The sequence below is a fragment of the Bidens hawaiensis genome, unplaced genomic scaffold, assembly GCF_021521415.1.
Source record: "Bidens hawaiensis isolate Kalapana, Puna unplaced genomic scaffold, B.hawaiensis_p1.1 tig00000369_1, whole genome shotgun sequence".
NCBI lineage: Eukaryota > Viridiplantae > Streptophyta > Magnoliopsida > Asterales > Asteraceae > Bidens > Bidens hawaiensis.
Window position 1 is genome coordinate 4310625 of NW_027491028.1, and position 72089 is coordinate 4382713.

A 72089-nucleotide genomic window follows, 5' to 3' on the forward strand; every position below is an offset into this window, starting at 1 on the left:
TATACGGTGTTATTGTGTGTTTTGTCTGTAAATCGAGATTGTTGTGTTTATATCAGTTCACATATGCAATATACTCTGTTTTTGTGTTTTTTCGTAAATCGAACAATAATACATTGATATAAGTTAGTATTTTTTTGATTGCATATACGTAGTGCATGATTGATGTTTTTTAGATGTGTTTGTCAGAACATGGTAATGTTACCTTATACAAGCATATCGGTATACATTGCATAGATGTATTACATTACATTATGGCTAACTTGACGCAACAATATGTATTTGTGTTTGTTGCACGTATGCAATGTTTTTTTTTGTTTTTAATTGAATGATAGCATACTGATATCAGGTCGAATTTTGAATGTATTGTTAAACATTGCACGTGCGCAGTACATAAATCATATGTCTGATTGCATAGCTTTTCAGTTAGGCCAACATATAATTGTTTATCTTATCGAGCATATTCGTTTGGAATGGATATGCACATCACGTTATAATACAATTAGGTCGGCATAACATGTGTACTTGTCAACAAGGGGTGAAAAATGAAACAAGGGAAGATTATTGGACAACGAGGACGGGGTCGGTTCAGGAAATGATGATGAAAATAAAAAATTTGACTTAACAATATAAATAAGTTTTGAAATTTATACATATATTACCGTGATTAAAGTTTTCGTATCAATGACATTACATGTATGTTGCAGTCACAAAGACCAAAAGGTGGTCAAAACGACCATATAAAGTGAAATAGGCAACATTGGTAGATGGTGAATACGAGTTCGGCAAGGAAGATGAGGATGAAGATGAAACAACCTTAAATGGTATGGTCTATATAAGTTAGGACCGCGTTAAATGTATATGCAGTTCTGATGCTTATATATATGCAGCTCTGATGACGTATACATAAGAAAGGCAAAAAAGCCCGTACCCGACGTGCATACTCGAAACCCGAAGTGTCTAGGCCGGGTAAACGGGTATGTGACCAGGTATGCGATCAATAAATAAATCTTTTTCGGGTTTGAGTTCGGGTATGGGCATGGGATTCGACGATACCTGACCCGGTTACCCGAAACATATATACCCAATTACCCGAAATATTTACTTTACATATTTTTAGTTTCCTATTTACGTAAACTTCAATTAATACCTAAGTACTATATGTTTCCGGCCAAATGACTATTCAGTATCTTTATCCCAACTTCAATTACCCACTTATTGCCCTACCGCCCAACTTTTCAATCACTAAAACTCAAAATCCACTTTTATTTGCATATTTGCTCCTCCTTTGCGTCATCACTTGTAAACATTGAATATCTTTATATTTGATATTTTATGATGTATTGAAGTTGCAATTACTAAAAATGTAAAACTAAAATCATGGAAAGGTACTTCAAAATGCTCGCGTATAATTTTAAACAAATTAACAGGTATACTTGACACCCATAGGTATGCCCGATACCTGATGAATAATTACTCGATAAATACCCGACTGGTAATGGGCCGGGTATGTGACACATTTTTGTAAACAGGTATAGGATACCAGAGTCGTTTCCATCGCTACATATACACAATACACATATGCAATGTTTATGTATTACAAATATGCAGTAATTATTATCTGTTACATGTATATAATGACATATTACATATATGTAGTACTAATTTATTACATATATGCACTAATATTGTATTAATTATAAATATTAACTGTTGGTTTTAACGTATAAGCAACTGATGAAGATCATAAAGAAATGAAGGTATAAACTACAAAAAATGATGTGCTGGAAAAGAAGCCGGAGTTAAAGTAACCGATGGTGGAAAGAAGAGTACATGGTTTAGAACACAAATGGATTAACAAAAATAGTATATTTTAGAAGTTTTTGTATACTAATAAGTTGGAATTGTTTTGTTATTGTTTATATGGCATGTTTAAAATTTATGAAATTAAATGGAATTATTCTTTGAGTTTGTGTGCGAGTTGTTAAAAAATCGCACGTGTAATAACGACTTGAATATGAATATTAAATTAACTATATGTGTTGGTGTTAGTTGTTGTGTGATACACGACGTTGAATATATCATAAATTATTTTAAAGCATATACGTGGTACAAATATACAACATTTAGAACGTATGTAAATTGTAAATTATGTGGTGCATTCATGAAGTATATGTAAACTAAATATTTTGAATGAAGTGCAAAGATACAATGTTCAAAATTTACAAAACATACATAATACAAGTAATTAAACCATGTAATGCACATGTGTGATACACACATATACGGTTAAACAGAGTTTACAAGTCAAGTATGAACTGTCCCCGGATGATTACACCTCTATCCAATATGCGTTAAACCCATGCACAAACATGAATTGACTTATCACGCACATCAAATTGACCTACGCACGACGTATAACACACTAAAACATATGTGCATTAGCGATGCATTTTATATATGCACTATTGATGTATAACCCATGTACATGGTTATGGTGAACTGCATATATGCATTATTGTTACAGTATATTTGAGTAATACAAGTGTATTATCGATTCATTACATATATCCATTGTTGATGTATGGGACACATATGCCGTTTTGGTGTATTGCATATACAAGATACTGATGTACTGTGTATATGCAATATTAGTATTGTAGTAACCCTAATCACAATTGGTTCATAATTCTCCAAATTGACTCATCAAAGCATCACATTGATTAACGAAATTAATACACGCATACTCAGAATCATTAACTGTCTCCCAATCAACCTTCAATTTCATTAATATAACTATAATTTTGATGATTCCAGTCCATGTTTGACCATCGACGAACTCAAGTTCTTGGATCTGAAAATCAAATAACTATATCATGAAATTGAGCATTGAATTTATCCTGTGTCATCTCGAAATCATTGTTATATCATCAATCACTCATCAATTCAAACAAATATCTGATTTGGATCATCATTTGTGATGACATATTGTGAAGACGAATACATGGGAAGCAGACTGTGTAGTGTTAATTTGATTGGATTGTATTGTTACAAAAATAACCCTCTACTTTGGAGTTCTCTAGTTCTCTCCCTAAGAATGAGTTCTCTCTTGATCATTTCCCTATATAGGGAAGGGTTATCCTAAAAATAAGTAGTTTCATATGAAGACTAAAAATAAATCATAGCCATTGGATCATGTCAATCGATGGTTGAGATTTAAAATTACTAAAAACCGTCATAGTTTCCTAGAATTACTCTTTCACCATTATAACTGGCATAGTTTCCTAGAATTGTTCTTTTACCATAGGTTGTAATGCCACATGTCAAAAATTTATTGGTTCTTACAATTCCTAAGAAACTCCTTACTACCCTTTGCTATATATATATATATATACACATACTAGGTTATTAACCTGTGTACGACACGGGTGGAAATATTAATATTTTTGAACAAACAGATGTCATTTGAAAGGACAACATAAGTTGTTATATGTATTCGGGACGACAACATACTTAAAGTTGTAAATGATATTGGTACGAAAATAAATGATTGTGAAACACAAAGATAAACCCAAATAACATTCAAATTACAATCTTTGAAAACATAATCAAAGGGTAAAAATGTAAAATTTATACGCTACAAAAAAGACATTCTTATAAACCATATTTATTCTTTATTTGTAACTTTGTCTTCTTTGTTTAATATAAAAATTTTAACACCACTCTCCGCTTTTGATAAATCTACATAGTTGTCTATGTGTAAATATCGGGTATTTGAGATATATGTCAACTCTTGCTAGAGATTGACCTTGAATTTTGTTAATCTTCATTGCAAAACAGACTACAACTGGAAAAACTACATTTTCTTCAATTTAAACGAAAGTTTCTTATATGAAGGTGTTAGACCACAACGAATTATATAAGTGCGATAACCAGTATTAGTACCTGAGATAACTTTTACTTCAACAAAACGGCTACCCAAATTATTTACTCGCAATTTAGTTTCATTACACAAACCGTTATTTTGATCCATATTGCTTAGTAACATTATTGGCAAACCGACTTTTAGAACCAATTTATGAGTCAAATAATTTTGGTCTTTTGATTTTATTTAGCATAATGTGTTTATGAAAGTTTTAGTTCAATTAAATTATAAAAAAAATAATTGGTATGATCTTACTTAAAAACAAAAAAAAAACTATTTTTTTATATAGACCACAACTAAATTGGTGAACTTTTTTGCTAAGTATGGAAATAATATAAATTGAGTAAACCAAATATAAGTAAAAAAATAATGGAGAAATATCTTTGCGCCTTTAATTAACATAAACTGATTCGTATACACATCTTAATTAAAACACATATTTTAATTGGTTTTTAAGAAAATAAAATACTATTAGATAACTAAAAATTATGTTTCGTATAATTTCTAAAAAAAGAAAATAGAAAAAAGAAATGTGAAAACATATATTCATTGTTATTAAAACTTTGTTTATCAAAAAGATATAATGTAGTTAATAATAAATATATTAAAAATCGTTTATAATTTTCTGTTACAAGTGCCTAATTTTTAGTTAATAACATATTAATTTTTATTTACTATATTTTAGTTAATAAAAAAATTATATTAATACAATATAGTGTATTAACACGTTTAAAATAAAATGTTACCGTTCAAAATGCTAATAAGTAGTTCTCTTAGCGTTGAAGCTGCACGTTTAAAAAAATGCATTCTTAAAAAACATTTAAAGGGTAACTAAAAAAATATTAAAATGAATAACCGTTTGAATAACTTCTTTTATTGGAAGACGTTGATTGACCCCAAAAATTTCGTTTCCTTTAATTTTGAACAAATATAATATAATATAATATAATATAATATAATATAATATAATACAACACAACACAACACAACACAACACAATATAATATAATATAATATGGTTAGCATATGAAAACGATGAACAACATAAATATAAAAACAGAATTTTGTAGAGTATGATGTTTCAATTTTGCTGACTTAATGAAGGATTTTAACACATAAAACAGAAAAATTAGAAAACTGGGAAACCAAATACTATTATCTTTAGTGACAATTGTAGGTTATTTATATTTGGTGTTCATAAAAATATTAAAGACATGGAAATTAAAAATATTACATAGGAAACAACAATAACACAAATTACTCTACTGGATATGTAGACTATCGGCTAACTTGAATCGACATAAATGATCATAAATTCATTTATGTAAATGTATCTAACCCACCAATATATTTCTAGAATAGTAGCCCATGTTAGACATGGGTTGAAAACATATAAACAACCATAAAATTTCATAACTAACATTTTAAACCAACACAAATAGTTAACATAAGTTTGTAACCAAAATATTAAGCATTTAACTTGTGTATATAAAAAGTTAATACTTACACAACTTACTATACACCTAAATTAAAAAACCAAACGAAGACATGAACATGTTATAATCATATTAGCCTACCATCAACTTCTTCGACATTTCACAAAAAAAGTCATTTTGCTTCACAATCTAAAAAACAAAATAAACCATAGCAGCCTGATTAAATATACAATTAAAGTCTGAAGGTATTATGAGTTTCATTTCAACATTAATAAATAAATAAAGGTATATTTTATTATAAATTATTTGTAATTAAAATTTTTTATATCGATTCAAAGACTTTTTAGTTAAATGTATTAAGTTAAATTGAAGCAATAAAGTTTTATTGTACTAATTTCACTAATTAAGTATAATTAAAATAATACATAGATAATTAAAATTAAACCGGTTAATTTTAGTTTTATTACATAGAGACCATTCCCTAATTAGAATTTAATTAAAGTGACTGCAATCTGCAGTAAATTATGTTTCAAACTCTTTAACATTATCACTTTATTTATTATCAATTTCATTATATAATTTTTTTTTCAATTGTATACATTAATCTTGACATTTATGCGTAATTAAAAATTGGTTAAATATAAAAGATGAAAAGTTGATGACATTGAATACTATTAATAACTACAAAATATTGTTGCAAAAGTCGTCAATTTCGGTTTTGTAAAAACAAATATAAATAAATGTAAATATTATTATAAACAACTTTTCATTTTTCTTGAAAATTCAATAACTAAACAATATACTATTAATTTTTTAAATTATCACGAAATTATTGTCAACACTTTAGCATCATGACCTTAGTTAACAATACATTCATTAGATAATTCTTTTTTAAATTTTAAACATAAATCTTGACATTTATGCCTAATTAAAAATTGGTCAAATATAAAAGATGTAAAGTTTATTAAGATCGAAGAATATTAAAACTAAAAAAAAAAAGTGATTAAATTCGGTTCTTAAAAACAAAAAAAGAATTAATTTACAAATGATTGGAATGTATTAGTAAAATTAAAGATGATGACTATTTTAAAATAAATAAGCAATTGTAGTAAATATCTAAGATTTTTTAAATGTAAAATTGAAATAAGTAATAAACCACATATTAAATTGGTTAAATAAATTAATGTGTTTTTAATACAAAACTTATTAACTTTCGAGTATAATAAAAAACAAATTATTTAAAATTTCCAGCTACATTAAATTTGTCATTTATGCTAATTAAAATTTGATCAAATATAAAACATAAATAAATAATTGTGAATATTATTATAAAAAAACGTTCCATTTTTTTTTGAAAGTTCAATAACTAATTGTTAAAACTTTCAAGATAAGATTCAAAAATTTTAACACAGAAAACAAAGATTGTTGTTCATATTAATTTACATGAATTATCTGAGCTACATAAAATAAAAAATGATAGAAAATTAACAACTAAAATACATTCGTAATGACCAAAACAAACATAATCAACCTAATTTCCGTCAAATACTTTTTTCATGCAATTAGCCAATCTACCAAGTTGGGCGGCCATAAATTGAAATTACTAAAAATAAATTAATGTTAGATACAGTGAACTATTGAAAAATATTAGTAAGAATTATCAATGGATGTAATCGGAATAATTATCATAATAATTTCGATAAGGAAATAAATCCACAAATTTTTCGCATATTTCAAAACCTTCAACACGTCTATTGAATCTTGGAAGGAGTATGTGGAACTTTGGTGACCTAGTCCTACCATGGCTAGAGTTAGTCTCCAAATGGTCCTTAAACTGTAAATATGAATAGAGGGAACTCTCAACATATAAAAATAAAACTGTAAATATGAATTTCAAGAAATCTTACATCAATCAGAACACGCATTTGGTGACCAGGTCCTACCATGGTTTGAGCTAGTCTCTGAATGGTCGTCAAACTTCATGATCTGACCTACCTAAGTAGCAGCAAGATGTGTGCAACATATAAGATGAACTGCAAATAATACCAACAATTCACATAATTAAGTTTCATTCAAGGTACACCAACAATAAGAACAAAATAAATATATTTAAGTAGAACTGATAATACGGGAATTTTAACATGAATTATTCACCTAACCAGTTTGCATACATCTAATTTCTAAGCTAACCTGCCTGCATAACAACCAAAAGACCAAATAAGCGCAATATAATTAAATTAATATGTGAATTTCACTTACAAACAATAACAAACGATAGAAATTTGAATCCAAAGTCGTAGTTATAAGTTATAACAGCTTCAGAAGAGTGAAAAGGACAATATAAACAAATGAATATGGAATACCGAATTTATAGAAATCATTGTTAAAATGGTTTTCGAAGTATAAGATGAGGTCAAATAAGTAGTGTAAATTTGAAATTTTAAAAATTGGACATCTAATACTTGAGGCTTTGACAATAGTTATTACACGGTTTTTATTTTTAGATGATTTAGATTTAAAGTAAATACATTTAGTAAGGATATGAATTAATTATGTTGTTAGTTTTGGTCTAAATTTGAATATTAAAATTGAATATTCATTGTGTTAGTTTCGGTTTAAATTTGAATATTAAAATTGTCGGTTTTAGCTAAAAATTAGTTTATAAATGATTTAAATATCTTAGTGTGTGAATTAATTGTGGGTTATTGATTAATTTAATTAATTTTTGAATTATTTAATTGTTAAGAAAATCATAGAAGTGATTGTTATATATGGAAACAATAAAGTTTGTTTAATAAAACTCAATTGTTTTAATATTTTAATATATAAAATTAATACAAGCAAATTTATAAAGACGTTCAACGACTAGAAAACGTGAATCAGAAGTGCCGGGTTTTAATAAAATAAAGTTTGTTATTATTAATATATAATTATAATATATATATATGTATATAATAATAACCGAAAATTTCTAATGAGATTTATGGACAAGAAAAACATAACTTAGTGATGTCGGTTTAATAACATAATATTTATTTAATATTTAATATTAATTATAATTTGTAACAAACATTTAAAAACCATTAAAATAAAAATAAAAGAACAACCGCTTCCACAAAGCTCAAACCCGCGCCCCTGGCCGGTTCAACAAGTTAAACAACACACAAACAACCAATTGAACCAAGTGGTCAGTTGGCTATAGAATAAGAAAAGTAAATTAAGTATAACAGACCAGATAAACCCCCAATTCTTATGAACCCCAAATCCCAAATCATTCCATTCGTTTGTTTTAAGTTTGATTAACGTTAGGGCTTTTGAGATACACATTGAAACGACCATGTTGCATGTGGTAATTACCTGAACCATTGCTAGATTGAAGGCTAATTTGAACGAACAAAAGCCGCCTAAAACGCGACGAAGAACGGTCACACGAAGGTCACTATAAACAAATTAGTATTGGGGGTATGATTGGCGATGGTATGAGGATGGTACAGCGGCGTTTAATTGGATTATAATGTTGGTTATATTGTATCCTGATAATTAAGTTAGTACGGTTTGTTTTAATCAATCAATACGAATATTTTATCTTGTTTCCCAATTAAATTAATAGTGTTAGTTATAATACGCGTATAAACGATCTAAAAAGATAAATTCCAACTAAAACGCGAAGATTAAGCTACAAGAATACAAAATGGGTCGCAGGTTGGGTTCATAACAGGTTTCCGGGTTGTGGTTTGGGTTAATGGGTCTATGTGAAGATGAGATATAATAACTTTGGGCAGGTTTGCAAGTAAGTCCCTGAAGTTTGAAGAGGGAAATACAGTTGGGTAAAAGTTTAGTCTATGGTGTAAATTGAATATATACCAAAGTTATATTAAATATAATAACGATAATAATAAAAATAATATTAGCTCGATAATAGCGATGAGTTGTTGATTAAAATTTACCCAAAAAATGAAAACGGGTTGGGAAATACATAAATGAAAAACCCGAGTTGTTACACTCTTGGTCTGTCTTGTGCCGTCTGCATATCGGCCAATTTAACTCCCAATTTAACATTATTAAATGTATTATTTAATATGGTTATGTTCGTCATTCAACCCTCTTCAATAACCCCAAGGTTAATCGGCCAAACGATTAATGATTTTGACTGATTGATCTTTTTAGGGTTCATAGTATATGAACTGGTTTGCTTCTGTCTGGTTTTAGATGAACATTCTCATCTTTAAACCAACCGACACACCAGCTCGCATGGCTGCTGTGTGTGTCTTAAGGGCCTGCTTGGCTGGGGGCGCGGGGTTCGAGCCACCCCCCAGCTCGTTTTTGGGTTATTTTTGGTAAAAAAAAACAATTAAAATTATTATATTAATACATTAAATTATTTAAACTATATTATAAATATAATAATTAATTGATATTTTATTAAAATCGACATCTTAACTAGTCGTTTTTCCGAATCTTGTTAAAACCACATAATTACATGTGTTATATATATATATATTTATATAGTTGTGTGTGTGTGTGTATGAGAATATATAATAAGTATTAAATTGTTAAAAGTATTAATATTGAATATTTAAAGGTTTTTAATTTAAAATACATAATCCATAGATATATCTTATTATTTTACATATTAAAATAAATATTGGTCAAGAGTTATATAAACAAGTGTTTATATATTATTATTTACAACTTTAAAAAAATAATACTTATAATTAAAAGGATTTAGTTTTGTGATAGTTATATATATTTTAATAACCTTTATAAAATAAACTTTATATAAATTATTTTAAATACACAAATACCCATTCATATCTCAAATCTTTATTAGTCCCTTTATTAATTAGTAGTATTTCTTCGTTATCACTTTTGCTTAAAATTTATACTTGATAATTCTCGGCGAGCATGACGTGTAGATTTATATTGTTCTTATCACATTCATACATTTGCTTATTTGATAAGGTGAGTAATCACTTCCCTCATTTTTACTTGTTTTCCAAACTTTTGGGGACGTATGCGTACTTAGAATATTTACCTACTATTAGTATTCACACTAGCAACTGTTAATCTTGTGTGCTATCAATTATGTGCCTAACTTGCTACATGTTAATTTGTTTATTTTGAATGCATTTGGAGAGGTCCATCATATTCAAATATTAGTATGATCATACAACCGTCGTAGTAGCCAAATCCCACTTCGCAAGGCGATAGTTTTACCGACACTCATTTATTTTGCTCATTTGGCTTGATTGTATATCTCATAAGGACAGTTTGCTTATATTTCTCATATTATATTGTATTAAACCAACTGGTGTTTTACTAACTCAACCTAGTGTTGACAAAATATATATCTATTTTCTACGCATATGCAGGTTTTAGATTGAACTGAATGCAAGGTTTGGAAGATATTTAAATGTTGATTTAAGTTAGAAGAACAATATCAAGACATAATATTTCAAGACTTTTTGAACTTATTTGTTTTGTTTTAATGATTTGTACTTGTATTTTGAAATTGTTTGGATTATTTGAATATTTAGTTTAATAGATATTGCCATTTCAAATTATTGCATGATAGTACCTTGAGAGCCGTGAACAATAAGTTCGCGCCCCAACATTTCCGCCTTAGGTTGGAGTGTGACATGACCTCTTACCAATTGATACTGAGTAACTATATCGATATCAGAAGAAAATTATGCAAAAGCATCTACCTCTGAGTGCATCTTACAAGCCTTTAAAATTCATTATATCAAGATATTGTTCCCAACTCAATTAAACTATGTAACACTATAACAAGACAATGTTTCCCTCTCAAATCATAAACACAATAATGAACAATTAACTTAATAAATCACTACGACAAACTCTAATGATGTCCCCTCAATATTACAAGAACGTGTGAAAAATGTTGTAGAACTTCTTAATGCTCTTCTTTGATCTTGATCTATTCTTCAGTTTAATGCTTGAATAATGTTCTAATCAAGAGAGATATGTATTTGTTAAGTATGTGTATTAGTTATAGCAAAAGGGTGAGGATAAAGCTTACACAAGCCATCTATTTATAACAAAAATCACATACACAAAGTTTGTGCGCATGGTGATCAAACAGTTGATCCACTTTGTCGATCCCATCGACCGTGGATAGCAGCAGGTCACACATTGATGTGTGCGAAGTATATATATATTTTATGGAGATTTTCACCCAATACAGGGTTTTAAAATGAGTTTTCTAAACTAAATAACACACATAATAGGCAAGTGTGTCTATCAAGTGGTAGTAAAGCATTAGTAAGAATCAAGTATCAATCCACGAACACGGCGAATTTAATTACTATCTTTGTAAACAACTTAACCAAGTAAATTAAGTTGAATTTTTTGTTTTAACTAATTTATAACTCAATAATAAATTAAGTGCATAAATGGCTCAACAAGATAATTAGATAACAGAAGCTACCACCCTAACCTAAATCCACTTAACTTTTGATGATTATATTAATAATCATGTGATAAACTCACTATTTAATAAATAGAATAATCTCTAATTAAATATGACCATTCTAATGACTTTGTGGAAAACTAGCATGAATAATACAAACTAATCACCTAAAGTCATACAAATAAGCATGAGTGAGATAATCATGTGAAGTATGAAAGCATCGATTCTAATTCAATCACAAACATCGAATATGACAATCTTTTGGAAAAACTATATGAACAACATCCAATCCATCTAAGACTGATTAATTTAGGCAATATTCAAGATCTTTAAAAATATATAACATCGTAAACATTTGTATCAACAAACCGTAGCCATGACTATGCAAGATAAACCATAACAAGTTTCTAAGTTTTCCAAGTAATAACTATCCATCTAAGATTGATTAATTCAGATAATATTCATGATCTTTAAAAAAGATAACATCCTAAACATTTGTATCAACAAACCATAGATTATGTCATGACTAAGCAAGATAAACCATAACAAGTTTCTAATTTTTCCAAGTAATAACACAGTGATAATTGAATTCAACAACTTTCATAATTAGTATTCAAGAAATTTTTCAACCATTCCTAGATAAAAGGCCACAATTAAATTGTATAAACATCATAAAAGTTTGTAAATGAATGAGTCTAAAGTTTTCGAACATAATAAAACACTACCATTCATCAATCTTGAAATATATAATCAAGTGTTAACATACAAAATTTCATATGGGTGGTTGCTCATCTCGCTCCTTCTCGGTGCCAACCCAATTAAGGGGATAAATGAGCCAAGCTGTGCACAGACCCGTCTAAGCTTGAGCTCAGCTTGTTTGATTTACTTGATCTTGAGCTCGGTTGGGTCAGTTAGTCTACTATTTATTAGTTATTATTACTTCGTTTATTTATATTCTTATATATTATAGTTAGGGGTGGCAATCTTAACCCAAACCCTTTCCAATGAGTCAATTTGAGTTATTTTAAAAGCTAAATGAGTTGGTTTGGGTAAAAGGTTTTTAATAAATGGGTCAAAATGAGTCATTTGAAATTCCATCCTTTTATTTTCGAGTCAAAATGGGTTGACAAGTTCAAAGAAATTGGTCGATGTGGGTTAGTGTCCTAAGGAAATGTGACATATTTCGGATCGGAACGGGTTTTCGTACAAGACAGGTTTCGGCACGAAACGGGTTTCAGATCGGAACGGGTTCGGTTCATGTTTCAATTTACACGAGTTTTCACCCGTGACGTGTTGGGTTTTGGTTTCTTTCTGTCGATTCCGGACTCGTTTTTGTTCGTTTTTTCAGTTTTGTTTTTGTTCGGTTTGAATTCTTTTAGTTTCATTTTGATTGATTTTTTCGATTTCGATTGATGTGGTCCGGTTTTGGCTTTTTGTTTCTTTGTTTCATTTTCGTCGATTCTTTCGGTTTCGGTTCGATTTTAGATTTTTTTTATGGAACGAGGACAACGTATGAAACATTTTAGTGTTTTTACTTTTTTTGTTTATGATTTATATTTTGAGTTATAATTTTTTTATTATTATTTTTGAATATTTTTTAGAGTTTTTGATCTTAATAGAAAACCTCTAAAAAAATTAAAAAAAATAATTAAAAAAATCATAACTTAAAATATAAGCAAAAAACGAAAAATCTAAAAAAACTAAAATGTTTCCGCCGTTATTCTCGTTCACACAAAAAAAAACTCAAAACTCGGTTTGACCCTAACCTATTTTGACCCAAACCAAAACAATCTTTTTTTTAATTGACTCGTTTTGACCTAAACTCATTTTGACTCATACTCGTTTTGACCCATGACTCATTTCAACCCATGACTCGTTCGACCCAACTCAACCCATTTGCCACCTCTAATTATAGTCATAGTTTATTTAAACTATGTATTACTAATTAATTATAAATTATATAGTTATTTTTATTATAACTTATATGGGATATATATTTATTATGTAATATATATTTATTGCATGAAATAAAGTTATTATAGTGATTAAGTGATATAAAAAATAGATGCGTTTAAGTTCACAAGCCTAGCTAGTTAAATTCCATGTATGAAGTTTATGTTTGAGTTCTTTATAAAATGAGCTTTAACTTAGTATTGAACTTGTGCTAATTAAAATTTAACTTTTTGAGTTTTTTATACATATATATCAAGAAGCTCATAAATGGCTCAACTTGTTTACATCCGTTAGTATATAACACCAACACAAAGGTGCATAAAATGTTCGGGCAGGAGGTTGTATCACAAGGTTAAGGGGCGGAGATTATAGGGGTGACTTTTTGAGTTTTTGGCTAGTTTTGATAAAGTGCTCTCATTTTAACTTTTAAGATGTAAATGTATATCATGATAAGTCAAAAGGTGTGTTAAACACTCAAAACCATTAAACAATTTGTTAAACATTTAAACCATTGAAAGGGTGTGTGAAACTATTAAACTAGTGTCAAAATTTACAAGGTTTGATTCATTAATAAGTTCTAATTCACAAATATACAAGGCTAGATGCTTCAAACAGTCAACCCCAACCACCCCCAAATAAATATATAAAATAAAAAAAGGAAAAAAAATGGCCATCATACTCAACAAACTCTATAAGTTTGATTGTTAGAATGTATTTTTAAGACACAATATACAAATTCCACTTTTTAAAAGTAAAAAGTGCCGATGACTGTACAAGAATTACAATAATACAATGACACAATAATAAATTAATAGTCAACCTTAATATATTACAATTAATTAATTGAATTAACTTATCGATGACAATAACTTTATCAAATATTATTTTGAGTAAATGACGATCTTCAAAAAAATTAATATGAAAGATCACCCAAGCTATAAACTAATACTAATTAATTAATTAATTAATAAAATATTAATATCTCCATCAAATTTCACCACTGCACCAAAAATTCAGCAGAAGCTCCAAAGAGGAATATCAGCAACACCTTCTTCATCAACATCTTGAACCATCAAAGACCACAAAGGATCACACGACATTGATCCATCTTGAATCACATCGTTATAATTATACCAAGGTTCATACATGTTTGTTGTATTAAAACACTCACTTCCAACCAAGCTTCCATCATCATCAGTTGTAGTATAATTAGTAGAAACTAAAGACTGATCATTGGATGGAATATGCACAGAAGAAGATGATGAATTAGTGACACTTGTTGTTGTTGCTGCTGCAGCTGCAGCCGCCACCTTTTGGATAGACTTTGGTGATATGGCGGCGGTGGTGTGGTGGAGATGGTGGTAGTGATGAGGTGGGAAGTTGAGGTTAGCCGATGGTCCTTTGAGGCATAAGACGGCTGCATCATAGGCTCTGGCTGCAGCCTCTGGTGTGGAATGTGAGCCTAGCCATATTCTTGTTTTTTGGTTAGGTGCTCGGATTTCGGATACCCATGAACCCCAACTTCTCATTCTTACTCCTTTGAACTTCTTTTTGGTTAACTCGTTCTTCTTCATTGGATTGGAATTTGGATTATGGAAGGTTAAGTGATGGTGGATGGAGGGCGTGTTGTGGATTTATAGTGTGAAGAAGGACAACTGAAATGGATGACAGAGGATATCTTTGTAATCTTTGAAATGACTTTTTTCTCCTCCTTGAATTCATGGGAGTTGAAGTATTTGCATGGGTACCCCCTTTAACTATCTTCTTTTGTCACTTAAGACTAAGTCATGTAGTGGAGTAACTAAAAAATATAAAAGTTATTGTTATTAGCTGCTACGTAGACAAAGGGGCACTCATTAGCTATACCCTCAAAATTGTGTATGGTTCAAGTAATATTTAACCAAAAAAATTCAAACCAACATATAGTTTCCTTTTAGAAAACATCCCAAACCCCCCCCCCCTCCTCAAAAAAATAAATAAATAAATAAAATAAAATAAAATAGCTCCATGAGCCTTAACACTTGCTTACCAAGTAGCGCCCAAGCCCTTGACGCCCCGCTTTCCCAAACTTGTAATGGTGTGAAGTGAGGCATTAACCCATAGCATACAATCACATAAACATGAGTTGGGTATTACTGTATTGTATAAAAAGACCTAACCCATTTAAGAATTTAACTATCCAAACAATTGGTGGCTCGAAATGTGCTCGGTTGGTAAGTTAGCCGAGATTGAGCCAAGTTTGGCTCGAACGTTGGTTCTCTAATTTATCCCAACTTATATTATTTTATAGTCTATATAAAAAATTTTAATCTTATATGTTTAACTCTCCATCATTAATTATCCAATCTACTTCGTATTAAGATATTTTTCTTTGTTCTAACGATCCGACGTTGGAATGGAGCCAAACCAATCTTAATTTTTTTAAACCAATCTCGATTTAAAAATGGAGGAGAGCTCAAGCCTAATAAAGATCACAACCCCCCTCCCTCTACATTATCTCTTCTTATTACAAGCCTAATAGACAGTTTCAAAACTTAAAGGGGACATGTGGAAATACATGAATGTTGGGGGGTGAAAAGCATTATTATAAGAACATAGAAGATGAATTTCAGGAAGACCAGTGACACTGAAGACATAACTCAGAAGTTTCGTAAGCCAGATAAGACAAGAACCTCACAGAACAAGTATTATTCAAATAGTGTTTTTCTTTTATCTAGTAGAATTAATGGCATATATGTAAATAACCAACCACACCCATAATAATTTAGATTTGTTTTATAAAAGAAAACGCGGCATAAAACAGCTGCTCCTCCATACTATCATGTCCTTTTAAGGACCAGCCAGCTGTTGCTCGTCTGTTATTATGGACCGGGTCACCTTTCATTTTCATATAATCTCATCCTAATTACTGATATGTCGCTTTCTTGGAACCCGTCTATATTTCTTTTCTTTTATTATCTACCCTAATGTTTCAATACCTTTACCTTGCCGGTACTATTTCTCCATTGTATTATCCAAATCAAAATCTCTAATACGCACATGATGCAACACAAGTTACAAATTAGTTAATTACAACAGAAAGTATTACCAATTCTGCGTCTAATACTCTATCTTTAAAACGAGGCAATGAGCAAGTTTCAAAGAAAAATTGCACACACCAGTTCATGCATTGAATTCTCGACGAGCTCTTGCATTTATAATCAAAGTTGAAATGCCCCTACGACGAAAGAGTGTAATATCATTGCAATAGACTATCTTTTTCCAATGATAGGTTGCCATGTGGCAAAACTTCTTCATTAGCCAGACTTTTTCACCGGTCTTCGCCAATGGTAATGGCAAGTTCCATTTAATATTCATCGATGGTAACTTGTCATCAAAAATTTCACAATCCTCGTTAGTGACAACTTGCTATGAGTGAAGTGGCAGGTTCCATACTTCCATCGATTCTTCATAACTTACTATTATTTGTGAATAGTTTCACTTATCTTCAATTCTTCATTAGTTGTAAGCTCCTCTCATCAATGGCATGCATCATCATTAAAAACTATTTTCATAGAATTTTAGGTGGTTAAAATGTGTTAACCATACTAGCTTTCTTATTATTGGGCAATTTGATAGTTTTGACGAACGGGTAAACATGTGGTTTATATTTTGAATGAATGTTCGTCATGATGTTTATTTGTTGATATTAGGTCACCTAGCTTGATTGGATCTTAATATTTATTTTATCTTGATTTGTGACTGATGGTCGGGCAAAAGTCGTGTATATTATTATATTATTTGTTTAATTTTAGTTTAAATATTATGTGAACTTTGATACTTCAAACGTGTTTATGTGTTTCAGGATACTTGACGTTAAGGACGCTTATCGGGATGAATTACGGGCTTGGAACGAAGATATAGAAGACTCATGATGATTGACACGCTTTCCTATGCAAAATAAATGAAGAAAATAAAGAAAATTCTGTCAGACGCCTTTAGCGCGGTGCTAAAGGGTCCTGATGGTGATGTCAGCGAATCTCTAAGATCATTAGAATTTTGAGTCTTTAGCGCGGCGCGAAAATCACACCCCTGGGATGTTAGCGACGCGCTAAGATCCTCCTGACGGGAAAAATAGCCCTAACTTTGATGTAATCAATTTTTCAGCCCCCATTCGACATATCCTTCATTCCTTCAACCAAGTACAAGCCCTAGGACGATTTTCCACCATCCCGAAGCCTCCGGTTCGTTTGTTCATCGCATGCTTTCATCCTCTCATTAGATAAGCGAATCCTTCGTGATGCCGATGTCAGGCTAAACCATTGTATTCACTTTAGACTAGGGTTTTGTGTAAACTAACTTTGGTCAGATTCTATGTTTTGAATGAGTATGAATTTGATTGATTGTTTTTAATCTTGTTTTACGTTACGAATTGGTTGTTTAAACAGTTTATGATTTTGATTGTCAAACTTTGCATCACTTTTCTGGTTGTGTTCATCACATGTAGGGTTAGCTCTTATGTCATTGAACCAATAATCGTTAGTCATTGCTTATAACTGATTTTCATATTTTAAACTGGTAATTGGGTAAACCGGAGTTCAGTTGTGTCAACAATTCGGTTAGGGTATCGTTTGTCCTCACAAACCAACTGTTAGCTTTTGTAATTACTGCGCAATTAATCTTATGAATCTGTGATTAGTCGGTCATCACATTACCTGAACCTAAAGTGAATCGTTTTCTCATAATTGTTTACAGTTCGTTTAAAGTAATCGTGTGTTATTATAATTATCTTTATAAAACGCTTGACATCGTTTGTCCACCGTAGTTAATTAATTAATAATTATGAACTTTACTGGCACTTTACACTGATTCCCTGTGGAGACGACCTTACTTGCCCTAGCTAGTAAAGGTATTTTTATAAGTGTTTTTGATTGACCTTTCGACATCGATCAAAATGGCGCCGTTGCCGGGGAATCAACGCGCAAAGTTTTTAGTTTTTCTTTTTAATTTTTCTTCGTTGATTTTACGCGGGGTGTTAGTGTTTGTGTCTGTGCAGGTAACTTCACAGGTTGATGCAGACAAGATATTCTCGTGAGAAAGAGCCGCTCCAGTTTGATCCCGAAATCGAGAAAACAGCAAGACGAAACAGAGCAGATCAGAAACCCACACTAAACCAAATATCCGAATTCATAGCACCAAAAGAAGAGACCATGAGTAACCGAAGCAGAAGAGATTCAAATGCTTACCAACCACATGACCAAGAACAACCAATCCCACAAAACCCGAACGTTAACCGTGACAGAAACCGTAATCTATTCAACCGAAGAGATGTTAACCGCTATCCCAGAAACATTGATGACAACTTGTCAATCAGATCAGCTCTAGTGCGTAAAAGACATAATGATTTGAGAGAGGAAAGACCCGAGATTGATCGTGCTCGTGCACAGGTGGAAAATTGGCACATAGGGGACGATTTTGGTTACGATTCTGAGGATGAGGAGGAGCGTAGAGATGAACAGCGGGGTCGATATCAGCAACAAGATCCCCGTGATGACCAAGAAATTAGACAGAATCCTCCAGAAAATCAGAGAGATCGAGCACTAAGACGGCAACAAAACTATGAACAACCGTACTATGATTTTTATGATGGAGTTCCAAGGGTATTTGTTCCACCACCAGTCAGAGGCGTTCAAAGCCATTTCATTCCACAAGTGGCTACGAATCCTCTACTAATCATCATTCCAGTCAGACGGGGAAAAACTTTTTCGGTAAGGCAGAACAGTTTAACGGGATTACCGACATTTCATGGAAAGGCTACAGAAGAACCATACTTACACTTGAGTGATTTCAACTCGATATGCGCACACATCTCGAGTCAAGGTTTTACTGCGGAAGAGGTGAAGATGGTAGTTTTCCAGTTTATTTTGAAAGACGCGGCAAAGCAGTGGTTTTTATCGTTGCCATCAGCTAGTATTTTCACGTGGGGAGATTTGACACAACAGTTTTTAGATGAGTATTATACCCCCCCAGAGAACCACAGAAGCCCGCAACAACATTCGAAACTTTCAGCAAATCACCGGTGAAACCTTCTATGAATCATTCCAAATGTTTAAACGATTGTTGAGGACTTGTCCACATCATGGGATTGCCTTATGGGAATTGATAAAGGCATTCCATGATAGTCTCTCAAATGATGATGTTCGTGACCTCCAAGCCACCACGAATGGATCTTTCCTTGCAAATGACGAAAACGAGGATTGGGGACATTTGGAGAAACACGCGAGTAATTCGAAGAGACAAGCACAGTCGAACAGGATGTCAAAAAGATCAGTGGTCAAAGCAGTTGAAGGTCATGGGTCAGAAGATAGAATGGATAGATTGGAAAAGAAGATGGATAGGTTGTTGGTTGCAGGTGTACAAGGATCCGGAAATTCAGAAAAAACATATCGGGTATGTGAAGGTTGTGGGGAATTAGGACACGAAATTGCGAGTTGTGGGGTTGTGCAAGATGAAGAAACTGGAGAAGAAGAGGTTAACTATGTACATGGTGAAAGGAAATACAATAATATGAACTCAAATACTTATCATCCGAGCCACAGGCATTATCCAAACTTCAGTTATGGAAATCCGAACACGCAACAGAACCCGAATTTTCAAGGTAATTTTCAGAAGACAGGTTATCAGTCGAATTAGATGCAGTATGGTAATAGTTCGGGAAGCGGTCAGAGTGGGTACAATCAAAGAGATTCGGGGGGCTACAATAAAGGGTATCAAAAGAGTTCTCAGAAGGGGCAAGGGAATTCATCTGGTAACAAAGAGGAGTCGATTAAGGATGTGATGGAGTTATTGAAACAAATGAATCAGAGGATGGAACTCCAAGAGAAGGCAAATGCTGCAAGAGATAAATAAGTGAGTCAACTGGCTGAAGAATTGGCGAGCCTAAAGCGCACTCCAACCAAGTTACCGAGTGACACGTTGAAGAATCCGAGCCATCAAAGTAGTAGTTCGTCAAACTCCAAAAATGACACGTAAGTGCCATCACAATCGAAGATAGTGTGGAGAATGACACGGTTGAAGAATTTGAAACGAGGGCACCACTAATCTCTATTCAGATTGGTGAGTTCAAGACCACCAGGCACTTGTTGATTATGGTGCGAGTGTAAGTGTTCTACCGGGGAGTGTGTATGACCGGTTTGATTTTGGACCTTTACAAAAAGTTGATACCACATTGGTGTTAGATGATTTCACTCGACGACGACCTCGGGGGAAGCTGGTTGGTGTTGTAGTAAAGGTTGGTGATTTTTACTACCCTGAGGATTTCTTGGTACTTGATTATGCACCGGCTGAGAAGGAAGAAGAACCCCGTGTGATATTGGGGAGACCGTTTTTGGCTACTTCAAATGCTCAGATTAACTGCCGAGACGGAACAGTTTGCATGACCTTCGGTAACCGTAAGTTAATATTAAGTATATTTTCAAATTCATATGATTATTCTTTTAAAAATAATTATTCTAGGTCTTGTGCTACTAATGGGTGTCTTCCCAGTACATGTGAGGATGACACCAAAAAGGAGAAAAGTGTTGTTTTTGATAGGTCTAAGCGTGAATGAGAGAAGGAAGAGTTAAATGCAGTAGATGTAAAAAGTGGAGTAAGTTCAACAAACAACACTAAGACGGTGACGGAAGTGGTGGTCGATGAGGAAAAGGATGGACCGAACAAGAAGAAACCACCAAAGAAGGAGAAGGTAAAGAAACCACCCGGATTCGTGAATGAACAAAGGAGGTTGGCATGTTTTGGGCCCAGGTGGGAGGCATTAGAGCTACCATTGTGTTGGAGAAGTAATATGAATGAGGTGGAGCAAGGTAAGCATTCCATTAGACCACCATAACCGCCAAATCAAGTGACGGTCTGGCTGAAGACCTTAACAAAAACTTAGCGCTGACCGGGAGGCAACCCGACCTTTTTGTTTTGTTTTGTTTTCTTTATTTTTGGTTTTCTTTTTGCGGGTTACTTTTTGTTTGTGTTTTATGGTCATAGTGAACCCTAAGTGTGGGGAAGCTCATGGTGGTTGTGTCAACATTCGATGAAGTAGATATTGGCATATCATATTCAAGAAGTGTGGGTCAAGGTGGCAAAAGTACTCATCAGCAGGACCCGTTTGACATAAGAGATTTGAATCAGGTCCATGTGTCTCTCCCTATCTTTTATTTGCTGTTGACTGTTTAATATTTGTGTTTATGGGTGGTCGGGTGGCGTGATGAACTTTTGGGTCGTGTGGTTGGTGTTAGTGTCTATGTTTATATTTAAAAACTTTATGTGTTTCGTTTAATGGTATGCAACTTTATTTAAATCTGGAGATGGGTAATTGGTTGTCATTTGAATTGCAATTGGTATGAATATCCCGTGTTTGCATCTGTTTTTGAAAATCTAAGTTACATTGAGGGCAATGTAAATCTCAAGTGTGGGGATGGAAAAATATGGAAGAAATTAAAAAGAAAATTTTAGCCTTAAGAGTAGCTTGATTGTGCGCAAAAGCCGAAATTATAATTTGTTAATTGTTAGTATTAATGCCAAGTAGAGGTCTTTGGTCATGGTCAGTTTTTAAGCTTCTCGAAAGTCTTCCCATGCAAATGTTTTTCAAAAAGAAAAATAAAATGGACCGTTTAGATGGGGACGAGTCATGGGGACATGTACACATGTTTATATCGGCAACCTTATTTCTCCGGTACGTGTGTGAGTTGACCACATATATATAATACACATATAATACATAGTATATACACATGACATACGAGTGCCATTATAGAGAGTAACCAGTATGTCCATGATATCTAGAACTTGGTTGTCTCATGCATTTCGAGATCTTAATACCACCACTTGTATGGAGAAATAGGACTGTAGAAACCCACATTATAATGGCCTTTACATATAAAAATAAAAAATAAAAAATAAAATAATACTCCCTACCCTACATTATCCTTAGGAGCCAAGTTTGTGTCTTTTCCCTTTCGTTTGTTTAACCCACATTACAAGCCGTGTTTGCTTTGGCCTTTATTATTTTTAACCCTGTGGATGAAATTCGGTATGTCAAGAGTTGTATATAAGTTGTTTTTCGATCATAGTACACAATGTACGTATGTCTCGATTCAGTGGTTTGTACATATTGATGTTAGTATTTGTCAAAAAAAAGAGAGAGAAAAAAAAGAAAGAAAGAAAAAAAAAGTTGGAAAATCAAAGAAAAGCTCAAAAAGGGTCATGTTTGAGTTAGTGTCATTTGTAAATAATAGTGAGTGAGTTGTTTGTTTGTTTGAATTAATTGGGTCTCATCCACCATAAGTTACTAAATAAATCCGCTTCCACACCCTAACCTAAGCCACAACAAAACCCTTAGTTCTATTCTCTATGCAACCGGTGGGTAATGGGTGGAGATATGACTTGCTTCCAAGCTTATTACATTGTGTTCATACTTGGTATAGAGGGCAGAGAGATACTAGCACATTTTTTGTTGGTCCAGATATTAAACCGAGAAGAGATATTATATTATGAGGGGTATGAACATGTGTCCCTTAACCGGAAATAAAGTACACTTGTTTGAGCGGTTCCATAGTTTTAAATTGTAATATTAAATTATTTGGTGGGTTATCAACCTTGACAGTGTCAGTTCTTGGGAATTGGGTATGACCTTATACCTCACTAGTATTAATCGTGGTAATTTATGAATTATCGATCGAGGTGTATGTGTTGTATGAGAGTTTTCTTGAGGGCAAGCAAAAAATAAGTGTGGGGATGTGATGGTCGGGCAAAAGTCGTGTATATTATTATATTATTTTTTAATTTTAGTTTAAATATTATGTGAACTTTGGTACTTCAAGCGTGTTTATGTGTTTCAGGATACTTGACGTTAAGGACGCTTATCGGGATGAATTACGGACTTGGAACGAAGATATAGAAGACTCATGATGATTGGCACGCTTTCCTATGCAAAATAAATGAAGAAAATAAAGAAAATTCTGTCAGACGCCTTTAGCGCGCTGCTAAAGGGTCCTGATGGTGATGTCAGCGTATCTCTAAGATCATCAGAATTTTGAGTCTTTAGCGCGGCGCGAAAATCACACCCCTGGGATGTTAGCGACGCGCTAAGATCCTCCTGACGGGAAAAATAACCCTAACTTTGATATAATCAGTTTTTCAGCCCCCATTCGACATATCCTTCATTCCTTCAACCAAGTACAAGCCCTAGGACGATTTTCCACCATCCCAAAGCCTCTGGTTCGTTCGTTCATTGCATGCTTTCATCATCTCATCAGATAAGCGAGTCCTTCGTGATGCCGATGTCAGGCTAAACCATTGTATTCACTTTAGGCTAGGGTTTTGTGTAAACTAACTTTGATCAGATTCTATGTTTTGAATGAGTATGAACTTGATTGATTGTTTTTAATCTTGTTTTACATTACGAATTGATTGTTTAAACAGTTTATGATTTTGATTGTCAAACTTTGCATCACTTTTCTGGTTGTGTTCATCACATGTAGGGTTAGCTCCTATGTAATTGAACCAATAATCGTTAGTCATTTCTTATAACTGATTTTCATATTTTAAACTGGTAATTGGGTAAACCGGAGTTCAGTTGTGTCAACAATTCGGTTAGGGTATCGTTTGTCCTCACAACCCAACTGTTAGCTTTTGTAATTACTGCGCAATTAATCTTATGAATATGTGATTAGTCGGTCATCACATTACCTGAACCTGAAGTGAATCGTTTTCTCATAATTGTTTACAGTTCGTTTAAAGTAATCGTGTGTTATTATAATTATCTTTATAAACCGATTGACATCGTTTGTCCACCGTAGTTAATTAATTAATAATTATGAACTTTACTTGCACTTTCCACTGATTCCCTGTGGAGACGACCTTACTTACCCATACTAGTTATAGGTATTTAAGTCTTATAAATACTTATTTTTTATTAAAGCACGACATCTACATCAGTGACGTATTGCCATTTTATGTTGCTTTATCATTTAGTTGAGTAGATTCATGGTTTAGATAGTTCTTTTTGATTGATTGTTTCTCGTGTCTTTAATTAGGTTTATTTAGTTACGTGTTCGTGTAGATAATTAAAAATCACCATCAAGTTTTATTTTATTACGATCAGTCGGTTACAAAGATTTAGTATCAAAATCCGTTGTATCCACTGACATATGTCCGGCTCTTACCATTGCTATACTATACCCAATAGATACACTTGTCCTTCGTATGTGGTTTAGTTACATGTTTGATTTTAAATCCAATTTATGTGGAACTTTCAATTAAAACCGTGTACACATATTCACACGCGTCATTTATCATGTTTTTTTTCGAATGGTTGTCAAGATCGACCTCTATCTAATTTGTTAGTACTCTAGATGCCTTTTCTAAGACAAAGAAATAGTTCAACAAATTAGCGAGGTTGTTTTATTGAACGTTTGGAGCTATATGGAAAGTTAGGAATTCTTAGGTGTTTCATGGAGATTTTCAATCCTAACGGAGATTGGCGGACATTATTATGTTATAATTTGTTTGGTGTTATACTACCATGTCTTCTTAGTAATTTGTACTTTGTCGTCTAGCTCATTGCTAGTCTTTTATATATTTTTCTTGCCACCGTTAATTTAAAAAAGAAAAAGAAAAGGAAAAGAAAGCACTAACCAACCAGGTTAAACATGTTTTTGAAAACTATTATTGTTCAAATAGTCAGTTTTATTCAAATAGAACCATTACTTAGATTTTATGGATTTGAATATATTTACATTAAAATTATTATCTATATTATACTAGGTTATATGCCCGTATGATACACAAGTTGAAAAAAATAAATTTTAAACCATATTTTTATTAATATAATATATGAAACTATATAAATCAAATTAACTTGTAAGAGCATTCTTTTTCAATTTCCTACCATATATCCATATATCATATAAATATACTAAAAATCACTACTACTGTTCAATTAAATAATATTTTTTATACCTTTTATCATTATTTTTTCCCTCTATTTTACTCACAACCACTATAAGAAATTAAAAGTATAATTATTAAAACACGACTCAAACATTATTATTGATAATAATAATAACATATTGGCATCCGATCGAGTTTGCAAGAAAAGAGATGAGTCATTTACATTAGATATGAAAAGTTTATAAAGTAAATCTTTTACAATGTACTAAACTATTTCATGATCAAGAAGTAAATTGCGGCAGAGCATTGTTGAGAAAGATATTATTACATGTTAAGTTAATTCGAATTTGTTAGAAAAGTATGTTATTTTGTATGGTCATACCACAAATAATTCACCATAAAAACCTCTTTACTGATAAATTCAAACTGTAAACTCGTTCAGATAATTAATTAAGCAAATTATATTATATTCTCCCAATTTCAAACAATTTCACTAGGTATATAACCAAAATGCATAAAGGTCATCACCATAGACTCACAAATATACATTATAATACGGTTAAATGAGCTAAAATGGATTAATCAAACCCTTAATCACAAAATACGCAATGCAATTAATGAACGAAAGACAATAGATGTCGCCAAAATATAGTATCTGGTTACCAAAAACAATTAGATGGCACCTATTGCCTGATGATTTATGCTTATATTGTCTTGATTTTTGTGACTACAATCCTTTCTATTTTGTTGTCTTCTTGGTTGGCGCTACACCGTTTCTGTAAAATGGATGAGGATATAAGATAGCATTTTACACATTTATTCAACAGTTTAAAAGTTAAAGTAACATGACACCTTTCAGCTACAGTAGTATTACTTTGGTTGTTTCTGATGTGATTCAAGGTTAAGATTTAAGAACCTTGCAATATAAATATTATAAATTTAAAACATATAAGTGACCCTATATCCCATAATGACATGAGGTCTGAACCCCTTGTGACATTAGTTAATTTGGTTCAGTGTGTTTGATTAGTTTGTTGGTTTTCAATTCGGTTTATTTAATAACCAAAACCAAACTTAAGCTAAAATTTTTGTTTAGAATTGTATGAATAGTTCGGTTCGATTAACCGAGGGTAAAAAACAAAAGAAATCGATAACCAATTTTCGATAATCGGTTTTCGTTTTATTTCGGTTAGTGGTTCAGTTATTTATCACCCCTAATATTTACAGTGTATGTGCTTTGAGGTTCCATTAGAATGTGTCAAAACAAACCTTACCCAGAAAGTCAACCCTCCAATAAATTCTAGTTTTGAATAAAAAAAAGTCAACATAGTCAAAAAGTTTAACTTTTCCATTGCTTAATTTAAAAAATTGTGTTGAGTTCATGGTACATACTTAATGGTGCCAAGAATGACAGCTGAACTTATCTGTAAATAAATGTTGACGTCTAATTAATTTGAGAAAACTTTATGTAGTTTTCAAAGTTGTGGCATAATCAACAATTTGAAGCAGCCATTTAATGAGCATAATGGGTCTTTATGCATGAGCACTCTCACGGCTTGTAAAAAATCGTAAATCCTTCGATATAGTGACTTTAGAAATCTTCACAAGAACAAAGGATGATGCCCCAAAAACAAACCTGCGACTGGTGGTGCGGGTAGTAGTGGTCAAAAGAATGAGCCCAAAAAGGGCAATGCAAGAGTCTTCGTCCTTGATACCAAGAAAGCGGCAGACATGCCGGAAACCATTACCGGTACATTCCTAGTTAACAACACTTATGCTAGAGTCTTGTTTGATTCAGGTTCCAATTTAAGTTTTATAGATTATAACCTTTGTAGTCTATTAAACGAACCTTTAATCAAACTTAATAAAACTCTAAGCGTCGAGACCGCTAATGGCGAAATTGTTAAAATCTCTGAAGCTCTAGAAAACGAAAATATTTTATTAGCCGGTTACGTTCTGCCTATCAAATTGCTGCCTATGACTCTTGCTGGTTTTGATATTGTATTGGGTATGGATTGGTTATCTGATAACCATGCTCGTATCATTTGCAATAGCAAGACCGTTGATAAAGTCACCATATCAAAGGATTTACGATTTTTTGTGAAGATTCCCACAGTTGCATCATCAAGCTTCCCACAGTTCTAGTTTTGACTTTTCATTGCAACCAACCTTTGTTCTTGTGAAGATTTCATACCTATATTACTTTCAATGGCCTCTCAATCAACCTCTGCTTCATCAACCATGCCATCTTCGGCTCCTCTCTCCTCAAGAACTTTGCCACTGATGCCTCCTCCATTGACGAGAGCATCAAGGGTTGCTGCTGCTGGGAACAAGACACAATTACCAGTCTTCCAGAGCTCGAAAACCGCTGCTGCCACTTCGGTGGTTAATACTAACAATGATATTTCCTCCATGTTTTCGCAGGTTAAGGCTTACATGGAGCAGCAGAACAAGACCAACCAGAGGATCCTTCGGGAGATTGAATATCTCAAGAAGACTAAGAGGCCAACGGAGGATCAGACTCCCTTAGTGCCTAAGATGCTGGATTTCACCACTCCAGGGTCCTTGGCTCAATTCCAGCAAGGATCATCTATCCTCCAACAGAGATCTATGGGTCAACAAACTCAAGTATCCTCGATCTTTCACCCAGGATCATCCATCCTCCAACCGAGGTCCATGGGTCAGTTAGCTCAAGGATCCCCAACCTTTCAGCAAGGATCATTGATCCTTCAACCAGGATCCTACGGATCATATTCTCAAGGATCCTTCAACTCTCAATCACTGGGATCCTTAATCCCCAATCAAGGATCATTCTTCCAGGATCAAGGATCCTCGGGGGTTCAACATCAACGATCCTCCGAGGTCCATGAAGGAGATATAATCCCCATGCAGACCATAGCTTCCGGTGGACCAACTCCTGTAGCAGACGCTTCTTATTTCAGCCACTCTTCTGGAATGCCGACCTTTACACAAAAAAGAGGTAACACGCATGATTCTATATCCTTAAATGATAACCGTGGTTTCATGCAGGACTCAGGTATCAACCAAGATATGACTAAGGAACTATAGAAACTCAAGGATATGATATCCAGCGTACCAGGGGTGAACTGTCCAATTGCTGAGATACCAGAAGGAAGCCACAAGTTATCCAGATTTGATCCACCAATTTGTGACGCGGAGATTCCGAAACGCTTTCAAACCCCCAACATGAAGGTGTATGACCGGACCACTGATCCTGAGGAGCATGTAGCCAAATACAGGGAAAGGATGGAAACTAAACCAATTCCTGAGAGGCTCAAGGAGGCTTGTCTATGTAAAGGTTTTGGAGCCACACTATCAGGATCTGCTTTGAAATGGCTGCTAAGTCTTCCTCCCTTTTCTGTTACTTCTTTCTTACACTTAGTTAACCTGTTCAACAGTCAATTTTCATGTAGCAAAAAATTTGAGAGGTTAACTAGTGATTTATACCGCGTTATCCAACCCAGTGATGAATCCCTTAGGGATTTTGTTACAAGGTTTGGCAGGGAAGCTCTAGAAATCCCTAATCTTGACATGACTACTGCTGTTGAAGCATTCAAGATGGGAATTCAGAAGGGCTCCCCCTTTTATGATGATCTTGTGATGACTCCTTGCAGGACTTTAGATGAAGTAAGGAACAGAGCACTGAGATTCATACGGTTGGAGGATGACAAAAAGATTCAGGAACGGTTAGGGGCTCAAACGAAGCAAGAATCCTCGGATAAGAATAAAGGATCCTCATACAGAAACAACAATTCGAAGCCATACTCCAAATTCAACAATCAAAACGTTCGAGATGTTGAAGAAGATGATGATGATGATGAGGATTACCTTCATCAAGAACTACTACTATTCTTCCTTCATGGCACAAATCAAGCTCAAGGATCTAAAGGAGAAGGCAAGGTGGCCTCGAAAGAACGAGAAGTCAACCACCTTCAGAGACAAGTCCAAATGGTGTGCCTTCCATGAGGATTTTGGCCACATGACGGATGATTGCATCGGTTTGAGGAGGGAAATCAGATACCTCCTAAATAAGGGCCACTTTAAGGAACTCTTGGGAAGAAAGAAGTCCAGGATCCAGGATCTTGAAGAGGCTCCCCAAAAAGCAACTCCGCCCCCACCAGATGCTCAAGTGATCAACTTCATTTCCGGTGGCTCAGACATATGTGGAACTTCTTTCTCCGCAGCTAAGAGGCTGGCCAAAGAGACCAAGTTGGATAACGAGGTACGACCGGTTATATCCACCACCTTGACAACAGACAAAAGGATCTTCTTTGATGAAGAAGATAAATCAAGCATCCAGGATCCTCATCCTGACGGTTTGATTGTTACTTTGTTTATTTCTAACCATTATGTACGTAGGATCCTTGTCGATGGTGAAAGTTTGGTCAACAACATGATGTCCTTCAGATGATGAACATCCCAGATTCAGAAATCATCCCGAGGACGTCGGTATTAGTCGACTTCAGTGGAGAGACCAAGAATACATTGGGGGACATCAAACTCCCAATATACATCGAAGGGTTAAACTCTTACAAAAAATTTTGTGTTATAGATAACCTCTCTTGTGGCAATGTGATTTTAGGCAGACCTTGGCTACATAGGATGAAGGCAGTGGCCTCTACTTACCATCAATGCATCAAAATATCAACTCCCTGGGGAGTGGTAAGGATAGATGGTGACCAAGTCGAAGCCAAGAACTACTACTCTTCATCAATGAAGCCACCAGCTAAACAAACAATAGCATAACAACCACAGCAACATCCTAGGGATGTGCTGGAAGCTCGTGAGAAGGACTTAAAGGAAGTATCCTTGGACCCCAAGGATCCAGATGTGAAAGTGTTCATAGGATCCGGTATCCCTAGTGAGATTGAGGAGGATATGATATCCTTCCTAAAGTGAAGAAAATCCACGTTTGCCTTCAAACATTCAGACATGATAGGTATTTCTAAGGAGGTAATTAGTCACAAGTTAGGCCTTGATTTATCTATTAAACCCGTGCATTAGAAGCGAAAGAAATTCGCTTCTGAGAAGAACACGATCATACAAGAAGAAGTTGAAAAACTTCTTAAGGCCAGTATGATCAGAGAGGTTAAGTATCCTCGATGGTTAGCTAATGTGGTTGTTGTTTCTAAAATGAATGGAAAGTGGAAGGTGTGTCTTGATTTTACTGATTTAAAAAAGGCATACCCCAAGGATCCTTTCCCGTTACCACATATAGATTCCATAGTGGATGCAACGGCAGGACATGAGATTCTCACCTTTATGGATGCCTCCTCTGGATTTCAACAAATTCAGATGGAACCATCTGATCAAGAGGATACAACATTCATGACTCTTATCGGCATATAATGTTATATTGCTATGCCATTCAAACTAAGAAATGCAGGGGCAACATATCAAAGATTAGTCAACATGATGTTCAAGGATCAGTTAGGCCAGACTATGGAGGTCTACATAGATGACATGGTGGTGAAGTCAAAGAAAGCCAAGGATTATCTCAGAGATCTTGAAGAAGCATTCAATATTCTCGATCAGTATAACATGAAACTGAATCCGTCAAAATGCCATTTTGGTGTTAAGGCTAGAAAGTTTCTTGGATACATGGTGACTAAAAGAGGAATAGAAGCAAGCCCCGAGCAAATCGAAGCCATCATTAACTTAAAATCCCGTGTGAATGCTAAGGATGTCCAGAGATTGACGGGAAGAATAGCTGCTCTCAAGAGAATCATTTCCCAATCCTCAGAGAAGTGCAAAGACTTCTATGACATTCTTAGGAAAAACAAGAAGTTCGAATGGACAGAGAAGCATGAAGCTGCACTTAAAGCCTTAAAGGATTACTTATCCTCAGCACCAGCTATGATGAAGCCTGTGGATGGAGAATTCTTATACCTATACCTAGCTGTCTCAGGAAATGCTGTAAGTGCTGTCCTTGTGAAGGATCATGAAGGTGAATAACATCCCGTTATTTTGTAAGTAAAATTCTTTTAGATGCGGATGCCAGGTATTCTCATTTAGAAAAATTAATTCTTGCACTTATTATGGCTTCACTTAATTGTGACATTACTTTGAAACACATACTATTATTTTGAGAACTAATTATCCTGTTAAGAATGTGCTTAGAAAACCAGAGTTGTCAGGAAGGATGGCCAAGTGGGCTGTGAAGCTGAGTGCATATGATATTTAGTATGAGCCTAGAACAGCCACCAAATCTCAAGCACTAGCAGACTTTGTGGCTGATTTTAGTAGTGATATGCAAAAGGAAGCTGACCTAGAGTTCCAACAACTAGAAGAAATCAAGGATCCTTGCATCCTCTTCACAGATGGAGCATCCAACGTAAGAGAGACAGGATTAGGTATCCTACTGAAATCGCCACAGGGGGACAAATTACCCCAGTCTATAGCATGCGAATTCCAAGCAACTAACAATGAGGCAGAGTATGAAGCTCTGATCGCAGGGTTACAGTTAGCTAAGTGCATGAGGATTAGGTATCTTCAAGTATATATAGACTCGTTGTTAATTGCTAACCACTTTAATGGCTCATATGCTGTTAAAGGAGAAAATCTAATCAAATATCTAGATGTTGTGAAGGAATTAGCAAAATCCTTCGAATTGTTTAGCATTGTACAGGTACCAAGGGAAGAGAACGCTGGGGCAGATACCTTGGAAAATTTAGCCTAATCTTTGAAGATTCCAGAAGACACGAAGATCCCAATCATTCATATACGCTCGCCAGCAATAGGAGAACAAGAAGTTGGAAAGATAACAACTGACAAACAAATTGTACTTTGGGATCTATCATCCTCAAACAACCAAGGATCATGGATCCTCCCAATCAAAAAATACATTCAAATTGGAGAGATTCCAGCCACGGAGAATCCTAAATCTTTCAAACTCAAGGTATCACAATACATTTTATTATATGACATGCTATACAGAAAATCTCTTGCAGTTCCATACTTAAGATGTATAGAGGATCCTGAAATTCAAGAGGTGCTCAAAGACTTTCACGAAGGAGATTATGGTAATCACACTGGAAGTAGAGCTATGTTTTCTAGGATTCTAAGAACAGGATACTTCTGGCCAACAATGAAGAAAGACGCGATGGAATACTCAAAGAAATGTGATGCTTGTCAAAGGCATGCAAACATCCTTCATCAACCAGCAGAACCTATGTATCCTATATCCTCATCATGGCCTTTCATGAAATGGGGTATGGATATTATGGGTAAGCTACCTAAGGCACCAGGAGGAAAAGTATTCATGCTTGCAATGACTTACTACGTTTCAAAATGGATAGAAGCAGAAGCTTTTGTTCAAGTCTGCGAAAAAGAGGTGATATCCTTCATTAAAAGAAATACTATTACTAGATTTGGCATTCCTTTAGAAATTATTTGTGATAATGGTTCCCAGTTTATCGGGAAAAGAACCACTAACTTTTGTGATAGTTGGGGCATCAAGATTATTACCTCTACCCCAGTGCATCCTCATGCTAATGGCCAAACAGAATCAAGTAACAAGATAATCATCAACAACTTGAAGAAGAAACTAGGATCCAAGAAAGGCAAGTGGGCTGAGGAGTTACCTTATGTTCTTTGGGCTGACAGGACAACACCCAAGAATGCAACAGGCCAAACATCCTTCTCATTGGTGTTTGGGTCAGAAGCAGTAATCCCTACAGAGATGGTGGTTCCTACAGCCAGAACAAGCATCTATGATCCTGAAGCCAATGATGGAATCGTTCTTGAAGACTTGGATACTATTGAAGAACTCAGAAACCTATCTGTTTTGGACAAAATTCTGCTAAGGATAATGTATCCAAATCTGTTAAATGAGGTAAGGTGCTAACTCGATAATGACAAGTGTGTAATCGTAATATTGGTGAACACAAAGGTTTGATCACGAGGGAAAAATCTCTTAACCAAGATGGTCTTACTTCGGTCAAAACTTATCAAGGTAATCTTTGGTCGAATCTCTTCAATCAAGGATTAACTAAGTAATCGTTGATTAAGTCCTTTCGGTCAAGGATCAACAAGGTAACATTTGGTCGATGAGTATGTGATTATCGTGATCTCCGGCACAAAAAACCCCCGGACGGTGAAAACTATCACCGTCAAGTTTATTAATGGTAAAAAGGTGGTTACAAGTGTTGGAGTTGTTGATCAACTATTACAATCGAGCTAAGTGTGTGTGAGATTACAGAGAATTTGTGAGCTATAATCTACAGTAGTAAAGCTAGTGAACCGTGTGTGTCCTAGGGTTGATCACAACTCAAATATTTATAAAGAAAAAATAAATAACTAACTAACAATAACTCCTATAAATCCGCAAGTCCTCCACTAGCCACTCCCATCACTTTGACCACATGCCATAGAAGTCCAGTGGCGAAATAAGTGGAAGAATAAATCTAGGAGCCGTTAATGTTGATAAATATCAACATTCATATGAGAAACAACCGTTAACAGCACCAAATACCGAGGATCCATGACCCTGACATAGCTCTGGAACTCTTCAGAAGGATAATTGATCCAGACACGTCTTCAAGAATAACATATCCTCAGTACTCAGTTATTTGTGACACAACAAGAACTCCTGTAAATGCGCCACATCCCCACTATCTTCATCAACGACTTTGACCACATGTTTGACAAGTTCAATATCGAGATATCCGGTGGAATAAGTCTTGGCGCCGTGATACTTATTAAATAACAACCTACATACAAGAAACAAATGTTAATAATACCAATTACTGAGGACCACTGATCCTGACAGGATCTGTCTAAGGATAACTGATCCAAGAACATATGTCAGGATAATGTATCCACAGTGTCAAATTTCTGTGCCCTAACAATTGCCCCCAAAATGGCGGTTGTAATAATATCGCAGCTGTCATTTTGCCTTTGAATTCAGACTTCCTTCAAGCTATACATCCGAAACCTTTTATTCTTCCTGCAAATCATGAACAGCTAGTAATACTTGTTTAACCCGAGTAGATGTTCCATCTTTCGAATGGTGAAATCCGGTTTAAGATTTTTGGTAATGCAAGTAAGTTTAATAAACAATATGCTTGTTACTTGTTATTTTGAAAGTTTGTTTGATATAGCTTTAGCTTTATTGAAAGTTTTAAGAAATAATCTTGACTAAAAAGTTTTAGGATAGAATATCCTTGTAAAAATAATTTAAAGATCTTAAATCCTTAAGTAAAAGGGATTACAAAGATCTTAGACAAATAAAGGTAAATTGACAATCAGAAATCATACCAAAAGGTCTAATTAGACCTAGGTTACCATAAGTAATGATCCTTCTGTGATCCTGGTAGAAGCAATTTAAGGATTTTGAATCCATAAGTCTTGATCTTCATAATGAACTTAGAAACTCTGTTGCAAACAACTTTTAATGTTAACTGGGATTAAACCCAACAAGCTGGGGACAAGCCCATAAAATAAACTAGGGACAAGCCCGTGCAACTGGGGACAAGCCCATAAAATAAACTGGGGACAAGCCCATAAAATAAACTGGGGACAAGCCCGTGTAACTGGGGACAAGCCCAAAACGGGTGTTAAACTGGCGACATGGCCCTTGAGAAGAGGTGAAAACCCCTTAAACCTTAGGATTAAACTGGCGACAAGGCCCTTGAGAAGAGGTGAAAACCCCTTAAACCTTAGGAAATGGTACGTCTACAATAATTCGTAGGATCCTCCATATAGCCGGAAACAACGAATTGTCAGCCACTAAACGTGTACTGGTCCCGTTGCCCCGGACTATAAATCGGATAGCGTGCGCAACTGGCGATCGTGAGAAAGGTGAAAACCTTTAAACCGTAGGGGATATGACCATCGGGGGTCATATCCAAACGTGGGCTAGGCCAAGAGAAATAAGATAATACCTCAAATGCAAAGGAGAGGTGGCCAACCTCTTGAACATCAAATGATTCATTATAATCCTGCATGGTTATTCAAAACTTGGAAAAAAATAAAGTGTTAAGAATATATTATCCTCAAATTAACAGTAATAATTCAAAAAGAATAATTGATCAGAAAGATGTTACCGAATTAAGGATCCTAGATCCTTTTTGGATAATATATCCTCTCAGGATAATGGATCCTGATCAGAAAAAATATTTCTTGAGATGAATGGCATTCCATGCTCTTAGTAACCTATTGCCTTCCATTGTGAGCAAATGATATGCCCCCTTTTCTGCTTCCGACTCAATTTGATAAGGTCCTTCCCATTTGGGCGCTAGCTTCCCATCAGCCGGATTTGTTGTGTTTTGGAAGGCTTTCCTTAACACTAGATCTCCTTCTTGAAATCTTATAATTCTGATATTTTTGTTGTATGCCCCAGCTACCCTTTGTTGATAAGCTACCATTCTGATCTTTGCTAGGTCTCTGAGTTCTTCTATAGTATCCAAGTATTCAAGAAGTATTTCTTCATTGGCTTCAGGATCACGAATGTTCGTTCTCGCAGTAGGAACCACCATTTCTGTGGGAATTACTGCTTCGGATCCAAACACCAATGAAAAGGGTGGCATTCTTTGGAGTTGTCCTGTCTGCCCACAGAACATAAGGAAGTTCTTTAGCCCATTTCCCCTTCTTGGATCCTAGCTTCTTCTTTAAATTGTTGATGATAATCATGTTGCTAGACTCTACTTGACCATTGGCTTAAGGATGAACCGGAGTTGAAGTAATCATTTTGATGCCCCAACTGTCACAAAAGTTAGTAGTTCTATTCCCGATAAACTGGGAACCATTGTCACAAACAATTTCAGCAGGAATACCAAATCTAGTTATAATATTTCGTTTAAATAAAGATATCACTTCCCTTTCTTGGACTTGTACAAATGCTTCTGCCTCAATCCATTTGGAGAAGTACTCAGTCATAGCAAGCATAAAGACCTTTCCACCTGGTGCTTTTGGTAGTTTGCCTACAATATCCATACCCCATTTCATGAAAGGCCATGAGGAGGATATAGCATATAGAGGCTCCGCTGGCTGATGAAGGATGTTCGCGTGTCTTTGACAAGCATCACATTTTCTTGAATATTGCACTGCATCCTTCTTCATTGTTGGCCAGAAGTATCCAGTTCTGAGTATCCTGGAAAATAATGCTCTTCCACCTGTGTGGTTGCCGCAATCTCCTTCGTGAAAGTCTTTAAGTACTTCCTGGATTTCAGGATCCTCGATACACCTCATGTATGGACCTGCAAGAGATTTTCTGTATAACATATCATCTAATAAAATATATTGCGATACCTTGAGTCTGAAGGATTTTGGATTCTCCGTAGCTGGGATCTCTCCAGTCTGAATGTACTTTTTGATCGGGAGGATCCAGGATCCTTGATTGTCCGAGGATAATGGATCCCAAAGTATAATCTGCTTATCACTTGTTATTTCCCCAACTTCTTGCTCTCCTATTGCTGGCGAGAGTATGTGAATAATTGGGATCTTCGTATCTTCAGGAATTTTCAAAGATGAGGCTAAATTTGCCAAAGCATCTGCCCCGACATTTTCTTCTCTTGGTATCTGTACAATGCTAAATAATTCGAAGGATTTTGCTAATTCCTTAACAACATCTAGGTATCTGATTAGTTTTCTCCTTTAACAGCATATGTGCCATTAAAGTGGTTATCAATCAATAATGAATCTATATATACTTGAAGATGCCTGATCCTCATACTTTTGGCTAAAAGTAAACCTGCTATGAGTGCTTCGTATTCTGCTTCATTGTTGGTAGCTGGAATGCACATGCAATGGACTGGGGTATTATGTCCCCCTGTGGTGATTTCAGTAGTATGCCCAATCCCGTTCCTCTTACGTTGGATGCTCCATCTGTGAAGAGGATCCAAGGATCCTTGGTCTTTTCCAGTTGTTGGACCTTTAAGTCAGCTTCTTTTTGTAGATCACTAGTGAAATCAGCCACAAAGTCCGCCAGTGCTTGAGACTTGATTGCTGTTCTTGGCTCGTACTAGATATCATATACACTTAATTTCACTTCCCATTTGGCCATTCTACCTGTTAACTCTGGTTTTCTAAGAACATTCTTCACAGGATAATTAGTTCTCAAAATAATAGGATAAGTTTCAAAATAGTGTCTCAATTTAGTATAACCATAATTAAAGCAAGAATTAATTTTCAAGATGAGAGTACCTGGATTCTGCATCTAAAAGACTCTTACTTACATAATATACAGGGTTTTGTTCACCTTCGTGATCCTTGACGAGAACAACACTTACTGCATTACCTGAAACTGCTAGGTATAAATACAAGGATTCTCCGTCCACAGGCTTCATTAAGGATGGTGCTGAGGATAAGTAATCCTTCAACGACTTGAGTGCAGCCTCATGCTTTTCTGTCCATTCAAACTTCTTATTCTTTCTAAGAATATCGTAGAAGTATTTGCATTTCTCGGAGGATCTTGAGATGAATCGGTTGAGAGCAGCTATTCTTCCTGCTAGTTTTTGGACGTCCTTGACGTTTGCATGCGACTTAAGGTTGATGATGGCTTCAATCTGTTCAGAGCTTGCTTCAATTCCTCTTTTAGTCACCATATATCCCAGAAACTTTCCAGCCTTAACACCAAAGTGGCATTTTGACGGATTCAGTTTCATGTTGTATTGGTCAAGGATATTAAATGCTTCCTCGAGGTCTCTAAGGTGATCCTCAGCTTTCTTTGATTTTACCACCATATCATCTATGTAGACCTCCATAGTCTTACCCAACTGATCCTTGAACATCATGTTGACTAATCTTTGGTATGTTGCCCCTGCATTTCTTAGTCCAAACGACATAGCAGTATAACAATATATGCCGGTAGGAGTCATGAATGCAGTATCTTCCTGATCAGATGGTTCCATATGAATTTGTTGAAATCCAGACGAAGCATCCATGAAAGTAAGCATTTCATGTCCTGCCGTTGCATCCACCATGGAATCTATATGTGGCAATGGGAAAGGATCCTTGGGGCATGCCTTGTTTAAATCGGTAAAATCGATACACACCATCCACTTTCCATTCTTTTTTGAAACAACGACCACATTAGCTAGCCATTGAGGATATTGAACCTCTCTGATCATACCGGCCTTAAGAAGTTTTTCAACTTCTTCTTGTATGATCTTGTTCCTCTCTGGAGCGAATTTCCTTCGCTTTTGATGGACGGGTTTAACAGATAAATCAAGGCCGAGTTTATGAGTGATTACTTCTTTTGAAATACTTGTCATGTCCGAGTGCTTGAAGGCAAAAGTAGATCTTCTTTGTCCTAAGAAGGATATTATATCCTCCTCAATATTACTAGGGATACTAGATCCTAAGAACACCTTTATTTCTGGATCTTCGGGGTCCAATGATACTTCTTTAAGGTCTTTCTCCCGAGCTTCCAGCACGTCCCTAGGATGTTGCTGTAATTGCTATGCTATGGTTGGCTTGGCTGTTGGCTTCATTGACGATGAATAATAGTTCTTGGCCTCCGCTTGGTCACCTACTATCTTTACAACTCCCCAAGGAGTAGGTAGCTTGATGCACTGGTGATAAGTTGAGGCTACAGCCTTCATTCCATGAAGCCACGGCCTACCTAAAATAACATTGCAATAGGAAAGGTTATCTATAACACAAAATTTTTGGTATGAATTTAACCCTTCAATATAAACTGGGAGGTTGATGTCCCCCAGTGTCTTCTTGGTTTCGCCACCGAAACTGACTAGCACCGAAGTTCTAGGAATGATTTCTGAATCCAGGATGTTCATCTTCTTAAGGACATCATGTTGGATAATGTTGACCGAGCTGCCACCATCTACTAGGATCCTGCGTACATAATGGTTAGAGATAAATAAAGTAATAATCAAACCGTCGTGATGAGGATCCTGAATGTTCATTTTGTATTCCTCATCGAAGAAGATTCTCTTGTCTGTTATTAAGGTGGTTGACACTATTAGTCGATCCCCGTTATCCATCTTTATCTCTTTAGCGAGTCTTTTTGCTGCAGAGAAAGAAGTTCCACATATGTCTGAACCACCTGAAATGAAATTGACCGTTCGCACATCCAGCTTCTCCTGGTGAGGATCCTGGATCCTTGAATTGAAGAAGATTCTCTGATCAGTCACTCGAGTAGTGGGGATGAGCGGTCTTCTCTCTTCGTCCAGTTCGAATTCTACTACGGGATCTTCTCTTATGGCACAAGAATCTTGAAATAATTCGTAGTCTCTGGAGACAAAGTTGATCACATGAGCATCTGGCGGTGGCGGTGTTGCTTTCTGTGGAAGGTCTTCAGGATCTTGGATCTTAGATTTCTTCCTTCCCAAGAGTTCTTTAAAGTGACCCTTGCTCAGGAGGTAACCAATTTCCTTTCTTAAGCCGATGCACTCGTCTTTCGCATGGCCAAAGTCTTTGTGGAAGGTGCACCACTTAGATTTTTCCTTGAAACCGACAACCTTTTCATTCTTTCGTGGCCACCTCGCTTTTTCTCCCAAATCCTTCATGGCACAAAACAAGCCATGAGTGTCCACAGAGAAACAATAATCGGAGATGCAAGGATAGTCTTCATCGTCATCTCCCTCTTCAACTGCCCGTACGTTCTGATTGTTGAACTTGGCATACGGCTTCGAATTGTTATTCCTGTTCCAGGATCCTTTATTCTTCTCGGGGGTTTCTTGTTTTGCTTGTCCCCCAAGATGATCCTGGATCCTTTTGTCTTCTTCCAACCGGATGTATCTTAATGCCCTGTTTCTGACTTCGTCTAATGTCCTGCATGGAGTCATCACTAAATCATCATAAAAGAGGGAGCTCTTCTGAATTCTCATCTTGAATGCTTCAACAGCGGTAGTCATGTCCAGATTTGGGATTTCTAGAGCTTCCTTGCCGAATCTGGTAACGAAATCTCTAAGGGATTCATCGCTAGGTTGGGCAACACGATATAAATCACTAGTTAACCTCTCAAATTTCCGACTACAGGAAAATTGAGTGTTAAATAAGTTAACTAAGTGAGAGAAAGAAGTAATTGAAAAAGGAGGAAGACTTAGCAGCCATTTTAGAGCGGCTCCCGTTAGTGTGGATCCAAAGCCCTTGCATAGGCAAGCTTCTTTGAGTCTCTCCGGAATAGGTCTCCATCCTTTCCCTATACTGTGCTACATGTTCTTCAGGATCAGTGGTCCCGTCATAAGTCTTCATATTCGGAGTTTGGAACCGCTTCGGGATTTCTTCATACTCTGTGGCTTCCCTCAGGTATTTCCGGAATTGGTCTTATGACCCCGGGAACACTGGATATCATATCCTTGAGCTTCTGCAGCTCCTTGGCCATAGCTTGGTTGATACCTGCATCCCGCATGGAACCACGGTTAGCATCTAAGGATAAAGGATCGTACAAGTTACCTCTTTGCTGAGTGAAGGTTGGTATCTCGGATGAGTAGATGGGATAAGAGGAGTCTGCGATGAGAGTTGGTCCTCCAGAGGCTATAGTCTGCATGGGGATTATGTCTCTTCATGCACATCGGAGGATCGTTGATGTTGGACGCCTGAGGATCCTTGATTTAGGATGAAGGATCCTTGAGGTTGGGTACCATAGGATCCCTGTAGAAGAATGGCTGATCCTTGTGGATAATATGAGGATCCTTGATTCTGAAGACCCATGGATCCTTGTTGGAGGTTAGTCGACCTTGGTTGATCTAACGAGAATCCTTGAGCCTGTTGGCCTATGGACCTCTGTTGAAGGATAGATGATCCTTGCTGAAATAGCGAGGATCCTTGAGCCTGTTGACCCATGGACCCCCTGTTGAAGGATAGATGATCCTTGCTGAAATAGCGAGGATCCTTGAGCCTGTTGACCCATGGACCCCTGTTGAAGGATAGATAATCCTTGTGAGAACTGAACCACAGATTCTAGACTGGTGAAATCCAGCATCCTTGGCATCAGGGGGGTGAGATTCTCTGCTCGCCTCTTGTTCTTCATGAGATCTTCTATCTCACGATGGATCCTCTGGTTGGTCTTGTTCTGCTGCTCCATGTATGCTTTAACCTGCGAAAACATAGATGAAACATCACTGTTAGTATTAACCACTGGCGCAGCAGCAGCGGTTTTCGAGCTCTGGAAGACTGGCAGCTGTGTCTTGCTTCCAGCAGCAGTAGGCCGAGGTGCTCCCGTGATTGGTGGAGGCATCGGTGGCAAAGTCCTTGATGAGAGAGGAACCGTAGCCGGCATGGTTGATGAAGCATAGGTTAATTGAGAGGCCATTGATAGTGATATGGGTATGAAAAAGTTGAGAATTGATAGGAAATAATCTGAATTATAGCACCAATTGCCCCACGGTGGGCGCCAAATTGTTTTGGACAAAAATCTGCTAAGGATAATGTATCCAAATCTGTTAAGTGAGGTAAGGTGCTAACTCGATAATGAAAAGTGTGTAATCGTAATATTGGTGAACACAAAGGTTTGATCACGAGGGAAAAATCTCTTAACCAAGATAGTCTTACTTCGGTCAAAACTTATCAAGGTAATCTTTGGTCGAATCTCTTCAATCAAGGATTAACTAAGTAATCGTTGATTAAGTCCTTTCGGTCAAGGATCAACAAGGTAACCTTTGGTCGATGAGTATGTGATTATCGTGATCTCCGGCACAAAAAAAAAACCCCGGACGGTGAAAACTATCACCGTCAAGTTTATTAATGGTAAAAAGGTGGTTACAAGTGTTGGAGTTGTTGAACAACTATTACAATCGAGCTAAGTGTGTGTGAGATTATAGAGAATTTGTGAGCTATAATCTACAGTAGTAAAGCTAGTGAACCGTGTGTGTCCTAGGGTTGATCACAACTCAAATATTTATAAAGAAAATATAAAATAACTAACTAACAATAACTCCTAAAATCCGCAAGTCCTCCACTAGCCACTCCCATCACTTTGACCACGTGCCATAGAAGTCCAGTAGCGAAATAAGTGGAAGAATAAGTCTAGGAGCCGTTAATGTTGATAAATATCAACATTCATATGAGAAACAACCGTTAACAGCACCAAATACCGAGGATCCATAATCCTGACATAGCTCTGGAACTCTTCAGAAGGATAATTGATCCAGACACGTCTTCAAGAATAACATATCCTCAGTACTCAGTTATTTTTGACACAACAAGAAGTCCTATAAATGCACCACATCCCCACTATCTTCATCCATGACTTTGACCACGTGTTTGACAAGTTCAATAGCGAGATATCCGGTGGAATAAGTCTTGGCGCCGTGATACTTATTAAATAACAACCTACACACAAGAAACAATTGTTAATAATACCAATTCCAAGTTTTAAGTAACAATGCAGGATATTAATGAGGTATTCAATGATTAAGAGGTTGACCACATCTCCTTTACATTTAAGGTACTAAATAATTTCCATTGGCCAAGCCCACGATTGGGTATGACCCCCGATGGTCATATCCTCCAAGGTTTAAAGGTTTTCACATTTCTTACGAACTAGAGTTTCTACACTCTCGCCTGTAGCGCACCCTATCCAACGTATATTTCGGGGCAGCGGGACCAGTACACGCTTAGTGGCTGGCAATTTCGTTGTTTTCGGCTATATGGAGGATCCTACGATTTATGGTAGACGTACCATACCACCGGTTTATAACATTTCATGTTATCTTACGTTTGGGCTAAATCCCGGTTTGGGCGAGTCCCCAGTTAACATCAGTATATTGGGCCAGTCCCCAGTTTGGGCTTGTCCCCAGTTTTTGGGCTTGTCCCCAGTTTATGGGCTTATCCCCAGTTTTTAGGCTTGTCCCCAGTTTTTGGGCTTGTCCCCAGTTGCACGGGCTTGTCCCCAGTTGCACGGGCTTGTCCCCAGTTTATTAATAGGCTTGTCCCCAGCTTAATGGGTCTAACCCCAGTTAATACTATAAGTTGTTTGCAACAGATATCCTAAGTTCAATTATGAGAATCAAGATTGATGGATTCGAAATCCTTAAATTACTTCTACAAGGATAACAGAAGGCTCATTACTTATGGTAACCTAGATCTAATTAGATCTTATGGTATGATTTCTACTTGTCAATTTATATTTATTTGGTTAAGATATTTGTCAACTCTATCGTTTAAGGATATGAAATTCCTAGCCTATATTTTTTCAAGGATATTCTATCCTCGAAATTCTTATTCAAATATGTTTTTAAATTCTTCAACAAGACTAAATTTATATCAAACAAACTTTTTACAATAACAAGTAAATAGTCAAAAGCTTTCTGTTATTAAACATAAGTCACCTGGACTTACCCAAAAACCTTAACCCGGATTTCACCATATGAAAGATTGACCATCCACACGGGTTAAGCAGGTGTTACTAATTGTTCTTAAAGCGCAGGAAAATAAAAGTCAGAGGCACCAAAGGCTTCATCCCCACAAACAGAGGATCCATCCACCTTCGGTACCCCTGAAGATTGTCTTGAGGATCATTGATCCTTAAACCCTAATTACTAATGTTTGTTACAACCAAATTATCCATAAAAACATCAACATAAAAAAATGGGCTCGGGCCTTGTCTTCAATATCCTACATACCATTCACGCGGCTTCCTCGCCTTCCGCAGCACCTGTTCCTTCACCAGCTTCCACCACATCCTTGACCCCAATAGTCCCAGCTTCATTCTCCTCAGCCATCTCCACATCCTCTTCGCCACCAAGAGCCGCCAGAGCAGTCTTCCAATTATTCACATCCCAGGTCACTTTATCAAAAACAGGATCACCGGCCTCTGTCGCCATCTTAATCCTTGGCTGAATCACCGACCTGGCAGCCCACATTTTAGCCTCTTCTGTAGCCTGCTTCACTTCTTCTTGGCGTTGGGCTTACGCTGTGGATAGTTGGTCCTCCAACTGCTTCTTGTCCTTTGAAAGCTGGTTTAAGGCTTTATCCTTGGTAACCACAGCATTCCCCATCCCGAACAGCTTCTCACTCATTTGGTTCACAATCTTTTCATAGTGGTCTTTGAAAGCATTCACAGCGTGTAACCAACAATTGAGTGAAGATTAGGAGGATATTGGATCCTTAAATTCAAAATAGCAGGATATAGGATACTTATAGTAAAGATCACATCAAAGTGGGTTTCGGGCCAGAGGATCTCTTTCTCTTAGAAGCGGCTGACTTAGCTCTGGTAGTTGCATTTTTTGGCTCAGAACTGGTTGCTGCCTTCAAAGCCTCTTTCTTCATATCTTGAGGAGTAATCATACTGTCGATGTCCTCCAACGAGAATTTGCTAGCAGACTTTTGAGATTTCTTAGCACCTGCAGGAATAAATTAATAGATAAGTATTCTATCTATCATTTTTTATTTCAAATTATTACACTAATCTAACTTGACATGTTGGAATCTAAGGAGATATCACAAAAAGCTTCGATGAAACGGGCTTGAAAAGTTGATGTGTGTATAATGGTGCTCTCACAACTAAGCTTTAAATTTATTAAACGAAAATCCTAATGAATCCACACACAACCGGCAAGTGTACCGATCACTAATAGTATAGACCTAAGGAAGTCCGAGGGTCGAACACAAGGACACGTGAGAACGTATTTAATACTTAACCCTAAATAAGACTCACCTAAGAATAATATATTTTAAATGATTTTTATATAATTAACTACTTAACCTAACTTAAATTAACTTAAAAGACTTAAATTAAGAAAACTAGACGAAACTTGGAAAATAAGATTGATCAATGGGGAAAACGTCTACCTAGGTAAGAATCCTATTGAAGGCATAGTAAGCTAATGGATTGTAGAATCTCACGACACCGGTTCCTAAGGATGACACAACTAAGGTTCACTCAAGAAATCTAGATCACCTCTCGATCTCACTAACAAACCCTAACATACACTTAGTTGATTTTAAGAACTAACCGGGTAACGAATTGTTAAAGTGTTCTAATGTCGACTCTCCTCTCGGTCTCACTGACACACTACCCTAATGGAGACGAATACTACGCAACCAAGGATAGAGGAACAATTTAGTTTAACTTAAACTAGGTCAACGAGTCGCTCACAAACCCAAACCCGACAAGAACCGAACCCGCTCTTGCGCGATCCTAATCCTAACAAGTAAAAGCTTTGAGATGACCCTACTTCTATCACCTCTCGGTCTCTAAGAAGGTGCCTACCCGCTGATTTTAACTAATTAATATACCCAACTTAACCCTATGGTTGTACACCCCGCAAACAATCTCTAAACACAAAGTAAAGAGTTTAAACAAGCTAAAATCAACTAAACCAATTCAATCAATCAAAACAAGAGGTAATTGAGTATTATTAATCAAAACACAGCCACTAAGCACAACCTAATTCAATGTTAAACCAAACTTTACATTAACAATTCAATTCATGATCATCAACAATCCAATCTACTTACTAAAACCTAACAACAATCATCTAACCTAGGTAGAACTAACTAGTTTAGCCTAACATTAATTTTGGACAGCAGCAAATAATTGATTTAAACATCATTAAACTCAACATAAACATAAGTAAACTCATTCAAGAATCAATCTCAATCAAACACAAGTCAATCTTCAAGTTACTTGCAAAACAATCCAACATAAAAGATCAAATCAACTAGTTAGGGTTCTTGAACAAAAACACAAAGTTTATGGATGTATTACTGAATATTATGGCTGAGATTATGAGTGTATATGGTCCCTATCTACTGTCCACAACCTTCCTTAGCCTCCTCCTTCTTCCCTTGGCTCAAGAATTGAAAAAACGAATTTTTCCTCTTGAATGGGGGCTTTTAGGGTTATTTTTTTCCTAGTTGGGTGCTGATTTCAGGATTGATGGCTGTTTAGGGTTCTTTTTTTCTTCAATTAACTTAATATATTATGCATAAAAGGCTTGGATCTTGTGGGCTTGGGTCGGGCCTTGAGTTGTAGTCTTCAAAAATTGATAAAAAATGCCCCTAGAGTCTTTAATTGCCACTTTTTTCCATTAAAGCTCAAAACCTACAAGTAATCAATCATCTTTGTAAAATCAAACATAAACAAGCCAAAACTCTTAATAATTAAACTAAAAAGCTATTAATCATGATAAAACGATAAGGAAAGTAAGTGTGTTTTACAACACATTAAACATCCCCACACTTAAGTCTTTTTCGTCCCTGAAAAAGTCTAATGCAGTTGGATCAGAATCGGAAAATACAGTCTTAAAAACATATAGGTTAATTTTTTAAAGCTTAGAAGAACGCAAAAACCGCGATCACCGATATTGTTATCCACTTAAACCCATGCCTTAATCTTTACCGGGACAAATAAGATCCGACAATAATATTACTCAGTGGTTTACACAATTAAGACCCGCTTATTTTCAGCTTTTACCGGACCAGACCACCCCAACTTGACTTAAACCTCAAAATTAGCAAAATTAAAACTTTTGTTGCTCTATTTTTTTCATGAATAGTTAAGACGATCAAGGTTATTGTTTATCCACCTAAGCTTAAGCATCAAAGTCTATCAAGCAGCCATTAGATACGATTAAGGTTCAATTAATTAATAGCTAGTGTTCCCCACAACATGACATACCCCCATTATCAAGCAATACACCGAAACCATCACCATAGGTGAGTATGAAAAATTTCATATGTAGGGCTTACATGTAGCATGTCCCTTGTGGTCTGTTTCTTAATGGTAATGAGACGCGAGCAAGGGGACCCCACATGGCTAACAGCGTGGATGATCAAGTCTGTAGTGTATTTGTACTTTTGTACTTTTGTGATCATGTTTAAAGATTTATAAGGGTTTGCTCTTTTTGGCTTTATTTTAAATATCCACAACCCCACTTAGGAATTGTGAATACCCAAATGAATAGATTTCATACAGACCCATGGTCTCCAGACCCGAAGCATCCCATCAATATAGGATTAAAGGTTATAAAACCATACGCCAATGAGGTGTAAAACACTAAACTAGCAGTTTAAAATTTATATCACAGGCTACACGGCATACTCTAACGTTAAACCTACCAAAGCATCATATGATAACGTATTCAAATTTTTAAAACTCATGATATTTCCACTTTTTCATATCAAAATTTGAGGCTTGAGTATGGTCCGACCTTTCATTACTTAACTTCCACGGATAAAACGCTTTACCCACAAAAGATTTCCGTTTTAACCATTATATCAAATTTGCCCTTTCATTTTCAAGGCTGAGCCTACCGACACATCCCAAGTTAAGTGTGTTTTCTTTTATTTATCTCATATTATTAGTAGTTTGAAAACTGATTTCCGATAAATGTCATCATCTCCCACTTTAACGAAAAAAGAAAACTAAATTCAAGGGACATTTTTCTTTAAAACCTTTTTTTTATAAAAACTCTTTTATTTTTCTTAAAAATGAAGACGTCAATTTCCCATCCCCACACTTAAATTTCACATTTTCCTCAATGTGAGACAAGGAAAAGACCAAACTTAACATAAAGAAAAATAAAATGGAACATACTCCCCTGGCATATGCAATCATGCAAGTGTGCGGTGAATCAGGTTCCTCGCCCTCCTATTCGAACGCAAGCTTAAAACTCCAGTGCTCTCTATCAAGCTATCACTAATGAACGAAAGTGACAATCCTTAAGCAAATTGCATCCCCACACATGCTTAAACTCCAGCTCATAAACCGTCATCAACCAGCCAATGAATAACCTGCAAGTAAGAGAAGAGACACCCGGCAAAACTCGAAAATAAAAATAAGATGAAAATAAAATAACAAGAAAAGATATTACCGGTTTGCCTCCCGGGAAGCGCTAAGTTTATTGAATAATCTTCAGCCGGACTCGCTCCCGAAACCTCAATCAGGAGGCTTCTCCTTTATCCTCTTCCCATCGATGCTCCTCAATACTCTCCTCTTACAATTGGTCGAGAAGAAACCAATTGCACAACTCTCATGGGCCTGACCATATGAATTAAACTCGGGCCACCAACTCTTGAAGACGAATACTACGCAACCAAGGATAGAGGAACAATTTAGTTTAACTTAAACTAGGTCAACGAGTCGCTCACAAACCCAAACCCGACAAGAACCGAACCCGCTCTTGCACGATCCTATTCCTAACAGGTAAAAGCTATGAGACGACCCTACTTCCTATCACCTCTCGGTCTCTAAGAAGGTGCCTACCCGCTGATTTTAACTAATTAATATACCCAACTTAACCCTACGGTTGTACACCCCGCAAACAATCTCTAAACACAAAGTAAAGAGTTTAAACAAGGTAAAATCAACTAAACCAATTCAATCAATCAAAGCAAGAGGTAATTGAGTATAATTAATCAAAACACAGCCACTAAACACAACCTAATTCAATGTTAAACCAAAATTTACATTAACAATTCAAGTCATGATCATCAACAATCCAATCTACTTACTAAAACCTAACAATAATCATCTAACCTAGGTAGAACTAACTAGTTTAGCCTAACATTAATTTTGGACAGCAGCAAATAATTGATTTAAACATCATTAAACTCAACATAAACATAAATAAACTCATTCAAGAATCAATCTCAATCAAACATAAGTCAATCTTCAAGTTACTTGCAAAACAATCCAACATAAAAGATCAAATCAACTAGTTAGGGTTCTTGAACAAAAACACAAAGTTTATGGATGTATTACTCAATATTATGGCTAAGATTATGAGTGTATATGGTCCCTAGCTGCTGTCCACAACCGTCCTTAGCCTCCTTCTTCTTCCCTTGGCTCAAGAATTGCAAGAAACGAAATTTTCCTCTTGAATGGGGGCTTTTAGGGTTATTTTTTTCCTAGTTGGGTGCTAATTTCGGGATTGATGGCTGGTTAGGGTTCTTTTTTTCTTCAATTAACTTAATATATTATGCATAAAAGTCTTGGATCTTGTGGGCTTGGGTCGGGCCTTGAGTTGTAGTCTTCAAAATTGATCAAAAAGGCCCTAGAGTTTTCAAATTTGCCACTTTTATCCATTAAAGCACAAAACCTACAAGTAATAAATCATCTTTGTAAAATCAAACATAAACAAGCCAAAACTCTTAATAATTAAACTAAAAAACAATTAAATCATGATAAAACGATAAGAAAAGTAAGTGTGTTTTACAACACATCAAAATTTCTGACCTCGGTATCCAGTGCAAGGAAATGTTTTGATTTTTCTTCTGTTCCAGGTAACTTGGCCAGGGAAGCAAAATTCTCAACTGCAAATCATAAAAAAATAAAAAAGATTCAAAAGTAGATCGGTCATCACGGATCATATCTTTGTTAAGGATCCAGGATCCTACCCTTTCTGATCCATTTTAAAGGTAAATCAGCCCCACCATGTATGGAGTTGCGATTTACGAAGAAAAACGGATTCCTCCAAAAGGAATCGTTTAAGGTCACTTTTGAAATCGGATAGGGTTGTCGAGGCTTGGACTTCAGTATGAACCGGCTTGGACCGTGAGTGGTTAGGGTATACAGGTGAGACAATTCCGGGATGCCAAAATCAAGCTCATGTTCTTCAATAATTCTCTCAATGGTACTTAGAACCCTCCAAATCATGGGCATAGCTTGGATATAAGCTATGCCCGTGGTTTCAAAGAAACTCTGTGTGAAAGGGGGAAAAGGATAAGTGTAACCAATGAGAAAGGGACATGCCGGAAAACACACCCAGGTTCGAGAATAGACGTCACAAGGAACGCCGGAGTCATACGGTCGGAAAATGGTTTCTGAAGGAAACAGCGGTCGAAACTCATCTATCTCGGGTTCAGTGAACTTGCATATCTCCTTAGAAGGATTGGCTATGAGGTTTTGGGAATGCATCTCATCAAACCAGAGTCGTCGAAAGACTGGTCGGACGGCTTAGAGGGAGGAGATGAAGAAGAACCGACAGATATGTTATCGGGAAAATTAAAAGAATAAAGAGAGAAGAAAGGATAACTGATGAGCTGCCTAGTTATGTGGTTATAAAAGGGTTATAGGGATCGCATATATAGGCGTTTATGATTAATATCAAGGGTTAGATAATAAATATCTCTGGCGACTATCTAATCATCTACTTTTTGTATGATTCAAATTTCAAAATGCCAGCTGTAATGCATAAACACCCGCCATTTTGGGGGCAATTGTTAGTGCATGAATTTTATGCTGAGGATTCATTATCCTTGACAGTCTTATGGATAAGTTATCCTAGAGATATGTCTCAAGTTACAAAGGATTGAGGATCCTCGCTATTATTTGTTTACTAATGATTGTATTTAAATGGTGATGTGTTAGCTAGTTATAACGACTATATGACTGAGTCTACCTCAAAGTTCGCTACTGGAAGCTCACAGCACGTGGTCAATGAACGTTGAAAGAGTTATGGAAGAGTGGCGGATTAATAGGGAATATTGTTAGCTAATATTTACTTTATAATATCGAGATAACGATCATTTAGATATCACTTGTATTCTCACACACTAGAGCAGAACTCATAATTTTCCTACACACTAGCATTCATTGTAACATTGATCGTAATCTCTAAAACACTTGTAACCTTTTTGTGATTAATAAATTGGTGATTGACGAGTTGTCATCATCCGGGGTTTTTTTTCCTTTGATCTAAACAAGATCAATGGGTTTTTTCTCGCAACAAATCACTGTGTTCATCCCTATTTTGTTCATATATTCATTGTTATCAATTTAGCACTAAGCCTCACATAACAGATTTGGATATATTATCCTTACCCGATTTTTATCCAAAACAGGCGCCACGTGGCGCATAACGCCCAGGGATGGGGCATTATGACTACACATGGTCTAAGATCATCCTCTATGGTGGGAGGCATCGAAGCCTCTCCATCGTGTCACGTCAGCGCCATGTAAGCACCTGGGGCCTCGAAGCCCCAACCAATAATGTTCCGCTGTGGTTTAAAGCTCATTGGCGCCTATATATATATATATACATACATATGCATGTGTGTATGAGAGAGGTTGAGAGGGAAAGCGCCCGACGTTGGGTTGCTGGGCAGAACGGCGCCCCTTGGTGGTGTTGAGCGCCCAACGACGCCCGACTTCCGCCCCTACGGCGCCCCATAGCATGTTGTCTAATTATATTAGTGTTTAATTGGACTTTAGTTTTTTTTATACTATAATCATTATATGTGTGAATGTGAAATTTCTTAGGAACGGGTCAAAAGTTCATGGAGTCAGTGTAATTCATGGGGTTTGATCGGTATTTTAATGTATGTTATATGTATAGTACTAAAAAAATTATTTAGGGGGGGGGGGGGGCTATAAGTACAACATAGGATTGTAAGTCACGCGATTTCACAATCTATTACACACTACCTCTACATCAACCATCAATCTAGAGTGCATATTTTAAATATGGTAAAAGATGCACCGACCATGATATACAAAATGTATAGCAAGAAAGAAAACGGGAAAAAAAATTGCAGCAACAAGAGTTTATCTATTGCTTACATGCAAGACCGGTTTTCGACTTCTCAAACCGATTTTTGGGTTTCTTTAAACTTGTTCCAACCTGAAACCAATTAAGTACAAATAAAAAAGGTGTTTTAGACTGCTCTCATTGTAAGGTTAGTGGTTATGGGATAATTTGTCCTTAAACCTATTCATGTTTTTCGACATTAAAATAATTTAGTCATGTTTTCTAGAAAGTTATTAAGAAATATCTTTTCTGATAAATTACCGACTAGCGTTAACATTACTTAAGTTTATAGATTATCATTGTTATTGTTGGGCATGGAAATTTGACACTTTGGATAAGTTATCCTGGCATATGTCTGGATTAGTTATCCTTAGCATGTATTCCAGGTCATATCAGGATCAATGATCCTCAATATTTATTATTAATTAACGGTTGTTCTCATGTGTAGTTTTGTATTTAGCAGTGTAACGGTTAGAAGACTCAGTCTATCCACTAACTCGCAGTCAAGAAGATATGGCACGTGGTAAAATGGTTGTAACACGTATAGTGGGGATAATGGCAGATTTATAGGACTTCTTGTTGTGTCACAAATAATTGAGTACTGAGTATATGTTATTCTTGAAGACGTGCATGGATCAATTATCCTTCCGAAGAGTTCCAGAGCTATGTTAGGATCATGAATCCTCGGTATTTGGTGTTGTTAACGGTTGTTTCTTATATGAAGGTTGATATTTATCAAGTGCAACGGTTCCAAGACTTATTCCACCGGATATCTCGCTATAAAACTTGTCAAACACGTGGTCAAAGTCGTGGATGAAGATAGTGGAAAGATGGCGGATTTATAGGAGTCAGTTAGTTGTTATTTTTATTTATAAACTGAGTTTATGATCAAAATTAGGGCAGACACAACACAATATACACGTTCATCATCAACCTCAGATCTCTCTCTTGCAGAAAACACACACTTAGCTTTATTGTATTCATTGATCATAAACTACACCCATTGTAACCCGATTTTGATATTAATAAAGTGGTGATAGAAGATTTGTCATCACCCGGGGTTTTTTTCCTTTGATATAATCAATATTAGAGGGTTTTTCCTCGCAACAAATCACGGTGTTCATACTTATTTCGTTCATACAATCGTTATTGTTATCGTAGCACTAAACCTCACAATTACATATTTGGATACATTATCCTTAGCAGATTTTTGTCCAAAACAGTTATTTATCGTCATATTATACCGATAAAATAAACCGTAGAACGTACACACGTAGCCATTGATTTTTTGTAGTGTTGCTTTAACTTTAAAAGATAAATCATCGATCAAAAGGTTACCAATTAATTTATTTTACAAATTTAATTTTAATGTTTGTTATCATTTATTATACACGTATTTAATATCTTCCCTATTAATTGATTGATATCTTTTTTATATTTTTTTTAATGGTAGAGCACTCACTTTACTAGTGAGAGGTATGAGGTTCAAACCTCAATATCATCAATTTATATGGGAGATATGAGGGATGACCCTGGTTTGACAGGCTTCAAGTCCTAATCTCACCTGGTTTTACCGGCTCCTCGCTATCGTGCCGTTTGACGGGCGTGGGGATCGGGTTTTATCCAGGGAATCCCTCAATAGGTGGACCGCTAGCGTAACAACTCGAATTTTCATATAATATATATACCCGACTCGTTTTCGTTATCGAATTTATTAACGAAGCATCGCATTTAACGAGTCATTAACATTTTATTATTATTATTATTATTATTATTATTATTATTATTATTATTATTATTATTATTATTATTATTATTATTATTTTGTACTTATTTATTTTATCAAAATAACTTTCATTCATCTACAAATTACACCCTAAACTATTGTTTTAACCTCTTTTGCACCCACACTTAAACTGCAGGGACCTTTTATGCAAATCTGGATAATTAATATATTATAATCCTTTTACCCATTTACCCAAACCCTTATTCAAACCTGTTTACCCGTACCGATGATCCTAATTGATTTCTTGAACCTTAATCCGCGCTCTAAACTTGGAAATTGATTAATGTATATTGTCAACCATTCCTTACTCGGTTCACCGACGTTTATAATTTTGTTAATTCAATCAAAACGCGTCCGTAATTATTATTTGTTTGGCCGACATCGTTTGATAATCTATTTACACGTTAACAAACATGATATTGCAATTAAAATCATCCTCAGCATAGTATACCCGTCGCGAACCTAACCCTATGTTTAATTGAATAATAACACGCTGCACTCGACGAACAAGATCAAGATTGGCCGCTAGCTTCTCGTCCCCCGTTGACCATCGATTCTCAACGATAACTGGTAATTTTTATATGAGTATTTGTCGTTTTTCAGCGCTTAACATTAACCCTAACCTTAATTCATCAATTGTAGATCAGATTGAACGATTCTATAATCTAGGGTTTATAATGAATTTGGGGGTCTCTGGGGGTTTATATATATAACAAATCGTATCTATCTAATCTCTAACTGTCATACCAGAGCAATTGGTTTGGTGTGTTTATGTTGTTCGCCTGAACCGGCCGTCTGCCCAGGTTCGAATCTGGGCAGAGGCGGTTTTTATTGTGATTTTAATTTCTTTTTTTAAATTGTTTAAAGGATTAATTAATTAATTATAATTAATAAAAATGATTTAATCATTATTAGTTTATTAAACCGACATCTTGGAGTTTGTGTTTCTTGTCAAAACTTGTAAAAACTTTCGTTTACATATATATTTATATATATATGTATTTTATTTATTTATTTTTTTAATAATATTAAATTAACATTACTTTATTTAAAACCAACACCAATATTGGTGTTTTCTCGTCATGGAACGTCCTTATAAAATTATTTATATTTGTTTTAAATATAATACATATATATGTATCATCCTTTAAAAATTATACAAATTGTATTTTAAATGTATTAATTTATACTTATATTTATAAAACTAGATTTTCGTTCAATAGTCCAAAATGTATATTGTATAATAAATATATATATTTTTACGTTTGTCTTAAATTATTTAATATATTACAAGTTATGTTTGTATAAGTACACATTTATAATTGCGTTATATTTAGTTAAATATTAATTGAATAATCATATAGTTATTCAACTCATATTTAGTTATTTAGACTAATGATTTCGCAATAGCAATAGTAAACAATCGTTCAATCCATAATATTATAGTTCCAAACATAATTCAAATCACATCTGAATCTTAATTCATTAAATCGAGTTATATAATTTATAATTAATTCATATCATTTGACTAGGAATCCTTGACGGTATATCCCGAAGGGTTTACTTTTCTCACATCCGCATTCGTATTTCGTTCCTCTAATCAGGTGAGTAATCACTCCCTTATTTTACTTGTTTTCAAATATTTTGGGGACACTTGCGTACCACTTATCATATTATTTATCTTATTATTTATCAACCGCAAACTGTGATCTTTGTGTTGTGTATCAATTGAATGACTGTTTGTTACTTACTATTTGCTTACTTGCTTACTTGAATCACATTCGGAGAGGTCCAACATAATCTCATTATAGTATGATCATACGACCGTCGTAGTGGCCGGAGCCAGATCACATTGGCAATGGTTTCACCGACATTCATTACTTGCTTAACACTTTCATTGTTTATACTCACAGATAACAGTTTTGCTTATTTTTACTCTATTATTTATATCATTATATATTATCATGTTGTTCGTGACAAAACTGGTGAATCACTCACTCAACATGTGTTGTTGACAAATATATATATTTTGTACGCATTTGCAGGTTATTGATTGGACTGCTTATCGAACTGAAGCTCACGTAGAGATGATCTTAGGATGTTAAACATAAACAAGAATAGTTGGTTCTTTATTGTAATTTTCTCTATTTTTGTTGTACTTAAATGTTCGTTGTCAATTAATAAATTAATTAGTTATTGTCGCTTTATAATTTCAAGATAGTACCTTGCGAGCTGTGACAATCAGCTCACGCCCCGACATTTCCGCCTTAGGTTGGGGTGTTACAGCTAGGGGCTCCGTCTGTCCGGACTCGTGGTCGGCTCGGGCCTTTAACCAATGGGGGCTGCTACTTAGTTGATCGTTCCAAAAAAAAAACCTGATCATTTTCTGTTTGTTATGTATTTTGAAAAAGAGGCTTGCCATGCAAGTAATTAAAGAGGGTTTGTGTAAGTGTAGGGTACTTCAAACCCGGTATGACCCTTTATTTATTACATTATATATTATGTTTATTACATTATTATTATGGTCTACTAACTAGGCCCATTGGGCTGGGGGTTTGTGGAGGTAACCCCTAGTCGGGTCTGGCCCAATAAAGGTTAGGGTTTCATGATGGTAGCCATGGAGTTCTTATTAAGAAGCCTTCATCATTCATTTGAATGACCTTCTTTTGGACCCTTGGCTCCCAACATATTTTTGTGTCTGTAAACAAGAGGAAACTCTTAGCAGTCACCTCCACTCCCCCACTTTTCTGTGGCAGATCTCGAGCAACCGGAGAAGAAGGCAAAGTCGTCGATTCGTTCATCTCGAAGACCGGGGAACTTGGACATGGATCCGACCCGGATCCATTCCATGTTTCTTCATTGGCGACATCCGTGGGACCCGAAAACGAGTACGATTTCGTTCTTCTATACTCCAAGCTTCAGATTTGTTGTTCGTGTTATTTCTACACATGATTTCAAATCAATAAATATAGATTTGAATTATTGATCTAGATTTTAAAAGTGAAAGGTACAGATCTGGGAATATATATCAAAAAGAAAAATCCAGATCTAGAAGTATACAAAAAGAAATACCAACAAACTTTGGGAAAACCCTTTAAATCTATGACTAAACAAAAAATTTATGTTTTCTATATCTAAGTTTATGATTAAATAATTCGCAGATCTGACTACATCTTCAAAGCGTCAACAGATTTTAAAGGATGCCGTAAAAGATCTGGCTCCGGTTTCTCCAAACCAGAATGTTTATGATATGAATTTGAGGAGTTTCATCTCCGATTCTAATTTCCTTTTGAAATTGCACCCATAAAACAATAAGTTGGTACAAAATATGGGTTTCACAAAGTTTGATACAGTTGGTCTTATTTGGGTGAACATTTTCTGAAATACCTGCAGCCTTGTCATCTCAAATAATATTATGTCACTTCAACATTAGTTTATTATTACTTTATTTTATTATTCCCATAACGTCCAAGTGAGAGAGTGTGGAGGCCGCCACCTCGCAAGTCGTGAATCAGATAAAGCTGTTGCATACCGGAATCAAGGCCACTAGTGACCCTCCACACCATCAGAGCTACGGTACCTGTGTGTTAGAGCCGCGGTCAATACTCGCTCAGCGGAACGAATTCCGGACAACACGAGACGTGCACAACCTCCCTCAGAGCAACTAAAGCTACAACAAGTCACATATTGGTTCCGGCCAAGTCATCTCCGGCCCCCCTAGGCTCTTATCGCGGATCACCATCCCACAGCCATGCAAGCGAGCTGGCGGTTCAACGTCACAGCGGGCCGTATGCACGTTGCCTGGCGATTCAATTCCGCCATAGCAGGCCGCATGCGTGCTCCAGTTGATTTAACTTCGCTGCGGCGAGCCATTCGCGTTTCGGCAGACCAAAAAACTGACATTGGCGGATTACTTGTTATGGTGTATCATCAACGACATGGCGGGTAAACGTAGGTCATAACCGCATGCCAATGGATCAAACCCAGTTCCCGCGGGACACATGTGTGCTATGGTAGATTAACTCGCCACTACAGTGGGTCACATGCAAGTTATGCCATCATTGGTGGGTCACCCGCGCTCCCGCTGATCAACATTTAGCTACAGCTAGCCACATTCAATCTTCGGAAGGCCAACCCCGGCATCCACGACCACGAGGAACCCCCGGCGGGTCAATTATGGAACTCGCAAGTCAGCTATAATCACAGGTGGATCGAAACTGGTCCATGCGGATCAAGTATAATCTCATGCGGGTTAATTCTTGCTTTTACGTGCTGCGAATAAAGCTTTTAAGGTCTTGCTTTCACAACCGCGGACAGCATACTCACCCTGCGGGTCACACGCTCTAACGTAGCGGAACAAAACGAGTCACGGTGGACTTCCGCGGATCACATCCGGCCTCCGCGGGTCACAAGCGTGCGTCAGACAGACCAATCCTGGCTTCCGCGGATCATGTAAAAACTCCAAGCAAGAAAATGTCGGATCAAACGCGGCTTCCGCGAGCTGCGAAAAACTTTTGTGGGTTGGTCCCGGCTCCCGCCAACCACATACGAGCTCCGGTGGGCTAACCCCAGCATCTGCGGGCCACGAGGAAACCAACAGGAGGTTAATTACGACCTCCGTAGGCCATGATTAGAGCTCTGGCGGTTCATTTCCGTTTTCCACTAACCACGTAAAAATTTTGGTGGTCAACTTCACCATGGTCATATGCGAGCTTCGCTGGGCTAAACAGAAAAATAATAGCGGCTCAGCATTAGACCCCTTGTCACTTACATGCACTTGAGAACCAACAAAACTCACAGCGGACCATTTACGAGCTCACAACCTCAGACACTAGTGCGGTTCAATGAAGCGTTGTCACGGATTAAATCCGGCCAGTGCAGGTCATATGTGTTTTCAAGCGGAACAATTCCGGCCACCGCGTGCTACATCCGCGCGTCGGCAGGCCAAATAAACTAACAATGGAGGTCTATGCCTACTCCAACGGTTCAAAGAAAAAAATGTGATCAAAAGCAGGTCTCATGACTTTCTTGATTCAAACTTAGCAGACAAGCTTCTCATCTGAAAATCCCACGTGAAAGGTACATGCACATGGGAAAGACGTGGACTTAAAGAGGAATTAATTTCCAAAATTTCACTAACAGCCCCTCAAGTATGACATTATATTTGATAGGACCTACAATTTATAATGACCTGCTAATAACTAAAAACGGGGTTGACTACAAGTTTTTCAAAAGTCGAAAACCGCATAACAAAACCGTGGAGGGAAAATGCTGAATGCGTGTCAGACGTGCGGAACACTTTGTTTTATGGAATGCTTTATTCTTCAAATGGTGTTGGCTTCTCAAAAATTAAGTTTCAAAAAATCTCAAACTTTTTGCTTATATTAATTTTGGTATATATAACATTGCAAAATAAAACAAAACAAAAAGTTTGAGTAAATAAAATTTGCATTAAAAAATTGCACAAAGATTCAAGTTCTTATATTAATGCAAAACATATGGCCACGCGCCAAAATTATGACATGTGTGTCATCTTTGGATGGAAGACGTCCAAATAAGGGTTGGGGATCCTTATAAAAAACCCAGCGGCCGCTCGCCGAACATAAAGGTTCGGGATCCTTATAAAAAACCTGCATAAAGGTTGGGGATCCTTATAAAAAAACCCGCATAAAGGTTGGGGATCCTTATAAAAAAACCCGCGTAAAGGTTGGGGATCCTTATAAAAAAACCCGCATAAAGGTTGGGGACCCTTATAAAAAAAACCCGTATAAAGGTTGGGGACCCTTATAAAAAACTCGCATAAAGGTTGGGGATCCTTATAAAAAACCCGCATAAAGGTTGGGGATACTTATAAAAAACCCACATGGCTATGCGCCAAATCGAGGATGGGAACCTTGTAATACACCCACAAGGCCACGCGCCAAAATTATGACATATGTGTCATCTTTGGATGGAAGACGTCCAAATGTAAGGTTGGGCACGCCTCATAATTCGCCCAAGGATGAGAACCTTATAATACAGCCACATGGTCAAGCTAAAGGCTAATGCCAACGTTAATGCTAAAGGCTAATGCCAACGCTAATGCTAAAGGCTAATGCTAATGCTAATGCCAACGCTAACGCTAATACTAAATGCATGGCTACGCGCCAAAATTATGACATACGTGTCATATTTGGATGGAAGACGTCTAAATATTAGGTTGTGCACACCTCATAATTCGCCCGAGGATGGGAACCTTATAACACACCCACATGGCTACGTGCCAAATTTATGACATACATGCCAAAATTCGCCTAAGGATGGAAGATATCCGAACTCAAAGGTTGGGAATCCTTATAAACCCAAATGGCCACGCGCTGAATTAATGACCTGCGTGTCATCTTATTATAAAAAGACCCGTGTGCCAAAATCACCATCATGATTTAAAACCTCTTACAATCCGAAACAAAGTAGACGCACATACAAAAGGTCATAATAGAAAGCATCGGGTAAAAAAAGCCCTACTCCTCACTCCTGAGCATTCCTCATAAGTCTAGCACTTCACTAAACTGCTTGCATGCCCAGGAGAAGCACTGGACCGGGGGGGACTTGTAGATGTAGGGTACGTCAAACCCGATACGACCCTTTATTTATTACATTATTTATTATGCTTATTACATTATATGCAAAACGCGGTCTATTAAAACTTAACCTAACTTAGAAACTCTAATTTTAAATTTATAAATCTAGACTCTCCTAATGCTAGACCACTAGACAGGCAAGTGTACCTATCGATTGTAGTAAAGCCTAACGAAGTCCGGATATCGAACCCAAAGGACATTAGCGACACTTAAACCTTTTTCGTCCCTGAAAAAGTTATTTTGCAAAGGAATCAGAATTCAAGACCGATCTTCAAAACATATAGGTTATCATTTAAGCATAGATAAACGCAAAACCATGATTGTCGATATTGTTGTCCACTTAAACCCAGCCACCAGCCTATCAAGCCCCCAATTGCATTAAGCGTTTTAAGTTCAAAAAACCACTGCTACACCTACCCCATCTCAGCAAAGAGAGCTAGAAAAACTAGAGTCAAAGCAGACTGGTTTGACAAATCACCATAAGCCAAGGACTCGTTGATTGTGCTAAGTAGATGCACTCGGTGAAATTTGATGGATGAATGGTCATGTGGAGGCCGTACGAGCATAATCTAAATATTATTGGACTTTGTCCTATATATTCCCTAAAAAAATATTTATTGACTAAAAACCTTGAGCCCCAATAGTATATCCTCAGAGTCACCATCCCCTTGATAACACGTAAACTCTCAGTCCCGTCTAGTATGTGAACTTTGGCCTCTTTTTCTATTTTTATAATGCTTCTTTGGCATTTTACAGTACATAACTTTCTCTCTCTTTTGCTTTGCGGACCAACTTTTGGAATACTTATAACTTTCTAACATACTTTTTTTCTTTTTTTTTTCCTCTTTTTTTGGGGTGCTCTTAGGCATCTTTATTCTAATATATAACTATTTTTCTAAGCTCGTATAAAAAGTGGACATGACGGTGGTGTGCTGGTTTGAGTGCATCTAAGTCTTACCATCTCAAAGTTTTAGATTATGGTAATCCTCACTAAGATTGAAATTCGGTTTCACCGTTTTTTCAAATTATCAGATATATAAAAATCTGCTAAAGAGTACTATAAAAGCTAGTTGGGTCTACTGACATATCCCAAGTTTAGTGTGTTATCTTTTTTTAATCTCATATATAATAGTAGTTTTAAAAACCAATCTCAAATTTTTCTATCATTTTCCATTATTTGCAAAAAAATTCATTAAAATTCGGGAAATTTTTCATTTTATTTTTATTTTTATTTATAACCTTTTGTTTTGATAAAAACTTCAATTTTTTTTATTAATATAAAAAGCGTCAGTTTCTCATCCCCACACTTAAACGTCACATTGTTCTCAATGAGACAGGAAAAAGACAAAAATTAAAGCACATTCAAATATAAGTAAAATGGAACAGAATCCCCTTGTAAATATAACGATATTGTCTTACGATTCGTGTCTCGTGCCCTCCAAATCGAACGAAAGCCTCACACTCCAGTGCTCTCTACCAAGCTGTCACTTACGAACGAAAGCAGCAACCTGAAAGCAAACCAAGAAATGGCCAACACAAGAAAGCATGAAGAACCCAAAAACAAAAAACAAAAACATTTTACCGGGTTGCCTCCAGGGAAGCGCTAAGTTTACAGAAAAGTCTTCAGCCGGACTCGCTCCCGAAATCTCAATCGGGAGGCTTTTCTTTAATCCAACCCCCGGTCTAACCCGTATAATTCCACCCTTCCAACATATTTAAACAAATAACACGTAGTGAAACTTAAAAGCATTTTAAAACATTCAAACGGGTCGGACCACCAATACTTAAACTTATCTGGACCAAACCTAATACGTGACATATAATGAGAAAAATGGCCATTCTTACATTTTAGTGTTATCCTATAACTCTTAGTGAACCATTTTAGAACCCTCAAAGCGAGTTGATCCAAGCACTTCCGCTTCCTCTTCTGTGACTTTGTCGATTTCGGCGGCGATCCATTATCTAGTCTCTCCACAGACCTGCTAACATTCCTACGATGTGGCGAATCAACTAACTCTAATGACTTCTCATCCTCTGTTACCACTTTCTCTTCTTTTTCTGCTTCTGGTGACATTATGATCTCCATTGTTGGCTTCCCCATGATTAGTTTTTCTAAATAGATAAGATCGCCAACAAGGTCATGTTCTCCTTGTTCTTCATAAACCGGTAAACCCACTAACTCATCACCAAACTCATCCTCCTAAGATGGTACATGCTCCTCCTCTTGGTCATCTTCCATCTAGTCAAGTGGCTCCACAACGACATCTTCACTCGGATTCGTGTAATCAGGTAGTTCCAACTCCATCTCTTCTATCACGCCCTCATCATCATCATTCCAGAAGTCGTCAACCGTTTCATAGACGGCTTCGCGCTCATTGTAAGAAAAAAATCTCAATTTGATATCTAGCAATTATCTCGTCTAACCTAGCTTCGAGTTCCTCTATCTTACGGAGTTTTTCTAATTCGATCAACTTATCAAGCATGGCTTCGAGTTCCTCTATTTTACGGATTCTTTCTCTTTCGATTAACTTTTCAAGCCTGGCTTCTATTGCCTTAATCTTTTGGAGTCTTTCACGTTCCTCTTGTTAGGCTCTTTCCAACATCATCTGTTTACAACATCTTCGATATAAAATACTCCTAAACTGACTCGATCTATTAAACATGTTAACTAGACTCGACAAAATAAAACACAAACTAAATTATCCAAAAGACGACTAGACGCGCTAAATCTAAGACACACCACAGCTCAAGACACAAAATACCAATTAATCAATTAAGTTCAATCAAAGCTAGTTTCGCTATCGCCTAAGTATCCCCGGCAACGGCGCCAAAAACTTGATGCGCAAAACACGGTCTATTAAAACCTAATCTAACTTACACACTCTAGTTTTAAATTTATAAATCTAGACTCTCCTAATGCTAGACCACTAGACAGGCAAGTGTATCTATCAACTGTAGTAAAGCCTAACGAAGTCCAGAATCGAACGCAAAGGACACGAGCGACATCTAAACTAGACTCTGACTAATAACTTAAGTAAATTGATTTAATTGATTTTTGTGTTTTTTTATTGTTAATTATAAGCTAAATGATACTTACTCTAAAACTAGACACGTACAAATCGAACTAGAACTCAAATAGAGGAAACAACTACCTAGGCAAGGATTCCTACTAGTCAACTCGTAAACTCTCGAAATTGGATTTATGATTGGTACCGTATTCTAAAATATGAAACTTAAGGAATAACTAAAGTATGCTAGAACACCTCCCGGTCTCACCAACAATACCTAAGAACCCTAAATATCATGTAAGCTCAACGGTTTAATGGTTAAGAACACCTCCCGGTCTCACCTTACCTAACTATGCTAGGGCACCAAAAATTAAATTACCTCCCGGTCTCTCTAATCACAAAACACCCTAAGGCGTAAAGGGGTATTCTATTGAATTCGGTTATAACTCGGATCTGTAAGAATCTAAAGGAATCAAGGGTAACTCAGTCCCGTGCAATCACTACCCAAACCCACAAAACACCAAAACAGACGACACTTAATTACCTCCCGGACTCTCAAGTGGCAGAATACAAGGAATCTCTAAACTCTCAATTGCCGTTCTTATGGAATACATTAACAATAAACCATAAACTAGTTGTAAACACAGTAAACAACATAATATGCATCCATACATGAAAGACATTCACAAAGACGCGTATTAAACAATTTAATCAATAAATAGTCCAAAACCAAAAAATATAACGAGTCTAAAAAGTATTCATCCAAACCCAGGCAGTATAACACTTTAGCCAATCATAATAATAGATAAAACAAAGATTATATATTTATTGCGGTTCATCGTAAAAAGATATAAATATGATTGAGCTACTAGCCTATGAGCTTAAATTATTGATTTGTGTGCCTGGTAGCTTAAATTAATTGATCAGTGTGCTAGCCTACTTGAATAATTCCCTTTCTTTTGATTTGATTCTGGCCGTGACTTATTTGACGAGCTTGCCTGCTTGTTATTCCTAACGCACCAACAGGGGTGGCCCCCTCTGTGCTTTTGACCTCCCAATCAGTCATAGTGTTTTCCTATAGGGTAAAAACCCTTTATTTACATATTTGATTTCTTTTCCTTTTTTTACAAATGACTTAGAGCCTAAAAGTCCAACAACCGAGTTGTTTCTTTTTCGTCCAACTAGAAATCACCACCGCCTTGAACTTGATTTTCACGGATCTCTTTCGTGGGCCAACAACAACTTCTTTTGATGGGCTGTACACTTAAAACATATGGATGGATTAAATTAAATATTAAAATACAAAAAAATCCATCTGTTTTGTAATTCTAATATAATATATTATATGATAATTTAATTTCCAATAAACCCCACGATATTGAAATGAATTGTGTTTCTTTTATTATTATTATTATTATTATTATTAGCCTAACATTTTAAATAAGAAACATGTTCGAGTACAAAATAATTAAAACAACGCTAAAAATACTCATATATGTATGAAATATTGATATAAATTATGTATAATATAGACCACATCAATTGTTATTATTATTGTATACTAACTAGGCCCATTGGGCTGGGGGTTTGTGGAGGTAACCCTAACCGGTCCTGGCCCAATAAAGGTTAGGGTTTCATGATGGTAGCTATGGAGTTCCTATTTAAGGAGCCTTCATCATTCATTTGAAGGATCTTCTCTTGGACCCTTGGCTCCCAACATATTTTTGTGTCTGTAAACAAGAGAAAACTCTTGGCAGTCACCTCCACTCCCCCACTTTTCGATGGCAGATCTCGAGCAACCGAGAAGAAGTCGAAGTCGTCGGTTCGTTCATCTCAAAGACCAGGGAACTTGGACATGGATCCGACCCGGATCCATTCCATGTTTCTTCAGTTTGATAAGTATATAAATAAGCACTACTGATCAATCTCACATTCTCACTACACAAACAAACCCAAAACATAATTCTAATTCTTCGATCAATTTCCAGGAAAAAAAACACAATATATATGGCGACTCCTGTGGATGTTCTTCCGCAACATGTAAATGTGCATCATCACAATGTTGTTGTTAGCATGCGACCTTTGTTATCAACTGATGAATTTCTCAAGTTAAACACGGACGGAGTTCACGAGGGAATCCCGGTCCCTCAAGTTTCGGGGGTTTGATTAGAGACATCAATGGAAGATGGTTGTGCGGGTACTCAAGTCCCGGATCGATAATCAAACACGAACTAAACAAATAAATCTTGTTTATTAATCAGAAACTAACTCAAAAAACTGATTACAATATCTCAAAACCCTAATCCGGTTTGACTCTTGATGAAACCTAACTTAGTTGCATCTAGATGAACCCTAACTCGGTTACATCTCATGTGTGTCTATAGATGAACCCTAACTCGGTTGCACCTCGCACATTACCCTCTCTAATGTCTAACCATGACTTGGTTTATATAGACTAACCTAACTTGTTAGCCAAGACATTACCTATTCTAATTACAATACAATTAGAAAACATGTTGTAATTAGGAAACATAACCAACTGTGACCAGCTTGTCAACATTGGTCCTTCAAGTTCACCGACTTGTGACTTGGTGTCTGAAACTACTTCCAACAGGTACATGGGCAAAATGGAGGGCGGATCGTATACAAGTCTCGAGGCTGAAGTGTGGAGCATATTCAATGGCTTATGTTTAGTCGTTGACAAGAACTTGTCACACTTGTTGATCGAGACCGATTGTGAAACTGTTTATTGTTGTAGGGTTGATTTCGGGTTATTATACACTTAGGGATGATCAATATTTGCTCAAGACTGTTCTTGATGCCATTAAGAAAATGTTGATGGAGCGAAACAACACCCTTATTCATACTAGAAGAGATGGGAACCAATGTGCGGATTTGCTGGCAAAGTTAGGCAGAAGACAGTTTGAGGAATACATGATCTTGGAGAGGCCACCCGCCCTATTGATACCCTATTTGTTACGAGACAAAGCTGATCATTTGATGAAAATGCGTTGTTAGTAGTTTGATGAGTTTGAATGTTGTTTGTTCTTGAATTGGTTTTGGTGTAAATCTTTAGTTAGATTAACTTTGAATTATTTTAATGAGTTATCTGAATGTTCTAAATGGTTCGAAGCCATCATTGAGGCTTGGTTTCTTCGACCTCCATTAATCTTTCATGTTTTAGAATCTTGAATAGATTCAAATTAAAGTGTGATTATTATGTAAAATATTTATTAGGCAAAAGTAGAGTAATTATATCAAATTTTGTTTCGACTTACTGATCTTAGGCTATGTGTAGTGGAGGGGCTAAAAATTGGGCGAATTGCGACACGTGGCGCCCAATCAGCAAAGAGTAAGAATTTGTTTTGGGGTGCAATAGTTTTGTAGGCTAATATATATATACACACACCACACACAAACATATATAATAATAATATTTACACAAACAACACAAACACATCTCACGGCGACAAAAATTTCCCCCAACCCCCCCCCCCCTCCCCCAACACACATTTCGCCGTGGGAGGGGGGGGGTGCTCGCCCTCATCATCCCAAATTCGCCGGAAATTCCCGCCCACTACAGGTGACCTAATAGTTGTGAGATTTATGGCTGTATACCATGTTAACAAATCCACATTATATGATTTTTATTATGTATGTAACTAGTAGCGAACCCATGCACTATGGTAGGGACGTGGAAATTTGGTCGGAAATGCTAGACAGATTAAAAAAAACTAAAAAAAAAATAAAACTAAAAATCTAGGAAGAAGATGGCTGAAAACCAGTAATGGCAAATTGTTTTAAAAAGTTTATTAAAGCTAAGGTTTTCTTAATGGGTTAAATCCAAAAACAAAATTTAGGTTCACTCAATGAATGCCAACATGGCCCAATAGTGATTTACAATTGTAAAAGCCCATTCTTAAAAATGTATATAGGCAGTTAGGTATGATGTTTTCAAGAGTTGTGATGATAAATCTTGGTAAAACCAAACATTTGAAAGAACTTATCCCAGGTGATTTCGAAATTAGTTCGTTACAATGGTGTAGAATAGCTTGTAAGTTGTGAGTGTAGAAGAATAAGAATTAAGTTATTAAGTAGATTACTTCTCGATTTTAGGTTTTAATCGGTTCATATTATAAACGTATTATTTAATACTAATTGTTTTTATATGCATCAAAATGGTTACAAAATGTATTACACTAGTATTAACACCCTCCGCGTTGCGGCGGGGTGTAAAACCGTTTATTTACATATCACTCAACTCGAACGCATGAAGTTACCATCATTGCCTTCGGTTCCCCTCACCAGATGCGAGTAACTTTCATTAACCATTAAGAAAACCGAACAAAAAGTAGACGTAAAAAATGTTGAAGCACACTTGCTCGTTGCGTCGTGTTAACACAAAAAAGTTAGACCGAAGCGTAATATATAGAAATAAAATAACCAAGTCAACTTAACATCTACGCGTTACGACTGGACCGTTAAACGGTAAAATGGACATAAAAAATAATGAATCATACACGCGCGTTGCAGCGTGTTAACTCGTTAATATAGACCAAAATGTTAAACAAATACATCGTAAAAGATGAAAAGTGTTAGTGCCAAAAGTATTAAAAGAAAGAAAGAAAGAAAATTAGATAAATGAAATACAAACTAAAAAACTCAATGTACATACATTCAATGCCAAGTCCTCCCAAATTTATAGTTATATAAATTAAATAGTTTTTATCCACGGTATTACGGGGTTGTTTTATGTTATTTGTTTATAATATTTATTTATTTTTTGAATGTTTTTATTGTATTAAAGTTAATAATATACTTATGGTTTGATGATAAATTGTTTCACAAATAAATGAGACGTTATAACCCGGTTTAAAAGCTATATGGGTCTAATTAGACCCAAGACCCGTTTATTTTTTTAACTATAAAATTGGTTTATTAATTATAAATCATATATATTTTGTTAATAAACCATATATTAATTTTTAGTATATCCCTACTTTATAGGATTTTTATATCAAATATTTGGTGAGATTGGTTTTTAATTTAATGAGATGTTATAACCCGTTTAAGAAATATATATGGGTTTGATAAGACTCATACCCGTAAATTCAGGTCAAATACATAAGAAGTCTCAATTTAAAAATCAAGCAAATCTGGTGACTCTCAAAAAAGAGGGAGCGACCATATCGCGACACGTAGAATTTTTATGTTTTCGTTTATATATATTATAATTATAGATAGATTGGTTATTATATTTCATAGGTGAGGAACAAAAAAGAAGTTAAAACCATATAATATGTGCTAATTTTTGTAATTTTTCAATAGGCGATATGATTAAAATAACAAAGGACCCCAAGTAAATAACAAGAGGCTCTTCTTAACAGTATGTGCGAATAGAGGTGGACAAATATGTATTTTTAATAACCGGTCATAGGTATAAAACCAGACTCAAGCATGATTGGATATTGAAAAATCAAGTATTGAGAAAAACCGGGTAAGGTTCGGATATGGGTATCGAGAAGAAAAATTATACCATATGTATCCAGGTAAGGTATAATCAGGTTTGGATATTAAAACCGTGTATGAGCCAGGCTATTAATACATAGTTTTATGAAAGGAAGATTTTTTTTATATTTTACACAAAAATAATTTCAGTTAAAATTAACTTATGTTTGTAATTTGTAAAAATAATTAAATAGATTACAATAATATAAATTGATTTAAATAAAATTAATTTGCTCTATGATATGCATTTAAAAAAATGTATAGAAGTCGTAAAGTAAAAAAAATAAAAAATAGAGAGCATTATATCACGCTCACCGCTCACATCACAAATAGAGGTGTAAAAATCTTTTGAACTTAGAAACGTACCCGGAAAAAAACATGGAAACGGGTTTTTTAACCCGGGTTGTTACTAGTTGTATCCGGGTAGGGTATAATCGGGTTTGAATATTGGAACAGCGTATAAGCCCGGCTATTAATACCTAGTTTTAAAAAGGACGGTTTTCTGTTATTTTATACAAAAATAATTTCATTTAAAAATTAAATTTGGTTTGTAATTTGTAAAAATAATTAAGTAGATTACAATAACATAAATTAATTCAAATAAAACTCATTTGCTCTATGATATGCATTAAAAATATAGATATTGAATTTAGTAATTCAAATTTTAGCCTAGTGGTCAATATTAACGCTTAAGAAGTTTTCTAAGTTAATCTCAATTATGGTGGTGGTTTTATTTCATATAGTTATTCGGCTTTGGGCTACTATTTTGGGTTTGTTTTCAAATTGGGTATTTTGCTGTGATGTTTTGGGCTTCGAGACCTTATATAACCTTTTCCTTTTAACGGTTTACAACACATCTATACTAGTTGACTAGTAGTTATTAGTTAATGAGAAAACTACGATTTGCCTTCTTGTGTAAAATCGGTGGGGCACCATTCAATCCTGAAAACTAAATTTCAGGTATTGTACCCTTATATTTCTCTGGCGGGCACAAAATGCTCCATTTAGTGTAATTATTGGTGAAATGGCCAATATACCCTTCATCTTCATCATCAACATTCAAACTCTTCATCAACAAACACAAATCTTCATCATCATCATACCCAAACCCAGAAAATCTCCGGCTAAGAACCCAAACCCAGAAAACACATAAATCTTATACAAATATATAAATTAACTTCATCAACATATCCACGTAAACCCAAGTGGATATTTTACACACACATAAATCTTATCACCACCACCGTACAAAATTTCGACGGATGTGACCGACGGAAAATCAACAACACGTTGTTGGAAATCAAGAACACTGCCGGAAAATTTCTCATATATATATATATATATAAATGATTTATATTGAGAACCGCTTTGAGTTTTAAGAACTCGAAAGAACTCAACGTAACAATTTTTTTTTTTGAATTTTTTTACACATGTGTAATACGTAAGTGTAAGTAATGTACAACAAATTACAGTATTTTTTTTACACACCGAATCGACTTATTACACATGTGTAACTAAAATTTAAACTTGTGTAATCATCAAAAATACTTATTCTCTCTCCTTATTCATTTTTTATTTAAATTTAATCTTAGCAACATATTTCACTTAATTAAATGTGTGGTACATAATTGAGTTTTTAAAGTTATTACAATTTATCAAGTTCTCAAAATATCTCTCTCTCTCTCTCTCTCTCTCTCTCTCTCTCTCTCTATATATATATATATATATATATATATATATATATATATATATATAGTTTTTATCCCCCGTATTACGGAGGGTTTTTTTCAGTATTCGTTTATAATATTATATATTTTTTGGATTTTAATTTATTTATTGTAGAGAAGTTAATAATATATTAAGTATTTGATGATGAAAGAGTTCACAAATAAATGAGATGTTATAACTCGATTTAAAAGTTATTTGGGTTTAGTGAGACCCATGACTAGCTTATTTTTTTTACTATAAAATTGTTTTTTAATTATATATATATATATATATATATATATATATATATATCTTTTTTTAAAGAAATCAAATATTATTTTTTAGTATATCTCTATTTTATAGGTTTTTCATATCAAATATTTGGTGAGATTAATTTTTATTTCATGAGATGTTATAACCCGTTTAAGAAATATCTGGGTTTGGTGAGACCTATACCCGTAAATTCGGGTCAAATGCATGAGAAACCTCCATTTAAGAATCAAGCAAATCTGGTGACTCCAAAAAAAGGGGGAGCGACCACATCGCGACACGTAGAATTTTTATGTTTTCGTCTATATATATTATAGATTATAGATATAGAGTAAGGTAAGAATAAGAAGTTAATATTTTATAAGAAGCATAGGAAGTGATTAATACCATTGGATTACATGAAACACATAGGTGTAGGATGGTCAAGATTGAATTTTTTTAATTTTGGAATTAATTTCTTTTGTCAATAGAGATTCATATTTTTAGCCAATTATTATGCAAATTATTTTCTCCCTCTTAGATCATCACAACCAGATACACGATTCTTCAAATCAAAATTCTTGAAATCAAAATGAAAAAAAAAAAACTAACCCCAAATCTCTTTCAATTTTGTTAACATCTACAACCAGCCACCATCTTCATTTAACCACGCTTTACCATCTAGATTGAGCCGGCCACTGATTTTAAGTGGATCGTTTTTGGTAAAGATTCAGACGAGGAAGATGATGTGTTCATATCTATCACGCCGCCGATCTTTAATGAAGATTATGTAATAATTAGTTATTTCCGGACGTTGGCCGTTCAGCATCAACTTCAACCGCTGTCATTTCATCACATATCGTAATCCTTCATTAATATTCATCCTGGTTTTCGATATGATGACTAGAAAGAAAAAATATAAGTATACCTCGAAACCACTAGAGCTGGTTCCCATTTTTGTGTCGTAAACGATTTTTGTAGTTAGATCTGAATATGTTTTTGCTTGGAATTAGTATACCAATGATTGAGAGATTAAAACTCACCATGTGGATGATCTGGATATGGAATATTGATGGATAATCGATTTGTAGATTTAAAACCCACTTTAATATATTGTCTTGGTATACACTGATTCTATAATTGATG

General features: G+C 35.7%; 1 protein-coding gene across 1 annotated transcript; it reads right to left on the bottom strand.

The window, feature by feature from the left end:
- Nucleotides 1-14558: 14558 nt before the first annotated feature.
- LOC143623827 (uncharacterized) lies at nucleotides 14559-15321 on the bottom strand. Its single transcript, XM_077094647.1, has one exon. The coding sequence runs from the start codon at nucleotides 15316-15318 to the stop codon at nucleotides 14758-14760; it is 561 nt and encodes a 186-aa protein (XP_076950762.1). The 5' UTR covers nucleotides 15319-15321; the 3' UTR covers nucleotides 14559-14757.
- Nucleotides 15322-72089: the final 56768 nt, after the last annotated feature.

Bases quoted from the DNA above. Each gene is read 5' to 3' on its own strand.
- LOC143623827 (XM_077094647.1), bottom strand. From the start codon at position 15,318: ATGAAGAAGAACGAGTTAACCAAAAAGAAGTTCAAAGGAGTAAGAATG.